At 36.7% G+C, this 72,089-nt stretch overlaps 1 protein-coding gene across 12 annotated transcripts; it reads left to right on the forward strand.

Moving 5' to 3' along the window:
* Window positions 1-12,712: 12,712 nt before the first annotated feature.
* PNPLA8 (patatin like phospholipase domain containing 8) lies at window positions 12,713-55,159 on the forward strand. Of its 12 annotated transcripts, none has more exons than XR_003253026.1 (11): window positions 12,713-12,908; window positions 13,930-15,142; window positions 15,562-15,711; window positions 16,945-17,096; window positions 19,618-19,712; window positions 26,193-26,364; window positions 30,018-30,075; window positions 32,826-33,020; window positions 35,233-35,275; window positions 47,745-47,946; window positions 51,893-51,972. XR_003253026.1 is itself a non-coding variant. In XM_026063013.1 (11 exons), exons 3-11 carry the CDS (start codon window positions 14,309-14,311, stop codon window positions 54,579-54,581), a joined length of 2,127 nt encoding a protein of 708 aa, XP_025918798.1. In that variant the 5' UTR covers window positions 12,719-12,908; window positions 13,930-14,014; window positions 14,286-14,308; the 3' UTR covers window positions 54,582-55,159. The 12 variants fall into 12 exon arrangements, 10 of the variants coding, with proteins under 10 accessions (XP_025918804.1, XP_025918802.1, XP_025918803.1 ...); XM_026063013.1 differs by lacking the exons at window positions 35,233-35,275; window positions 47,745-47,946 and adding an exon at window positions 54,307-55,159 and having other exon boundaries at window positions 12,719-12,908; window positions 13,930-14,014; window positions 14,286-15,142; window positions 51,893-52,088; XR_003253027.1 differs by lacking the exon at window positions 35,233-35,275.
* Window positions 55,160-72,089: the final 16,930 nt, after the last annotated feature.

The raw sequence follows: 72,089 nt of genomic DNA on the forward strand, positions 1-72,089 counted from the left end.
ACAGTACACAATGGTGCACCTATACTGATTAATCTTTGTGACCATGACTACCTTATAAAACCAGCTGAGGACTCTCATGAACAGACTTACATCTCCTTGGCGCTGAATGTTTTCAGGTATTGATAGCCAGGGACGCAAACAGTATGCTGGAATAGACTACAAAGGCTTATAAAAAGTGTGATCTCTCTTCTCCCCCTCTTTTTTCCCCTTCATCCCACCATGGAACTGCAATTAGTATCTCAGGTGAGGGTGTGACTATGAGAACGGACAGTGGACAAGCAGAACAATCTCAGTGAACAGCCATCTGCAACAGCTATGAGGATACAGATAACCCAGATCTGACTGAACGCTGCTGCAGTTGCCTAGGTCTACAACAGCTTTTCGCTATGACCATGTTGCAAAGAATCTGAATTATCACAACTTAGCCTAAATACCTGATAATTTTTTCCTAACAGGAAGCCTATTTGTAGCAAAATTGGATCCCAAAGGTTGTTTCTTTTTAGTTTTTCCCCAGCTTGTAATCCATCTTGACTAGTGGGAAGCAGTATGGCAAGACTGTGAGGGAACAGATATATTTCCTTCTGCCCTCACCCTCCCTTCCCTCAGTAGCTTCCAGAAGAATAACTGAGTTGGCCATAGTCCAAGAATCCCTGGCAATTCTTCTGACTGCAAACAGTGCACTGTAGAGCAGGCTGGCTGATCTCCATTTCTGCCTTCAAATGAATACAAAATTTCTGGTGTGTGTTCCAAAATCATTGACCCTGACATCCTCACACCATGAGTTAACAAAAAGTCAGGTGTGATCTTTAGCCCACTAGCAGGATATTGGGTAAACATCTACATCTAGACAGAGCTAGGACTAGGTGGGTTGAAACAGGAACATGTTGAATTGAAAATTAAACCTAAGTTCAGGCATGGTATATAAGCTTATATTTACCTTTCATGACTTGAACAACAATCAAGAAGTTATAAGTAAAAAGACTAGAATATGCAATATTCATCACTTCCAGGATGGTATTGGAAGACTAACCAGAATATAGTATCAGAATCATATCTTCATATGATTTCCGCAATGCATGGTGTATGGGTAGACATATATTTCAGGAACATGTGCTCTACCACCTACGCCTAGAATAGTTCAACTAGATCCCTGGGAATATGTAAATCTTGCTAGCTATACACGTGTACACAGCACAAGATGTCTGGGCAGCACATACGCTAGGTATCAGACCCAACATGTGGACATGGGTTAAAGGGCAAACACACAGTGGAATGCCTCGACTTTGCCGTGTTTATACAAAGGGAAGTGGCCCTCCTCATACAAATTATCCTAGTGATGTAAGATTCCACTTCATCTTACATTTAATTAGTTCAATATATGTTAATAGTTTCATAACTTTACAGTTATGCCTGTTCCAGTTTTTTCATTCATGCTGGCTGACATTCAGGATAATGTTTTATTTAAATTGAATCCACCTTGGGAATATAACTCACTGAGAAAATAAAAACAGGATAACAGATGAAAATATTTAAGTAGTCATGGTTGTTCTTTTACTCTGAGTGTTCTCCTGTTGCCCAGCTTTTCTGCATTCCCAACTATATCTGTCCAAGTTAATTTTTTTGCCTAAATTATTTATTTTCAGTGTTGTGGGAAGGAGCATTTTAATTAACTTCTGCTGAATTTCTCAGTGTGGGCTTTCATTTAATGTTTGACAGTTAGCTGGTAGGGAAGGATTCAGCTCACAGATTAAGACACCTAAATTTAGGTGTCCACTTCGAATCACAGAATGAGGGAGTCATGCAGTTTGAAAGGGATCCCAGGTCTCTAGTCCAACCTCCTGAATTCAGACCAGTTTTTTTAGGACTTGTGCAGTCAGGTCTTGCAAACCTCCAACAGCAGAGACCCCACAACCTCCCTGGGTAACCTGTTCCAAATGCTTAATTATCCTCATAGTGAAAAAGTTTTTTCCTTATGTGCAGTCAGAACTTCCCCATTTCAATTTGTGATGACTGTCTCTCGTTCTTCTGCCATACACCTCAGTTGGGAGCCTGGCTCCATCTTCTTGGTAACCTCCCATAGGTCCTGGGTGGCTGTGGTTAGATCTCCTTGAAGGCTTCTCTTTTCCAGGCTGAAGAAGCCCTGGTCCCTCAGCCTCTCCTCATGGGGCAAGTGCTGCAGCCATCCAGTCATCTTTGTGGCCCTCTGCTGAACTCATTCAAGCTTATCAACATCTTTCCTGTACCAGAGGTTCCAAAACTGGATGTAGTATTCCGTATGTCCAGATATGGTTTAATGAGTGTTGAGTAAAGGTGAATAGTTGCTTCTTTCAAACTACTGACTACGTGTGAGCTATGTGTCTAAACTCCTATTACAGCCAAAGGAAATCAAGGATTCAGTTCAGTCCCCAAAATTAGGTAACAAGCACCATTTGAGTTGCCCTAGCATGTACTGCTTGGCCTGCAGTTATCAATCCAGAAAGACACAGGACCACAGGACTCGTGTCATCATCTAGCTAGCTGTCTAACATACCCCAGGACATCTCAGATAGCACCAGATGCTTATGTGTATACAACTGCATTGAACTCACTGTGCCCCCTTTAAGCTTACTGAGATTTGAATAGCTCTCCAGAATTCACTGACTGCATTTTGTATAGGAATTTAGATGCTTAGTTCACATGCAGACACCCCCATTTAAACACCTACACAATATAAAATCTGCATCACACCCATGATGCATCTTATGCAAGATATCTTTATGCAACTCCATCTACTTCCCAACTACTAGGGAATATATTTTAAAACATATTTTTTAAATGTTAGAGACACAAAAAAGGAATAGAATGGAAAAATTGAATGGTTTATGAAACCAATCTTCTGCTATCATTGGTGACCATGTTACACAAAATATTTCCTAAATTTTTCGTGCTCCATCTTGGAAGGTAGGTTTTTGATTCTCACTGTTTGACAGGTGTTCCAAAATTTAACTGTGCAGATGGATGGAAACCTTTTCCTCGTTTCTAACTTAAATATATTCATGTCTGAAATGCTCATTGTTTGGCAACAGTCACTTTAAATTATTCATATCTTTGCTAGTACACACCTGTGTGAGTCTTATTAATAAATATGAGTTTTCTCCTAAACCCCAGATTTACTGTACATACAAGTGCATTTTTTCAGGATAGTGTTGTATTAGACACAGCCAAAGATTTATTTAGCATAGGTTTTACTCTATCATTGTGTTAGACTGTGGAACAATTAAACTTTTCAGAAGTCTTCCCATATAGCTTCCTCAATGTATTAATTTTCAAATGTATCTTGGGAGATTTTATATGGCCCATTTTCTTGTTATTGTTCTGATTTGCATAATTCCAACATTATCCAAATAATTCCTTTACCTTTCCTCTAGCATGCAATACCTTAAATCGTGGTACTGCCACATAATCCACCTGAATATACTGAGGCTGTACAAGATGTAAGTCAGGTAAGATTTTTTTCTGTATCTGTAGCTGCATAATCATTTCAAGTCACTTTTCTTTGTTGTTCAACTGGAGACATTTTCAAAACTAGGATTTAGGCAAATCTCAGTCACAATTTCTCCTGTGGCTACATTACTGACTATACAAAACTATGTACCTTAATCACAGAGTCACAGAATCATAGACATATTGGTTGGAAGAGTTTTCTTTAGGTTTTCCTCCAGAGTGTAACTGTCCATTGAAGTGGAGCTATCACTAGATCAGGTCTGACACAGCTTTGTCCAGCTGAGTCTTGAAATCCTTCAAGTATGGAAATTCCACCTCTCTGGGTAACCTGTTCCAGTGCTGCACTACCCTCTTGGTGAAGAATTATTTCCTAATATTCATTCAGAACCTTCCACTGTGCAATTTGTGGCCACTGTCCCTTACCAGATCATCTGCCACTATGGAGAAGAATTTGGTTCCATCACCGCCAGAGCTGCCTGTAAAGTACTGGTAGGCTGGTATTAGATTATTCCTTAGCCAAATCTTTGCCAACTCTGCCAAGCCAGGCAAGGACACATGCTGAAGTAGAATTATGTGCATTTTAGAGTAAAAAAAAACAAAACCAAAACAGCAAGTGTTTCATCCCATGTCAGAAATATAAACATATAAAAAATATAAACAACAGCTACTTTAGAACCTGCTGGATGAAAAGGACCAGAATGCGCAGTAAAAGATTCAGTTATGGAAAAGATGGTAGAAACATTTATTTAGTACTACTTAGTAATATATTCTTGGGGAGATAAAAAGAATTAACATAGTATTAAATTAAAATCCCCCTAGTGATAGAAAATACATTCTGAGAGATGTATTGAGAAATATAAATCCATATCAGTAGCAAAAATATAATGAGAACTCCTTTTTGGTAGTATTATAATTGCTAGTAAATGGATTCTTTCATACAGGAGATCAGTGAAAGTTATACGAGCATTGTGCAAGGATTTAGCCTGTAGTATAGATGCACTTACAACAAGATGGATTAACAAGATGAATTTTTTTTTTTTAGTATTAAAATATGGCTTATTTCCAGATATGGTAGATAAGCTACTTAGCTTATAAGTATTAAAATTTTGTCCACCATTGCTGCTGTACTGGTACAACCTTCTACAGCTCTGCTTTCTTAAAAAAAAAAACAAACCACTGTTTATTCAATAGTTACATTAATACACAAGGTTGTTTAGACCAGGCTTAAAGAATCACCCAAACCCTCGGAAAGTTATTAGGGAGTGTCTATGGAAATAAAGCATTCTTAAAACAACAGCTAAATCCAATGTGTCAACATAAGATAAACATATTGAAAACAGTATTGCAGACAGCATATATAAAATCGTGCAATATAGACTGCCACTAATGCTGTTGTCGAGACACTAAAAGACAAAAAATGATGAATAAGGTCAAAAACTCCATTCCTCTGAAAGAGTTAAGCTTTGATTTGGACAAAACTTATTATGGGTGGGAAGCAGAACTTTTAGGGAAACCAAAAGAAGATTAAAAAATAAGTCAGGACAAGCCAAAACCTCATAAATTTCTAGTCCAGATGTACTATCAAATGCATTCTCTTAACTTTTCAAATTAATATTATAATGAACATGGGACAGTTTTCTGTCCTGCTAAACTTGTTCATACGTCAAAAGTGGAATTTAAACCCTTCATAGTGGGGCTGTCTCTTAGTGTGTGCACATGCAAATGTTTTGTGTACATGTGTGTGTGCAAAAGCTGCTCCCTTATACACACTTAACCTGGATGCCTTTCAATTTCTATGAAAATATATTCATTTCACAGATGAGTATGTTAATTGTGTATTTAAAGGAAGGATAAGTTACTGTAGTACAATTAAAAGCTAGATAACAAATCCAGCTTTATATCCTTAAACTGCAGGACTGCAACACATCAAACCATTATAATTACTGTTAGGCAATATTTTGGATTGAGACTATCCTAAAGTGAGTGTATCCCTTCAGTGGGAATTAGCCACAGGCATTAGAGCAGAGAAAAAACAATGGGTATTGGCCCCCTTTGACTCATAACTAAGAATGTCACAGGTACCAGTCGTAAAAGACTAACTACATAAATTACTACATGCCTCTTTTTAATCCCTAAGGAAATTACGTCTGAAAGGATAACTTTTTAACCTGCTTCAGTAAAACTTAAAGCTTTGATGTTCACCAGTGGGCCAAATGTTGACCTCAATTTTTTTTGTGCGTGTTTCTGATTTCAAAGTTGTTTCTGACAACGGTGAGTAATAGTCACACTTGCACATCTAATGGACTATTGCCCCAAAGACTGTAACTGGTTTGCTTAATTCATGTACTTGAATTCTGGTGGTAGAACTATTTTTCATAGCTTGTAAATGATTCTTGAAATAACACCTTCTTCTCATTGTTGCTGAAAATTTTTGTGCAACTTTAATAAATAGTGTTTATCTGTACAATACTATATAAAAAGTGCTTTTGCTGTTATTTCTACAACTTTCATCAGGTTACTTTGAGATCTAAATAAATCATTATAATTAGGTAGGGAGGCTTTTGCTAAAAAGTATCTTTTTCACTTGCAGCATTCAGACAGTCCAGATTTGCTATTAAGACACTAAATGGCCTGCCAGCTCCCCTGCCACTGGTGCTGTAGGAAACAACTGACAGATGGAGGTACCCACAGGAGCCTCACTGAGGTTCTGCTCAGAGCTCACGAAAATGGGGACATAATAGCCTGGGAAGAGGAAAGTAAAAGGATATGTAACTTTGGGAGGGGGAACTATGGCATCAATAAATGGACTGTTTTTGATGAAGGATGTTAAAGTACATTTCCCACAGATGAGAAGTTATAAGCACAGTTTTTTAATAAAGGGAAAAATGCCAAGATGGAATCTAGTAAGACACTTCAAGGCCTAGTGCAAAGTTCAGACTTACTCAATGTTTTAATTAAAAGACAAAATAAATAGTAGTGACTCAGTTTCTCAGATGATACTGAATCAGCAATTGCAAACAATGAGGACAGTGAATTAATTGCAGTGGATCTGAAGAGACTGTGTGTTTTGACCCTTCTGTTCATGCCAAGTATTTTGTCTGCACTTATACAGTCATACTGTCAGCCAGATACTGCAGTAATGAAACTCACATCTATCAGTTCTTGAGCGCTGAAAGATAACTGCACAACTATTACGGTAAACACAGAGGGGTGAAAAGGAATTATAATAGGACCTTTAGCATGAGCCTGAATTTCAAATTCTAAATAATCTACTGCATTATTAATAATTACGGTAGAATAATGTGATTAGTACTTTTTATTTTTCAGCAACTAGATTTCTAGAATGCACAAAAGCTCTGATCAAGGCCAGAGACCTTGTACTGTGAGTTGTGGAGGCATGGGAAACCAAGGCTAACTATATAAAGAACTTAGGTACCAGTTCCCTTAGGAGAATCCAAAACCCTGATTTAGGTATCCAAGCTCCCTTATATTGTGTGGGAAGCAGGAAATGGCTTAAAACTAGCGAAGCAGGAAAAAGAACACAAGGGGCATAGCTGAAATCCTACATCCAGATTCTAATCTAGAGTTTTAACATTCAACTGAGGGCAACAGTCAGGTATCGTTAGCTATTCAAAATGCAGAGCCTGAAATTCTAAAGGTGTCTTACAACCACTCCTTCAGGGAACAGGCCAGGACTCATCCAGTTCTTTTAAATGGGGGAGAAAAAGGTCCATGGGAGGGAACAGGAGGGAGCAGCAGGAATAGGAGGAAAGAGGAACAGGAAGAAGGTCTTTGACAATATCTTGTATTACACGATTCTGAATGGAACATTTGCCCAGGTTACGGAAGAAAATAGGTTCAGTGCTCTTTACAGCATGAAGAGGTTTAAATATACATCTCTGATTTCCTAAGAGAACTTCCTGCTCACCAAATTATTGGCAAGGCAGAATGGAAAATACTTTCTTTTCTCCCTGTTGAAACTAGGTGACTACACAGAAAGGAATGGAAGATTCATGGGACCAAGAAGAAACCATGGAAAAAGGAATATGGTTCTATAGCCTTGTGGCTAAAGCACTCCCTTGAGAAGGAGAATTCTGCAGGCTGGTGTTTGCTCCTGTACACGCAGTTTATATCACAAGCTATTGTGTAATAAGAATCTGAGGAACCAAGACCAGAAACTATGGCCATGTTTCTAGACAAGTGCCTAACCATGGGGCAGAAGTGTCATATGTACTTTTGAACTTACCCTTCTGTTCCAGTGTATTTACATTTTGCAATTGGAATAGCCTCAACAGGAAAGACACAATGGGAATAATTTGGGTCTTTTTTCATTACAGCTCACTAGATTGCCTGCACTGTTGAATGCATCACTCAAGATAGCTGGGCTGCTTTGGAACCTGCATCGACAACAGCAGCACAAAGAGGGAAAGACTGGGTTTGATTTGGTGTGATTGGCTATGGTTCTAGTAATACATGTCCACATTGTGGGTTTAATAGCAATGAAGTCTGTCCTGGTTAACAGTCCTAGAAATGCACTGCACATCTATACATAATAGGCAATGCAAAGCAGTTTTTGCATAGCTATCTGAAACTGTCGTGTCTCTAACTTGCAGAATCTTGTGCATGCACAGAAAGCAAATTGCTCCATCCACACTGCAAGTGAAGTGCTCCAGGCGGCCATCAAACACAGCTTTGACCTTGGCTGCACAGGAGAGAAACTGCTCCCTTCACTCCAGTGGCGTCCTCCAGTGTGTACTGCAAGACTCCAAGTATTGGCACAAAAAAATCCGCACCTTAAAAGAACTCCTTTAGTGCACTAAATTGCTAATAATGATGATTCCAGTAACTGGAAGGTCTATGTGGAATAGCTCAGTGTGGGCAGAGATAGTAACTCAAATCCTGCAAGTAGCCACATTAGCATGGTGCTGCAGCTAGATAAATTCACATTTTGATGTATTATGCAGTGTGGACGTACCCTTAGGGAGTCTGACCCTCCTGCTACAGGAAGTGCCAAACACTTCTTTTGCAATGTGTAACTGGGAGAGGATTGGGGTAATAGCCCAAAATATTCACCTGCTGCTACGTGAATTGATTACACAATATTTAGTATAACAGTGTATAACATTATATCAAATTGAGCTGCCTCCTTTACAAATGGATTACTTCTCTATTACTATCTGCAATTCAATGACAATACAGTTTTCAGCCCTTTAAGGAGCAGAGCAGCCTAATTCTTTCAAAAAAACTAATGTAAGACAAAGATACTAAGTAGTTGCAAAATAAGTCTTATATCGCCTCCTTTTTGAATCTACTGATGGCAAAAACAACCATGAGACTACTGATAAAGACAGTTTTCTCAGAAGAATTTTCTTCTTTTTGAGTTGTTTAAGCCTTTTTAAGGCCTCAACAATTTTTAATTCTTCTTTGATATGAGCTAAATATTAAAGGGAAATGATTTAGACAAAAAAGCAATATGAAAATAATGTAGAAAATGTTCTATTTGATTATTAGCAGTATCTATGCCAGAAACTGCACCAAATGAAAAGCTGCAGAAAGTATCTATGCTATTAAGAACCTGACATTTTGTATCTGTGTCCAGTGGTCTTCATTCTTATTAGTTTGAGAACTTTCAGTATATGTTCATTCAAATTGCAAATTAATTTTTCCAGTATCGAGTGTTTGAAAACAAAGAAATGTTTTCCCATTTTGGCCTGCCATCTAGCGTTAAAACGCAGAATATCTGTGTTCTGTGTTTACAAAGCTTAAAATACTTCGACTATTCAGCTTCTGCATATGTCAGGCTACACTGAGTGTGAATAGAAAACAGCATTTTCCCTAAGGCTTAATTGAAGATGTTAGATTTAAGCAATTATCCCAGATACCATTATTAACAGAATACTACTCTACCAATTGATGTTAGTTTATCCAAGTGCTTTGAAATACTTGGTTTTTTTGGTTCGTTTGAGTCTCTTAGATGGCTGTGCTGTGTTTCCAGGATACCATCCATAAACAACAGGACAAGTGAAAAAAAAAAACCTATCTGAATGTATTCAAATTATATAAATGATAAAAATATTTATCATACCTGTATGTTAAATGTACAGTAAAAATATTTTCTCAGAATTAATATCTCACTCCTGAAGTTGTTCCATGGAGGCTTAATTCATTTAAGCTGAAGTCACTGAACTCTGCAGCTCGAATAGCAATAAAGAGTATTTAATTTTGCAAGGAATTCCAGAAGTAATTAATTTCAGTATATCTGCTCCCCTTTTATACGGAAGAAGACTGTAAGAAAATAACTTGTTTAAACTTTCTTGTTGCATAGATCAGGCTAGAAAACCCTAGAAAAACAAATGGAACAATCACTTATGGTAAATATCCATTTTTATCAAATTGCCTCATAGTGCATTATGACTTTTTCCCCAAGTAGCAGTCCAAGATAAACATACAAATGTGAATGTCAGAAATTATTAATAAGATTTAAAAGCATAGCACACATATAAATGAATACAGCTAACACACTTGTAGTGAGACCATCACAATACCCTGAATGTGTATGTTTAAAGAATTATACCATCCTGATATTTCAGAAAATGTTTTGAAAGCCTTTGAATTTTTTAATTAAGTTACAGAGATGGCATTCATTAAAATCAAACCACTTTCAGTATTATCCTGAAGTGGAAACTAACAAATTTTAATGGACCACTCCAACAGATCCTGAGTGCTGGCTATACAACCTAACACAGATCAGCAAACAAAACATCAGTAATCACAAATTCTTGTTTGAGACTTTCCATACCAAGTATTAAAAGAAAAATAATTTTAAAAGTTAATGTACATCCTATTGAAAATATAACATATCTCAAAATGTGGTGAATGGGATCATTTACATACTACATGAAAAATATTCTAACTGGAGTTAGCCACCCTCAGAATACCACGGCTAGGTTCATCTATCTCATCTAAAAATTAGGTGTTTAGTCAAACGCAATGAACCACCTCTCCTTTGACTACTGAGAGAGCCTACAAAATTACCTTATTTGAGGTTTCTGTGTTTTAGTTTAATAAATTTAAGATCAATTCCTCTCAATGTCAAGACCACAGTAAAGAGAAGGCAAAAAGAAATGTTTCAGAGGGATGCAGAATCCATGCCTGGGATATGGAAATTTGTCTGTTTTGTCTGTGTTTTTTTAGTTCTTTTGGAGAGCTGCGTGATTGTTCTGTGAGAGACAGTAGATGAACCACGGCCTCTGAACAAGTCAGATCAGACAGGTTTGGTTCTCAGGGAGAGCTGTGCAGCATGAATGTGTTGGTTTGTGCTTAGATTAGAAGTGTGAACCCCCTGAATTATTACTCTCTTCCCTTAGGAAAGTTATGAATCTAGGCAGTATATACCAGTGGTAAAACAACCCCCAGAGCAGGCACAGGAAGGAATTTCACAAGGAGTTTATGGGAGAAAGTGTGACTGTTTAGGAAGGAACTATGTACAGATAAAAGGGACCAGCTGTGACCTACCTTGAATATATCATTTGCCAGTCAAAGAAAGGTAGGATGTGCACTGGCAGCATGGAGATCAATGTGGCCTAACTTCCTTCTTACTGAAGTTGTTGGTCTTGTTTTCCCTAACCCTTTGTGATAGTAAATATGCACATTATCCTACTTAAAGCCAGCTCAGGCTGTTGCTTCAGACGGGCTTCTTAAGCCATCTTATAAAATCCAATTCAGTTCACCATGCAGCCCCACAGACAGGAGTCCTGGGGCTTGCACAAGGGCAGAAACAGCTGTGAAGCTGCTTAAGCAAATACTGCTGCCAAAGAAACTGCTCCTGTACCATTGCCTAAGATTCACCAGTACTATATTGCTGTCATAATAGGGGGTGGCCTTTACCCAAAGAAACCTTCATAAAACAATAGGTAGCAAAATCTCCACACTTAGCTATGTCTTGCATTTAGGGCAGAGACGCCTACTGTTTCAGCTACTTGGTTAAAAAAAAAGCTTAAATTACCATGAAAGCACATGATAAATTAAAGAATAGCACACAAGTATTAAAAACATTTACCAGGAGAAACCTGACACTAAATAAAACAACCAGATGTGTAATCATCTATAAAAAAGAAATGCATACCACACCTGCAGAACAGAGTACTGTAATCCAGAAAGTGGCAATTCTGAAAAGATTTAGGAGAGAAAAGATGAGCACCGCAGTGTGAATCGTCACTGTGTTGTGCCAAAAGGACCCTTGATAGTCCTTGGCTCATGAGCTGTTTATGACCACTGAGTACTTCACTAGTAAAAGTGATAGCCAAATACTGCCTTTACATCTTGCCTTGATATTCTTAAGAGCACTAAAAATTTGACAGGAAGCAAAAGCAAGTACAAAAATATTCAGTTAATATTTGTAAAGTATTCAAGAGCTGGAGAATGCGCCTTACACAGGGAGATGTAGAAAGTTCTGTTTATCAAAAATAAGTGATATTAATTGCATGTGATGGGTATACATTTTTGGGGGGGGATGAAAATACAAGGTAAGAAAAAAATTTTTTTTTTTAATGGGCAAGAGAAAGACCAGAGGCAGATGACTGGAAACTGAAACCAAACTGAAACCACAAATGAAGCATTATCTTTCTAAAAGTGGAGGCAATGAGTTCACCAGTCCACCAAGGGATGTGGTGGATTCACCACCTTTCAAAATCACCACCTTTGGTCTAGACACACCCCCATCACAGGCGTGAAGCTCGCAGGCCTGCCACCCTCCAGAAGTCTGGCCGGGTAACACAACGGTGCCCCTTAAACCCGACAAACCTACGAAAAATACAGTATTGGTAATCTCGCTCAAAGTATTAAACGTGAAAGGGGGGGGGGCATATGCCCGGGGCACATCCACCTGGAGGTGGCGGACCCGCGTCCCAACGCTCCCCTCCTGCCCACAAGGGAGGGGAGGGGAGGAACCCGCCGGCGGCGCCGTTGGGCGGTGCCCGCCCGCGTCACCAGCCGGGCACAGAGCCGCAACCGCCCCCCGCGTGCCGCCCCGCCCCGCCCCCCGCGTGCTGCCCTGCACGTCCCCTCCTGCCCTCCCCGCCCGCTGCCACCGCCACGACCTTGCCCCGCCCAGCCCCTCCCCCTGGACCTCCAAGCGGATGCGTCACCGGACGTCACGTTCCCCCCTCCCCACACCGCCCCTGGCGGCCGGCGAGGCTGCGTCCGCCTCAGCTGTTTCCGGCGTGCCGCGCGGGGCGCATGCGCAGAGGCGCGGCCCAGCTTCCTGCTGCGCGCGGTGTGGCCGCGGCCGTTGTTGTGGTGCTGCCGCCCTCGGTCCCGCTCCGCGGGGGGGGCAGCTGTAGCGGCGTCGCCCCTGCTGGCGAGGGCGGCAGGCCTGCCCGGGGCCCGGCTGCGGGAGCGGGGAAGGCGGGAGCCGTTCCTGGCAGGTAGCCGCCGCCGCCGCCGGCGGGGTGGGCCGGGGTGGGCCGGCGGGAGGCGCGGCGGGGCCCGGCTCCCCGGTCCCGCGGCTGCTCTCGAAATCGCTTCTGCGAAACGGCCCAGGGTACAAACAGGTGCTCCCCATCCCGGAACAGAGGGCCTGTGCGTATATATATTTCAGCCCGGCTCGTCCCGTAGAGGTAGGTTAGAGCCCGGTTGGACCGGTGTGACCGAGGTAGAAGGACTAGGTGGTTTGGAGCAGAAACAGCTTAAGTTCAGGCTGCCATTGAGGAAACAGTAAGTAGCGAAACGTCCGCCCGCAGTTATTTCGCCTGTGCTTTTACTTCGGCTTCAGCTGCCGCGGATCTTGTCCTGACCTCTTGTGGCACTTTTCACAGGAGAGGTCTAAGGTCTGAGTTTGGTCATTTAGGTAAATAATGGATAAATCAACTTGCTCTTGAGGTTTCTGTGCAGCTCTTGTATAATGTTAAGGTTACTCAGTCACACCCTAGAAATGTCTGTATTTTTCATGTGGAGTTAGGATTATTTATAAGAAAAAATTTTAAGACTGTACTACCCTTAGTTCTTAGGACGGAGAGATTGCAATGAACTCATTTGTGGCTTCTGCTGAAGTTTTGTTCAAAGAATGGGTGCACTTCCTCCCCGGGAGGAGTTTTTTAATGGAGTAGTAATACAGTTTCAGTTTCATTTGAAATTTGGTCTATTTGCATGAGATAACTTGTCAAAGAGAGAGTTTTCTGCTTATTAGAAAAACTAGCTAGGAATTTTCTGTATGCCACTATGTGCTTTTAACAGGTGTTGCATATTGCACAAGATGGACTTAAACTGACATGTTAGGATGATATTACCAAATGTCCTGAGCAGTAGGTTTCCCCATGGGACTTTTTGATTTGAATGTTTTCTGCCTTTAATAGAATGATAAAGAAGTTGCATCTGTTTTGAACAACTTCTAGATTTTAGTTTAACTTGTTACCATTTTTGTTTCGTTTCCCTTTTTTTCTATTTCAGGTAACACCATGATATGAGACTTATTTTTGAATTATATTTTCTGGAATGAAGTAGACCGACACATTGGAAGTGTAATTATTTATAAGTAATGACAGTTTATTTAACTTTAGATGCATATTTGTGCTTTGTGATTAACCCAAGAAGTCTTTGGTGGAAGCAAAGAAATAAATACCTATATTTGTATAGATCTAAACTCTCCTGGAGGATAAATCATGCCATTCATCTTAGAGTTTTTCATACAAACAAGCCTCAGTGTAAATGGGCCAGAAGTAGAACACTTTGGTGTAACAAACACATTTACAGCCATGACCCTTTGTATGAGAGAGTTTCTAAACTTTTAACTTCTTCTTCCAAAGGACTTACAAAAGTGAACAATCGCATGTCACGAATCAAGAGTACTATAGAATCTGTTTCAAAGGCAGTGTCTGGCACTCACAGTGAACTGGTTTCACGGATAGCTCGATTAAAGCCACACTCGGGTACTCTGGGAAAAACAACTAAAAGTAATGCAAATGAAATTAACCTCAAGGCAAATCTAGAAAATGGTAAACAAGTCACAGATGCCAGAACTCAAGAAGATTGCAACAGTGGCCTAGCTGCCAAGAAGTTCACTCATGAAGAAGAAAACTTGGAGACTGCATTGATAAGTTCAAGTGGTATTAACCAAGATACTCCAGAAGATTCAACATATGCTAAAAGCCACCTGTTTCATGTAAGCTACTTCTCTACAAATTTTGGAGAGACTTACAGCTTTGTAGCAGACCATATCAACTGGTACTTTAGTAATAATTCTGTTATGAATCAAGAGAAAAAAAGGAATGCTTTATTACGGGATTCTGAAAGTGAAGTGAGGGATAAGCTTGACTCACCAGAAAATACTGTAATGAGTGAAGAAAATAGGGTGAATTCAGCAGCTACTTTAGTTCCTGAAGCAGAGACTCTGGGTGCTGAAAAGACAAATGCTGCTCTTCCAGCTTCCACTAAAAAAAGTATTGCAAACTTCCTTTCATATCCCAGTAATAGTGTACAAGCTTTTGTAGACAGCTACATTGGTGGGCTGGTTCCCAAGTTAAGATCTGATGCAAAAGTTGTTTCAGAAGTGAAGAGTAAACAGCTAGAACAAGAAGTGTCTGAGAAGGACAAGGAGGACCAAACAAGTGAGACTAAAACTGCAGAAGAGAAGGAAAAGCGACTGTCTCTTCAGAGAGAAAAGGCAGGTCTTTGCTTAGTGTTTTTATTTTATATATATATATATATATATGTGTGTGTGTGTGTGTATATGTGTATACATATATGTTTTAGCTGCTATAGTAATTTTATGTTTTCAGTGCAACTCTGAAATTGTAATATTTGGACTATGAAAGAGCATATCTATTTCAAGTGGAAATACTGGAGCTAGATTTGGTGTATTGTTGCTGTGAGCCTGATTTATTTATTTCCTAGTAAACAAACAATCAAAGAGGTGGGTGCTTACGTTTAAGACACCCTAATTTGGAGCCTGTAACAGACCTCTAGTAAAACATGCTGTCCATTACTTCTGAGAATTCTTAAAATAACCCTTTGGAATTAGTCTTGACAATTTTGTGTGTATTATTGGAGTGGTTTTTATGTTCTCTGTATATCTTTTTTTAGATTATTGCGAGAGTGAGTATTGATAATAGGACTCGGGCTTTAGTTCAAGCCCTACGAAGATCCTCTAACCGAAGAGTCTGTATCAGCAGGGTTGAAGAACTGACTTACCATCTTCTGGAATTTCCAGAGAGCAGAGGCGTTGCAATTAAGGTGCAAATAATTATTATGCTTGGACAAGCAATAAGTACTTGATAGAAAAATTGTTATAGAACGATGTGAAATTTTAATTTTGTTCTTTTGTGACTTGCCATATTTTCTACTTGTAAAGATTACAATTTTTTTTATAGCTACTTTTTTAGCTGGTTCAAGCAGATCTACATGTAAATTATCAGTAGCTTAGGACTCTTAAGATTGCTATATTAAATTTAGAAGCATACAGCATTGCCATGTGGATAGGTAATATAGCTTATCCTAGTGATAGACAAAGGTCATACGCTGTGTCCTCTCTCGCCAGTGACCAGACCAGATCGGAATGTACAGTACAGTGATCTACATATGCACAATAGTCTTGATGCTTCTTTGCGTGCTCCCTTTGAAGAGAAAGAACAGGAGTGGAGACTAATCATCAAATAAGTTAATGTAATCTAGTCCTACACGTTCTCTTTCCTACATGCAGTGAGAGGACAGGAGGTGGGCAATAGATTATTCTAGCAGTACTAGCCGAATCCCAGTATTTGTCAATCCCAAGTCTTTTTCTATATGAGGTGACGGATGCATGATGTGGGTTGCAGCATTGCTGGAAGAGATCTTTGGGAACTGAGTGCGGGCCAGATGAATTGTCCTGGCAGGGTTATGGTTTGGCATGCCCGTGAATAATTCTTAAGAATTATTTTATTATGAAAGAACATACTCACTACTTCCATCTTGATTACAATCTTTTGAATGCTTTTATGAGAGTAATTGTAAATTTATAAATTATTTAGTGTGAGGAAAAATTTTTATTTTCATTTTGTTATAATATTAATGTACTTTGAAGGCACTTATTTTAAAACAGTGTGATACTTATTCAGCAAAGTCTAGGCTTCTAGCAGTACTCATTATACTTAATATTAGAGTTGATATTTGGCCAATGTAACAAATTAATGTTAATGAAACTAAACTGCTGGTAAGTATAGTTTTTATAACTGCTTTAGAAAGATTTAAATTTCACCTTGATTGTTTAATTCTGATATAAGAGCAGGGAAGAACTACATAATATTGAAGTCCTTTCTTTCCTTTTTGTGTTCAAAATAGAGATAGTAAATATACATTTTAAAAGGGGTTTTTTTGGACTTTAACTAATATGTTACATTTACACTTAAATGCCAAACCAGTAAATTCAGATTTGGATTCTTTTGGTATAAACCTTTGAATAATTACAAAGACTTTTCATTTCAACTATAGGAAAAATTAATTCCATGCCTACTGCGCCTGAGACAGGCAAATGATGAAAGTCTTCAGGCTGCTGTTAGAGAGGCTTTAGCTATAATTGGATATACAGACCCTGTGAAAGGCTGGGGAATTCGAGTCCTCGCTATTGATGGAGGAGGAACAAGGTAAAACTTTGGGGTATTTTTTTTCTTTTGGTTTTTGTTCTAGACTTTCTGATACTGTAACTCCTAATAAAATTTCAGTTTCTCTTCAATAATTTTGTGTCTAAGCCTGCAATTTATGATTTACAGTTCTATTGCAGATGAGTAGGCAAGTCATGGATACTTATTTTTGTATGTGTTTGTGCTTAAGCATCCATGCATCATGGAAATAATTTATCTATTTAAGGTTAACTATGCATAAGTACTTCTTGGATTGGCTATTTCTTCTTTGGAAATAAATTAAATGGTTATTTGGATCAGACTGCTCATACTGATCTCAGAAATCCAAAACTGGTATGAAATGCTAGAATAAGTTTATACTTTTATGATTGTATTCACCTAATAATACAAAAATGTTTCTTACATCTTTCTGGAGGGTGACCTGCCTTAGCAGCACTAGCCTCACATGAAAAAATGAACAGGCTAGTGGCAAAAGCTATCTACCAGTACTCTTGATTGATATTTCTTCTCCTACAACTAGCTTTTTTTTTTTCTCTTGAATACATATACACACACACACACACACCCCCAAATGTCCTTAGTTACTTGGGCTCTAGTTTTGCATGAGTTTATGCATCTACCACAGTTTGCAAAGAGTAGTACCAAAAGCATGTTGGTTTAAATTTAAGCCTGATGTTTACAAAAAGCTGTGTGTTCAAGCATTTTTGAAGAAATTTTCTTTGCAATTATGTACTGATTCACAAATGTTTATTGATAGGAAACGAAATACAAAGTTGCAAAACTGTGTCAAAAACAGTTTTACAAGCTTCTTGTTTCTCCATGGTATTTATTTACTCACAGCAAAATTACTTGTCCTCATTTAGGAATAATTGTGTTACAACTTCAAAGTTATTTTTGTTGATATTTTCCAAAAGTCGTCACCTTTGAAACTGGAGATTAAAAGGTCAGTGTAAAATACAGTTTTGAGCAAGTAGAAAGATGAATTCTTTGCAGATAACAGCATGATACTGTGGATGTTTTCAGTCACATGCTTCATTTAGTACTGCATTACATAAGAGCTGTAAAATTAAGTTTCAGCCTTGAGCAAATGTAGTTGATCACATTATTGTCTGTGTTAGAGGAACTATAATGCGTGTTCATTAGTTTAGTTTTCAATAATTGCCTACATATAAATAAAATGCTTTAATTATTTTATTAGATTTCTAGGGGAGTGACATCATAAGGACTTTTTTGCAATTTGCCTTCTTTTATATTAACATTTTGCTAACAGATGTGTGAAATAGTTGCCTTCATATGTACGGTGTTCATATTTTAATTAGAATGACTTTTTTGTAAATTTGGTGTTTGTGCTAAACACGAATATTTGAAAATATGGGACTATTGTCTAATGCAATGTACAATTATTATTAAAATATTTTAAATTTAAGTATTTATGAAAAATATCCAAGTTCAAATTTATTCTAAGAGAAGTATTCTATACTTTTGAATGTAAAGATACTGTTCCAATAAAATATGAAGACAGCTTGGTGATACACGCTTGATTATTAATATTCATATTAGTTTTATGATACTATAAATACAGAACCCTTCCTTTTTCCTATGTGCCTCCTTGTCAATGGAGGAGTGTTCTTTGTAGTATGTTTTACAGAACAGTATCTTGAAAAAGTCATTATGGATTTTTGGGGTTCCAGTTGTCTTCATTAGGACATGTTATGTTTTGAAAGCAATAGCTACATCTGTACCACCAAATGAAGCAAGTCCAGAGAGTGAGCCTGAGCACTGGCCACTGATTATTGTGCTACTTAATTGATAGCTTTCAGATGGTTATAGTTTTGGACTGGGTTGACTAGCTTTTCAACTAGCCCAAGCCTCAACAGATTTGGGGGATAGTATGCATGAGAGGCCCTTCTCAGCGGAAAGTATTGGCAAGATGGCACTTGCTTTGGCACTCCTTCTGCCATACACAGTCCTCCAGTGCTCTTCCAGCAGAGTTTGCACCCTTGCATGCCCTCACATCATGCCTCCGGGCATGCGACAGATACTCTCAATTTCGTGCTATAGAAGCACAAGTCATGGGCTGGAACATATCTCTCCTGTTATTTCAGACAAATTGAATTGATGTGGAAAAACACATACAAGAAGATAATTGCCTTTATGTTGCAAGGGGCACTGTGTGGATCTGCAAAGAGTGAGGGCTAAGTGCTATGTAGTGTGGATGCAGCACGAATTGATCCTGAGTCTGCATTCCCTGAAGGAGAACATTCCTCAGGCTGTGCTGCAAAACAATATAGTTGTAGCTGTTGAGTACCAAAATTGAATTGTACTTCTTCTAGCATGCCTGACATTTATATTTAATACACATCTTTTCATTGCTAATTGCTCCTTTGTTCCCTGAAGTGTTCAGGAGGATTCTTACAGTTGTAGTTATTAGTTATAATTAATTATAATTAAGCAAAAGTGACTTAATTAGAGCTACATAAGATAAAACTACCACTGTGTATGAAGTTATGTTTTCATATTCCAGGGGTTTAGTTGCACTTCAGACTCTACGGAAACTAGAAGAACTTACTGGAAAGCCTGTTCATCATCTTTTTGACTACATTTGTGGTGTAAGCACAGGTAATTCTTAATCCACACGTTGGAATTTTGCTATGAATATGGTAAAAGAACATCTGAAGATAGATGTAGATTTTGAAGGATTTGCCAGGTTTCCACCTTTGAGTGTAAGCTGGGAAAGTACAGGTGTGATTTCTAAAGGCTTTCTTTTTTCTTCATCCAAGTAAAAGCTTAGGGTGATTCGTGATGTAATTGTTGCTTTTAATTAAAATGGCAAACTGATTTGTCATTTTTCAGTGAATATGAAAGCCTCATTGTGCAGACAGAGGCAAAGATGTTAGATATTTCTGGGGCTTTCCAGAAAAATAAGGTAACGTTCCTCAGGGATTGATACTGGACCAGTAGTGTTTAAAGTCTTTATTAATGACCTAAACACCAGGACAGATTGCACTTTTAGCAAGATCATGGATGATACCAGATTAGGGAGAGTGGTCAATACACTGGAGGGCCTTTATTCAGAGGCTGGAGAAATGGCTTGACAGAAACCGTGTGAGGTTTGACAGAGCCAAATACAAAGTCCTCCATCTGGGGTGGAATAACCTTATCTAAAAGTACAGGCTGGAGGCTGATTAGCTAGAAATTAGCTTTGCAGAAAAAGACCTGGTCCTGCTGGAGCAAGCTGAACATGAGTCAGCAGTGTGCTCTTGTAGCAAAGAAAGCTGACCACATACTGGCTTGTATTAACAAGAATATACCCAACACATTGAGGACCCTCTACTTGACCCTTGTACATCCGGTTTTGGCTCCCCAGTACAAGACAGACGTCGACATACTGAGCAAGTCTGGCAGAGGACCACCAAGATGGTCAGGGGATTGAAGGACGTGACATGAGGAGAGGGTGAGAGAACTGGGTTTGTTCAGCCTTAAGAAGAAAAGGCTAAGCAGAGACCTTATTGCTGTTTCTAATGTGAAAATGCGGAGAAGGTGGAGCCAGACTCTTCTTGAAGATGCGCAGTAGTAGGAGAAAAGCCAACAGACACAAGTTGAAATGAGGGAAATTAGCCATAAGGAAATGTTTTCATTGTGAGGATGGTCAAACACTGGGAGAGGTTGCCCACACTGGGTTTCAAATCCCCATCTGTGGAGATTCAAAACTCAGCTGAATGAGGTCCTGAGCAACCTGCTCTAATTGAACCTGTTTGAACAGGAATTTGGGACTAGATGACCTCTAGAGGCTCCTCCCAACCTTAATTACTCTGATTCACTGATAAGTTACTTCTCGTTCAGAAGGCGGAAGCTCCAAAGTGTAAGTTTCTTTTAGAAAGGCCATAATGATTAATGTCTTTTGGAGATGATGCCAGACCAGTAGCAGCATAATACTGATATATAGCATAAGAAGTATGCTGTAGTTCAGCAGTTCAGTTTCCTTTAGAAACGCACCTTCTCCACTTTTTCTGCACTAAACTTATCTTCAAATACAATTTTAAATTCTGAAATACTTTAAACATGGGATCACCACGGGTAGTTATACTGCAGTCTGTGTTTCCAAAGATCTACTTAGTAGATTCAAAATTGTAGGGAAGGAGAGAATGTTTAGGTCTACTAGACAGAATTCATTTGTGAGTGCGGTGTGGTTCTGTGCTTTACATTCTTAAGAGTCTCCAAAGAATTTGTATGTAAATTATTTTAGCAGTGAGGCATTGTTTCTTTTGGAAGATAATTTCACTAACAAAACACTTTTCTAATGTTTCCTTCAATCATGATTAAGATTTTTTTTTTAATCTTTGATAGAACCAGTGTTCTTACTCAGTTTGCGCTCAGTACTCTGATTAGAACTGACTTCATTCTTCTCACCAGCTTTTGTTTTTTGTAACTGCTAATGAATACTTAACATGTTCTTTTAATGTCTCCCTAAGTTCTCTTAAGCTTTGTTTACCCTAGCAAGCTTTTGTCTGCACTAGTTGAACTTACAGCAGGTGACAGTACATAGCTGGGAAAGGTTGTACGTAACTGTCAGCTCGTGCTAGCAGTGCACTTTTCCATTATAGTTTGTGTTGACAATACATTAGATTCTGTATGGGAGAAGATAGCAATGGGTTTCGTAGAAGCTAGCAGTGTGATGAGTGGTAGTTTACAAGAGTGGTGTATTAAAGGATTGGAGGAATGTCTTTTGGATATTACAGTTCTTTGTGCTGTGCTATTCTTATCTTTTATTATCCTTTAGCCATTCTTCCTTTGAAATTTAGAAATAATCAGTTTGTAACGATTTCAACATCACAGAGTCTGTCCTTGTAGTTAGCTTCTCTGTACTTCTCTTCACTGGTGGTCATGGGGAGCAAACAGGGGCAGTCACACAAAGATTGCTGTAGTGGGCTCTGCATATTTAGGTCATGAGGCTGTTGGTGAGCATGATTCTTGGACGTGGAAGCATCAGAGAATCTGTAAGCCTGAGAAATGCAATGATGGCCGATGAGTTAAAATATATATATATATTCAATATTTTTTTCTTATGGGGAATCAAGCTAATGTGAATTCTGTATTAAGTTTGTGCCTGTTCTGAGCAAAAATCCAAGGATGAAAGCAAGACCTTTTGAGAGGAGGAAGTGCCATTGCCCCATCAACTGAGCTGCCTGAGAATTCTGTAAGTGAGGGTGATTATCACTGATCTCTGTAGAATATGATGTGCTTTCACAGATGTACACAACATTGAACTTGCTGAGGACATCTTATCTGCAGGGAAGCTGTGGATGTAGCTTGTTTTTTTGTTTTTTGGGGTTTTGGGTTTTTTTTTTTAACGCTCACGTGATCTCCAAATACATCAGTCAAAAAGATACTTCTCAATAATGGTGTGCTTTTGATTCGATCACAGGGAGCAGTTTATAGCATCAAGATCATGTGATCAGGCAAAGTACATACTACTGCATTCTCAAATATGCTGGCCTGCTCCAAGAATTGCAAAAAGCCACTTTTTTCCTAAATATCCATATTGATGTAATAACTAGTGGCATTCAAATCCTTCCTATGAGGAATTTGGTCATTGACATACTGTGATGAAAGGTTCTGCAAGCCTGTTGTTTTCCAGTGCATTTTACTGTGAAGACATCTGAAGTGCACTGGTCTTTGTAATCATCAGTTTTGGATGTGTGTGAAGTCTGTGTGCGAAGTCTCTGTGCATGCATTTGTTAGAGATGAGACTTCTCTCAGTTCACAGTGGATTACTTTTGTTACTTTTTTTGCTAGGAATGCTTAGACACTTGTTGCTCTGCTTCTTGGCCCCCTCATAGCTCCATGAGTGTATTCTCCTTGACGATACATAGAATTAATCCAAGATCACTGGTGTGCTTCTCAAGTCTCTCATACTCAGGAATGATAAAAGAATAGAAGATAATTTTAAGATTGGCAGTGGAGAGAGTAGATTAAATGATTAACTGTTGAAAGTTACTTAAAGTTGTTAGTTATTTTTCCATGTGTGGCAGTGCAGAGGACAAATTTAATGAAAAGAGGTCTTGCTATAGGACATCTTTAGCACTGCCCCAATGATAAGTTAATGGTATTTCTTTTGGAAGTACGTTGTGGACTGGGGATTTGGTGGTTTGGCACAGTTTGATGGTACTAGATGCATGTAAGTTCTCTATGTACAGTTTGTGATTGTGTTAGATTGCCTGTCCGTGTTGTGACTAAGAAAGAGTGCCAGAATTGCTTTGCTAATAGCTTCAGTTTTTCTGTAATACCTATTTAAGACCTTTCTCCACCATTTCCCAAATATTTACGTGATTGGAAAATGAATAAAATAGCTATGGTCCAGAATCTCAAGGAGCACCTGAGAAAGCGTCTAATGGAAAAGTTCTGATGGCTGCAGCTCAAGGTAGAGACAGAGCTGGTTAAGTAAACAAGGAGAGGCACAACCTACTTAAACTTCATGGCCAAATACTTTATTAAAAAAAACAAACAAACAAGCCTCAAGACTATGCCATGACACTTCTTCCTGTACCCACTGTTGCATTCCATCTCTGAAATGTATTAGAGTGAGCTCCAGAAATCTATACCCAAGCTGTTGTAAAACTCTTCCTTCTTAACTCAGCTAAAAAAGTCTTAAGAACTGCTGTACTGTATCAGCCTGATCATTCCATCTAGCTCAGCATCTTGTTTTTATAGAATAGAAGATGCTAGAAAGATAAGGACATTATCCCAAAATATTCTCCTCAAGATGTTAAGAACAATATATGGATAGTTTCCCCTAGTGTATTCTCCCTGCTTTCAGTGAATTGCAGATTGGGAGCCTCCTGAAACAAAGTTGGCATTTCTCTTGATGAATTTTCCCTCCATGATTTCTTTCCAATTTTTCAATGCATTTTGAACACCTTCCCTTTTGAAGAAGTATTTCTTTCAGGAAAACTCATTAAAGTCAAGTCATGGTATTACAGAGCTGGGAGTCACCTTAGGAGGCTGTCTCTTTTTCCCAGGGTCGGATCAGTTATGCCTGTTTCACTGCTGACAATTGTCTGTCTAAGATTTTGAATCCTATCAGAAATCTGTTCTAGTGTTCTGCTATCTTAACATTTGGAAAAATTTTTCAAATATATAGTGTGAATCTTCCTGCTACAATTCAAATCTGTTTCTTTCTATTCCCGCCATGAACATGGACAACAGATTCTTTCCTTTCTCTTTGCATCAGCCTCTTGTGCTTTTAAAGGCTTTTGTCATACCCAGTTTACTCAGGCTTTCCTTAGAGACATATTTCCTTGACCTGTGATTGTGATTGTTCCCAGACCTCTCCTTGCTTTCCTGAGGCTGCTTTTTTTTTTTTTTTAATGTGTCCACAACCCTCTTTTGAAGAACATCACTCATCCAGATGCAGTACTTCAACTGAAGCCTTTTCAGTCCTGAATAAGGAAGGAATACTTTTTTCTTTCAGGTTACCCTCTTGTCTGTCTCAGGTCTTATTATCCAACTGTATCCCTACCTTCTCTAACATATGTTTTTTAGCCTTTCAGGTTTTATTTTTGTTTTTTTTTCCCCCTGAAGTGTTGGCTGTCAAGTGTTGGCTGGGGTGTAGAAATCTGTGATACAGAGCAGGATGTGGTAGAAGCATCAGACACTTTTTCACTGGACCATTTAATGTAGGCTGGTCTGTATCTTTGATTTTGGCCTTGCTTTTCTGTCTTGCTTGAAATCCAGCAAATTTCAGCAAAGCCTTTTAATATATACCTTGCCTCCGATTATTATGTAATGCCACTTGTGCGCTGAAAGGATTGCAGTTTTACATGCTCTTTCTTAGGAGGTGAAGGGAAGATGAGCTTGCACTTGGTATGAACTTTGGCCTTTTGGCTTTGAAACCTTTTGACCAAAATAACAAATGCATGATGTTATAGGGTTGGTGCTGGAGAGTTAAGAGGAAAAGAAGGCAATGGAGGATTTGCGTGATTCAGGAAAGCTGTTTTGCTGCCGATAGATGCTTGGTCTTTTAACATAGGCATTTTGTAATTTGACAGGTGAGTAAGTTTATCTTGACAAAGCTTTGTGTCAAGTAAGCCCAGGTTAAATTAAGGATGTGCATTACATTTTAAAAAATTGATACTGTGAATATGGTGACATTCTGCTATTATGGTAGTGTGGTTTGGGGGAAAGGAGGAGTTTGGTAGTCATATTTTCTTTAAATCCATCTGTAATTTTATTTATGTATGTGTGTTTTAGTCTTACTCCATTTCAAGTATTTACTCCTTTTTAAATTTATTTTGTTCAAATGTATTGGACACATCATATTCATTTCCAAATTGGAAAAATCTTATGCCCTAACTATTCATAATGCTTGTATTTACATGTTTTCCCAGTGTTTGACAATTAGATTTAAAGCTTGTATAAGTTTTCCATTCCAATTTAATATACTAATATACCTAAGAATTGAAGTGATGCATTGATTGTTATTTTCCAAAGTCTGTTCAATGGTATTCTGCAAGCATGCTTTTCGGATACTGTTGTGTTTTTTTCCTATGACTAGCCTATGCTTTTTATAGGCACACACTAGATGGCAGTATGTATGAATGACTAATTGTTATGAATTATTGCAAATAAATGTATTCCAAAACAGTCAGAACTCCCTTCTTTTTTCAGAATTTTCCTAGATTTTTTTTCTTTACTGACTCAATGAGTTTGCCAGATAACATTATGCTCCAAATTTTTTTTTAAAACGACAGCATATAACTGACCTAGATTTCTCTTACTCATCTCTTTCCAAATAAAGCATTGAATTTAATTTCCTATCTTCCATATATATTTTTTGCAAAGATGAAATCTGTGAAGTAAAATAATGCCATTGGTCAACCTTTCATAATTTTGTCTTTGAAAGTAAACTCTCCCCATCTTGAATACACCCTCTTAAAAGATACTTTGCGATCTCTGAACAAGAAATTAGTGATATGTGTCATTTGATCTTCCCCTTTTTACAGTAGATATTCTCCTAACCTATGAATTATATTAAATGGTAATCCATCTTTATAATGTTATTTCAGGGTATGTTTTAACTTTCAAAATATTTCTTTTCAGGGGCTATATTAGCTTTTATGCTGGGTTTGTTCCATATCCCTCTGGATGAATGTGAAGAACTGTATCGCAAGTTAGGATCAGATGTTTTTAAGCAGAATGTCATTGTTGGAACAGTCAAAATGGGTTGGAGCCATGCCTTTTATGATAGCAATATCTGGGAAAAAATGCTCAAGTAAGTATTAAGGTGAAAAAATTTATTATTAATGTCTGAGAGTCTTCAGTCTTGTTATGTTTCACTGTTAAACAAATTCTTAAAACAAATAAAAAGGATTAATATGTGCTCTCATTCTTTTGAAATAGCTCACTGTTTTTATATTTGCCAAAATATTGAAAGACTTCAATGTAATGATTTCTGTTTCCAAGGAATAAAGTAAGGGTTAGTGCACTAATTTATGATTATATGCCTGTATGCTTTCCAGCTCTGCTTGATCTGACTTATTATAGGTCTAGTACAAATTTTACTAGCCACTTGCTGTGCCTTTTTTCCTTATGGGAGATGTGTTAAGAAATTAAATGGTATGCCCTACCAGGATTTATGATCTTAGTTGCACTAATGAGGCATTTTGCACATTACCCCATCCTTTGAAAAGGGAAATGAGCTAGAATGATTGCACTGAAAAACTATTTCCACTGTGTCAAAGTTGTCAATGAAATATATTTGTTCATATATATGTATAAAAGTGCATTAGTAGATAATTAAGAAAAAGCACTGGAAGAAATTATTTATCATAAGTTTTATTACTTACTTTTATTCATCTCCATTCATATTAAGATAGTTCCATTGTTTATAATTCCCAGCAAACTATTGTATAGTTTCTGCAGCAGTGTAAGCTGGCGCTGCTACTGAAAGAACTTAAAACAACCTACTCATTCCAAACCTTGTGCCACACCACCTCCTTTGTGGCAACCGAAGTGTGGATGTAGTTCGTTAGCAAATGAGGTCAGAGAACTGATTAGAGTTGGGCTGGGGAAGGGGAAGGCATGGGAGAGGAAAAAGTAGGGAAATATTTCCCCTCCCCAGGTGAGTTAGGTGGGTTTTAGCCAGTTCCCTAGTTGTGTCAATACTGCACTACACAAATGTTTGTGCTGACACCTGGGAAAGTGTACCACAGAGTCAGGGTTGCTGCTTTTAGTGGTGTTTGGTCATAAAATGATTATGAAATTATCAAAGCAGAAAGCATGTACTATGAGCAAAGGCTGCTTTAAAAAAAAAAAAGTAGTTTCTATTAGAAATGACAAGCTTATTTCTGATATTTTAAATATGACACATTACCAGTTTTCACTACTAAGCCAAACACAATTTCCCAGACTTCCCCCTAAGCTTTCTCAAGCAGGTCTGCTGATATGCTTTAGGGTTTTTGTTTGTTTGTTTTTGTTTGTTTGTTTTTAGTACTCCTTTTGCTCCTTAGTTTATTTTGGGTATCTTTTATATCACCTGATGTGAATGTCAGTTCTTTCTGCAGGAAGAGCTTCCTTCTTTGGATGTGTCTTAGTCATCAGGTAGATGGAGAAAGATGTGGTCTGTAGTGTATGCTACAGTTCTGGTGCCCCTGTTGCCTGCACTGGTGGGCATTTGGTCTATATGCTGGCCTCAGGAAGGTGAGGAATGGAATAGAGATACTGTCTTCAAATATGGAGGGAGTCAAAATGTATTAGGGCTGTACTTAGATATTGGGAAACTGTCCTGTGTTCTGCAGTATAGACAGTGTTTACAGTATTTTCTAGAAATGGAATAGCATTATCTCCCCACGATATAACTTTCTGGGTAATTGTTTTTCAATAACTGTTACATTACTGAGTTTAAAAAAAAAAAATCAGAGTTGGAGTTAAGTGTTTGACCCTAACTCCTGCAGGGCAGGCATCTCTTACTGATGGATAAATAAAAAGACTGTGAGACAAATAATAGTGTATATTTTTCTTTCAGGTGATGGATATTAAATTAAATTGAACCTGAAAATAAGACTGCGCATAAAAAAAGAAATAGTTTCTTTACTTGTTTCAATAGTATAATAGAAAATTAGCTAATCTTTTGTCATGGGAAGTGCACCTTTATGAATTAATATCAAAAATGCATAGTATGGAAGATGCAGTGCTTTCTTGGGTTACAAGAAAGATCATATTTTAATGGCCATACATGAGTGTTGCTTTAATATTGCACTCCGTAGTTTAGAGATGAAAAATGTGTAACATAGGGTCAATGAATAGTTTAGGTTGGAAGGGACCTGTACAGGTGACCTGATCCAAGCTCCCCACTCAAAGCAGGGGCAGCTTCAATACTAGATCAGGCTGCTCAGGATCATATCAAGTTAAATTTTGAGCAACTCCAAGGAGTTAGCGTGTGATATTTAGGAAGAAGTAGATCAAAATGATGCAAGTCAGTAGATAAGTGTTGCATCTCACCTCTCTTAATCTCATATTTCATTTCTGATTATTCCTGCTTATTGGTTTGTATGCTTTGGTCTCCTTGTATAATTAGTGAATGCAGGTGGCACTCTTTCCCTTCTAGCTAGCTACTGTGAGATTGGAATTAATGCATTTATTGGCAAAATTTGAATAAAACAGAGCTATTGATGTAAGGACTGTGTCAGCAGCGGCCTTTGATCATAGGAGTAGAAGTTTTCCCACTTCCTTCCTCCCTCTCCAGCACACTTATGCAGCTGTCCCTCTAGCACAGATATCCGTTAGTGGAACAGTAAACTGTCCTACCTCCAAATGCTTGCTACAGTGGCAGGAATCCTGAATGTATTTAAATCATCTTCTATCTTCTGACCTCACTAGGTGGACAGTCATTGTTTTTAACAGTGGAAGTGCTCCTACCTACTGTCACAATAGTTGCAGCTGTAGATGCATGATCTCTTAACAGCAGCAGATGGAATTGTCATAGTTAGGATGTGTGGCAACGCTGGAAACTGCAGAATAAGGAGGATGCACCACATGTGTTTGTGTGGGCTGTGTATGAGGGCAGGGGAAAAGCTTGCTGATATTAGAGCTAAATTTATTTATTTAAATTAAACCCTATTTGAATTTTTATGGATGAGCACCTACTCTGTACCTCTGTAGACTTTTAAACCTTTACCATAAGCAAACTGAAGTTGAAATAGGTGCTGATGAGATTGTTAGCTGTTATGCTGGTATCCTCCAATATCTTGCATTATGCAGGAGGGCTACCTTCTAGTCAGTTCTTAGAATACTGACCCTAATGCTGATGTGATGATAAATTACATTTCTTATCAGTGGTGTTGTTTCTCTGATCTAATAGCTGTGAGATTTATGATAACCTATACATGTGAGAAAATTCCACCTCAAAAGGGGGTTTATATGCATGTTGAATTATTGTTATGGAAAATTACATGTAGATGCTTTCATTTTCTTCTAAATCATGCAGAATAGTGTGTTCTGTTCTTAGCATGTGTTCTCATAATGGTGAAACAGTTTGTGAGAGCAATTTTCATTACTATAAAACTTTTTGATAAGAATACTGTTTTTGAGATTCTTAAATGTAACTAAGTGCTTTGTTTTTTTTCCTCATGAAGTATTTAACTGTAAATCAGTAGGATTGCTCAAGTATGTGATTAAGTGAGTAGCTGAATCGAGACCACAATCACTTTTTCAGACTTATTTCCAATAGTTTAGAAAGTATGAGATACTGGTCCATTGAACTCAAATGCAGAAACCTGATCATTAAAATGAAATCCAAGGTTTCTTTCTTTTAAATGCAAAATTTTAATTAGGGTTGATAAAATGCTTGTATTGTACTGACTTAATTGTTTTGTATTTGTATGATGCTAAACTGATGGAACATTTTCAATTTTTTTACATTTGTAGAGAAAAAATGGGCTCAAATCTTCTGATTGAAACTGCAAGAAATTCCAAATGTCCAAAGGTAAGGGTGGAGCTTGCTTTTTTTATATAGGAGAATTTCTTTGATATCTGGAAATCCTGTCATGGCAGCTGTGATCTGTTATTGTGTAGTGAGAAAAATGAGTATCTCTTCCCTTTATCTAGATTACCCAGTTTTCTCCAGTCGCATTCACAGGCCTTAAGATCTCTACTTTCTGTATCATCTGAAAGGCACCAATTAATCGGAGGGATGTTATATACAGCAGCAGCATGAGAGTGAAAGATGAGAAAGCAAGGGGATTTTATTTTTGGTGAAGGATGGAGTGTGAGGAAAGAAGAGAAATATAATAGCACATGTTTTAGAACAATCTGTAATTAACAGGTGTTTTGGTGTCATAGCACTATATTCAGTGCTTTACTAGTAAATGGAAGACATTTACATTTTTCTAAACATAGAAACATATGCTTGTCTGACTGCATTCCTATTCCATATCTAAAATGAGGACATGAAAAGGCTGGACTGGCATGTTACTTTTTGAGAGAGAAGCTGTCCTATGTTGACTTGGAAGTTATCTTTGAACTGGGCTCTTTGGCTTCCTTCCATGTTCTTCAGTAATAAAATGTGTATATAAATAGAGTTGAAACTAGTAATCACAATAACCACTTTGTAGTCCTGGCAGGGGTGGCTCTCTAACAGAGCACAGTAAAATCAAAATAAAATGCACGGCTTTGTGTTCTCTGCTGTTATTGAATTCACTGAGAGGTGGATCTTTCCAAAAGGTGCTCATTACTTTACAAGTTAGACTTCATCATGAAGTGGAAACATACAAGGGAATTACAAAAAAAAAAAAAAAAAAAGAAAAGCCTCTTAACGTGATAAGTTTTCTATTAAATTCTCCGAAGGTTTTTTTCGTACTGTTTTTAGTAGTGCTAGAACCAGACCCTCTTTTTGACAGAATGAGAAAACTTTTTCCTCCATCAAATGGAGTACAAACCATGTGTGTGTGTGCATTCCTCATTTTCATTTGCAGTTTTACTTTGTTTTCTCTTTTATGAATATGGACTTACTATGAATTAAATGATTTACTTAAAATTATGTAGTTGAAGAATGGAAATTAATACAGTGATATTGCAGCATCAGCTGCTAGTGCTGTTTAGTATTTCACAAAAAGAAAGGCTGCTGTATAAAATCGTACACAATACAGAATAGAGCACCCACTTGTCTGCTAAGGAGTATTGTTCTAAACAGTGCTAACCAGGCAGGGTGCATCATCACTGAAAGGTCTTGCACATTCTTACACTCAGCTGTCATTATAAGTACTCTCACCCCATGTGATTATATCTGTAAAGTATGCTGATTTTTGCACTCATACATTTTTGTCTAATGGAATTATGGTTTTGGCTTTTCCACTTAGAATTACATACGTGGCTTTTTATTAAAGATGTTTCAGTGTCTTTACAAAAAAGCCTAGAAAGCCTTTATGATTGTAATTGCTTTTTTTTTTTTCCCTCCCCTCTTCCCCCTTGAGAAGAGCTTTTCATACTTATTTGGGACTTTAACTGAGAGGTTGCAATAAGTAATTATTTTCTAGGAGAAATAAATTGAGTTTACCCTTCTAACATATATAATTCATGCCATTGTTACATTGCTGGTTACTAACTTGTGAGAATTGCACATAAGCTTATTTCTGGTGCACTTTTCACATCAATTAAGACTTTTTCTGAAGCCCTTAGGAGCTTGAAATAATGATTAATTAAAATATGTAGGATATTGTTATGTGTGTAGCAAATATCATGTATATGGAGAACTTGTTTTAATATTTTCTGCAGCATTTGCATTTGACTGCTTCATAAAGGTAAAAGGTTTTTTTCATTTTATAGATGACACCCCATTTTTGTTTAAATGTCAGTGGATAGATATTGATAGAAACAGAATAGCCAGTAGAAATAATTTAATGTTAAAAATAGTGGTTTCTTTAGGGAGTACTTCAGAATGTCGGGTTTCCTGTCTCAGAACGAAGACATTTTCTGCTGACTGTTGTACTTGGGGGTGCCAGTGGGAGGGTGGTAGAAAGTTGAGTCTTTATGTTCTTCCAGTTGCTCCCTTCTCCCGTTTTAGAAACAAAACAGAGTAAGCCTCCTTCCCACAAGTACTGTTTTTTAGTCTTAAGATCAGAAGAATTCAGGGTGCTGTTTGTGTCTAGTTTAAGCTTCTCTGATTTTTTTTTATGGCCTAGGAGAACATTGTAAGGAGGTATCTTAAAAACTTTGCAGCTGTGACTCAAGGTGATAGGGAAGAAGCAGTGATGAGCTCCACAGGAGCTTTATATAACGGACAAATTCACTGATGTGGTAAAACTTTTTTAATTGTTACTGAATAACATTAAATACAGTGGACTATATCTTAGCGAACTTGGATGAAATTCAGTTTACAGAGAAATATAATAATAAAAAAAGCATTGTTTTATTACCAGATTACACCTGTCATGGTTTCAGAAGTCTTCATTTTCATGTGAGCCTTAATCAGAACTAAATCTTTGTCCTCTTCCCCAGATGCACTTGAAAACATGCATTCCTCTTTTTATAGATTATTCTTCACTGCAATAATTGAAGCTATCATTTTGTGCTTTAAAAATTTATATTTTACTTTTTTTCAATTTAAATAGGCATTATAAAAGTGAACAAAATATGATCTGAGTAGGATTCCAGATTTAATGAATGAATTGAATCCCATAATGTGGGAGATCTGTCATTATCAAATCTGAAACTATTTGTTCCTCCTAACTTTACTAGGTGGCTGCAGTGAGCACCATTGTAAACAGAGGGACACCACTGAAAGCGTTTGTTTTTAGAAACTACAATCACTTTCCTGGAGTTAAGTCTCATTATATTGGAGGCTGTCAGTATAAACTATGGCAGGCCATTAGAGCATCATCAGCTGCACCGGGTTACTTTCAGGAATATATTTTGGGTAATGATCTTCATCAGGTAAGTTGAAATCTTCTCCTTTAATAAATATTTTCCAACATTATACCTGAGGAAAAAAAAAGTTGTATGAATTTCTGAATCGGAACTAAGCCAGTATGTTAGTGGCAGATGGAAAGTCTAGAATAGGTAGGAGTAAGAAAGGAAATTCTTAGCTTATATAGCCCTTACAGAACTAGAAAGAGTAGAGGCTTTAAAATGTTCATCTTGTCAATACAAACTTGAGTTCTTTTGCTGTCCCTTTCTTCTCTGCTGGGCAGGAAACTTTATATGAGTTGTAAATTGCCTCTGACTTCCTGCTTACAACTGGTATTTCATTCAGCAGTATTTCACTAGACAGATGGTATAACTTAATATCTAACAATACAAAAGTGTGAAAAATTCAAATTGGGCATTTCAGTGTTACTTTTATTAGTGCACAATTTCTGTTTATACTCTACTCCTAATTCCCTCCACTTACTGCTTGTTAAACTCTGTATTGGTTCTGAGCTACCAAAAAGAATAAGAGATGCTGTGGCAGTAAAATTAAACTTAGAAGACAACTGCAGAATAAATCCTTGAGAATAAAGTAATGTCTCCTATCGACAGTGTATGCCACTTTAATGATCCTGAGCAGTAAAGAGGAAAGGAAATTATTTTTTTAGTAGTTTTCTCTAACATTTGTGTTCTTGTCCTCCAGTGCCCCTTCACTGTTTGTTCCCTAGTCCTCTGGGTTTAAAAGAATCCTTTTTACAGTATATATTTACTTAAAACTATTATTGTTTGTTTTTAAAAAAGATGTGTCGCAGATTTGTGACAGGATTAAAGAGGATAACTGAGCCTAGGCCCTTCAAGAAAGAAAGCATAGGATTCTATCCCTTAAATTTAAAGAGAACTTACTTAATTTAAGAGAATTTAGAGTGCTGTCACATTGCAACTGTGTTAAGGCTAATCCCATCAGATGAATTAACTATTGGAAAGTGACATTAGCACATTTTGAGTAATAAGTTTTACCCGGATCATGTGCTGAATTTCTCATGGTGTCCATTAAAAGGCTGTGTAAACTCATTAGCTAAGTGTAATGTGCATAAATAATGCTTAAGTAACAGATAAGAAGTGTAAGATCAAATACTGAAAAATTCATTTTTTTCACTGATTAACAGGTAATTAACAGAAGCAGTGATACAGAGGCAATAAAGCTAGAATTTAATCTGGAAAAAAAATGAACATTCTCAGGAGGAAATTTCTCAGGAATTTATCTGTATAACATTCTCCTAAAGAATGTGACAAACTCAGTCTGGGCACATTTTCTATATAGACTGATGAAGCGGGAGAGTTGAGCATGAGCATATGCAATGATAAAACTGCTTAAGGAAACTGCAGGATGTGACTTCTAGAATCTTTGAGACATCTTTTGTTTGTCTGTCTTCACAGCATGTTTCTTTCCATGTAGGATAACTTCTCACTATATAATATACTTTCTCTAGCTTGTGTAGTTAGATTGGATGAATTTATCTAGTTTTACATGTTAGTGGGGACTGTGTTCATATGTGGGTAACTTTGCATGTGCATTGCAAAAACATTAAATATTCACAAAGTGTACAATAGTTTAAAATAATAATTTCAAATATTAAGCTGTATTTTGAATTAACATAAGGAGATGGAAAGGAGATAGAATAATTATATTCAGCTATATAAATTAAGAAACACTAAAATTCTACATAAGCTGGGGGAGAGGTGATCCTATGGAGAGTAGGGTGGTTCCACTCAGTGGGTTTTTTTTGGGGGGGGGGGGGTTGTTTTTTGGTAGGGTGCATGTGGTAGCCCTAAGAGTGCTTTTTTTTAATCAAATACCACCTGAAATAAGCACAGAAGGAAACTTGTTTGGTTTTTAAACCTAAAAATGGAATCATACAACATATATTCCAAGATTAAGCACTGCTTGAAATCCTGAAACATGGTCATCTTCCATCTGGTCAAGCAAAACTGGAAGGGGAACTTCTTTAGCCTCTGGAGCTGTTCCAAGCCGCTCCTTAACTGCTTGAATGGGTCAGTGTTAAGCTATGTGAGGAACTTTCCTTCCTCTTCTCACCTTTCCACCCCCTCTTTCCTTGAATTGAGAGCACATCAAAGTCTGGTTTTGCTTCTGTATGAAGAACAGCTAAACAAACAGAATGATTTTTATCTTCTGCACAGTAAACAATTATTTATCTTAATATCATTTTTGTATTGCCAGACTTGCCAGACTGTAGTGGCAGACTTGTATTTCCAGAAGTGCAGTAAGTTGGATATTAATTTCACCTATATTCACTTTAAACCCAATTTACCAGACTAGAGAATGTAAAGGAATGATTAGTATTATCAAAAATCAGGTCCAGTATTCTCAGCTACATAGAGCTAGAATGACATCTAGTTCATTTGTCCTTACTCCAGTCTCTTTGGATAAGCCCTTCCACATAGACTTTTCATTACTGTTTCACAAAGTCACAACTCCTTTTTCTTAAAACATCCTACTAGATGTATTTTAATTATTAGAAAGCAAGGGCTTAGGATATGGTTTGATTAATTCTGTAGAATACACACCTATGAGGTTCCAAGTTCTTAAATTATATATTCTCTTGGTAGGAATACTTTCACTTTTGTAAGCCATAAAGGACTAAGCATGTTTTCAGCACTAAAACGGTTTACCCTAGTAGAACTAGATGATAAATTGATTGATTTTAAACTTTCACATTATCTGAAAATATCTCTCCCACCCATGTGTGATATTTAAGCATTTTTAAATTCTTTTAGAATCTAAAGGCTAAAAATTAAAAAAAAAATTTTTTAATTAACATTTAAAAAATGTTAATAACCGTTTTACTCAGTTCTCAGTTATAGCTCGTACCAAAAACTGAACATGAGATAGGTAGGTATTCATTTAGCATCATTATTGTGAAACTGGTAGGATTAAGTTGGTTCGTTCACTATAATTGTCATGTTAAATTCCTCGCACGGATCAAATGTGATGCTAACACTTGTGGTTTATATGGAAATACTTGTTCTTTTCTGTTTTATCACTCTAAGCTTATACACTGTCTAACAGGTCAGGCTGCTTTTGAACTATAGCAATAAAAGAAGCATAGTATTATGTAAGACACTCCCAGTAGGAACATGACTTTTGTAAAATGCATCAGTGCAGTACGCATTAATTTTAAGTAATAGCTTACAATTATACCAAAGGCTTCAATATTGTATACAGTGTTAGAAAGATTATGGTTTTTTGCAGATTTTTTTAATGGATTGGAAATTTGCATTAGCTCATCAACATAATCTTTTTTTATCATAAATTATGCTATTTCCATCTTAACTTACATATAGCCTGCTTTTGCATAGTTGATGTTTCTAAACAATTTGAAGAACAGAGGCCGTTTGTGAAAATGATGGTAAAATGCCTGTGAAAATTCAGAATAGTAAATTTAATGGTGTCTATTTGCTGTCTTTGAAGCTTGAGACTGTAAAGGATTATATATAGGGAAGAATTTTTGCATTGGCTTATCACTCAGTTGTACCTCTAAATCTGAATGAAAAGCGTTGTGGCAGTTGACCTGACTTTGCAGTCTTCAGATGTGTGAAAATCTGTATTCTGACAATAGAAACTTGGTAATTTTTTTTTAATATAGTCAGCCTCTGTTATCAGTCTTCCTCTGTTATCTAGCTTTTATCGAAATTGGAGTCCTTTTTCAAACTGCAAAAAGTAGTTCTCTGAGAGAGGTATGTGTAGGGTTCTTAAAAATTCTACGTATAACTCTAACCATACATGTTGGAATCATGCCTGAATTGAATTGTATCTGGTTTTCATTTTAACCCTCACTTTTCCATATATATGTATATTATATATACATGTGTGTTTGTGAGCAACACACGTGCACCCTTTCTCTGGGAACATTCCAATATGACTTTCTGTACTAGTCACTGTAAACGTTCACAAGGATTGTAAAGTGTCTTAATTAATACAGTAATAAATTATTATTTCTGTAACTCTTCTGACATAACGGTTAAAGATGACATTTGTAGGTGCCTAAACATTTATTCCTGTTTGTGCTGTAGATAAGCTGATGCAAAGTTTGATAAATTTCCACAAAAAGTAAGTAACTCAAAAACCAAATAGCAGTATTTACATTTGGTTCAATCATGCCATGCTATCCAGTTCCACTCTGTCAAGCAGGAAAAAACAGTGCAGCTGTTGGTAGATGAGGGGAGGAGGATTAATATTCTTTGTGGTTCAAAAGAGGAACACATTAACATTCAAAGGGATTTAATCCCTGTAACATGCTTTTCCAGGAACCATGCAAGTCGAGAGAGACCAAGGCCTGATGTCACAATATAGAAGCTGTGTTGCCACGTGTCAGCTTTTTTATATTAACCTCTATTTATGAAGCCCTGATCATCTCTTAACCTCTCCCTGCCCTCTTAAAATGAGTGATTTCCCCCCCGCCACTTCCCACAGAGGTGGGATTGTTTCTTATTTCTGTTCCTCTTTTTTTCTGTAGAGTGAAAAGTGTTTCTTTTTCAGACTGTTCAGTAATGTCACTTCAGCAGGCAGTATGGTGTTTTAAGCAAATTACCAATTAAATAATAGAGCAGTTTAACATTTAACAAAATCATTATGCACACTTCATTTGCTAGGTTTTACAGGAAAAACTAAATTTGTGCCAACGGATTAGTTAAAAGGGCAGCAGAACTGAGAAGGAGAGGGGATTTAAGGGACTTTTTTTTTTTCCTTCTTCTCTCAAAATAAAATATACTCAACTTAATACAAAGGGTTTGATAATTTTTTTGTGATAATTTCCCGTGGTTTCATTGCTACTTTAAAATTAATTTTATTAAAATATTGGTGCTGACTTATGCTAGTGTTCACAGACTAATATTTTCTAGACCTTCTTTGAGGAAGATCTGATAATAAGGTGGTTAAAATATTGGCAGCTAATATGATAGTGGAGCTTTAACAGTGCAGGTGTAACACTGTGTGGTGAAACTACAACCTATAAATATATCAATATACAGAGAGAGAGGGAACTAACCATAATATGTTGTAACTAAAATTTCAAGTTTCATCTTGATAACAGAAGATAATATACAGTATTTAAGACTCTTTTCCTCCTTTCATTAGATAGTATATCTGGAAAGCTCTTTCATCTTTGTAATTTGTTACAGGACAGGCTTTTAAAAGTGATTCGCTTAGTGGATCCTACCCTAATTGGTTTTACATGGTAGCTTTTAAAATTAGATTCAAGGGTGCTTCCCAGGCTCTAAGAAGACATAGAATATAGGTCACATTGAAGTTCTTTTCATTCTTAGGATATGCCACGGTGATCAGTATGCACTAGAGCTACATAGACTGCGATTTAATAGGTATATCTTGTTCTCACAATGATAGAAGCAAATATTTCTTTGTTTCTCTGTCTCGCTGTTGCCATACACATTTTCCTACAGGCTTTGAGGCAAAATCACCTACTGTTTAAGGAAGGGAAAATTTACTGGAATGTGTCAGCTACATGGACATGTGTATTTCTTTCTCTTACAGATTCTAGAGGTTTGGTTAGCGGCTTTTAAGGTGGATGTACATGATGCAGTTTACCAGCCTTCCCAAAATTGCTCTGTTTACTGTACTGGTGTTAGTTTGCAGAGCAGGCTGCTTGCAGTCTGCAGTTCCCTGTAGGGACTTGTTAAGTGAAGTGTTTTGTGAAGGTTTGTTTTGTGAAATAAAATTGAGAGTATGTTTTCTTTAGGTATTTAACTTGGAAGCATTATAACTTTTATCTACTATGATATAAAGTGGTACTATGATATAAATGTAATTTTCAGAATGCTTATTTTAAAAAAAAATCACACTCAAATGAGCTATATTAAAATATATATTTTTTGCTTAGACTTCTGAGTCCAGATATCTTTATTGACACTGTTTACCAGCTAATAATTAATGCAAAAAATAAACCTTGTAAAATCAGAGGAAGCTGGTATAGTGAACAAGTAAGAGTTAAGTCCATTCAGTAATCTCTGCAGAGTCAAGTCAGAACTGTCAAGTTCTGATCTTACTGGCCACCATTTCTGAGGAGAGCCAAAAGGATTATTTGCAGTAAATTCTTGATCGCTTGTAATCTTTTTTTTCCAGGTTGTCTGTTTGTCTAATACTGACTTGAATGGGACTGTATTTCCATATGAAATAGCCTTATGATATTCGTTGAAAATAAAAGCCTAACAAAGTTTAGAGCAACTTGATACAGTGCTACCTCTTCCCTTAAGGAAGATTTGATTGTGATGTATATAGTGGTCTGTGCATAATGTGAACAACCTACCATGCTACCAGTTTTGTCAGCTACCATCCACTCTTAATTTTCCTTGTTTTGCTGTTTAGGAGGCTGTCCTTTTTTTGTCATAGATGTAATCTTAATACTGTGATGGTATTAATTTTCAGCATGTATGCAAAATGTGCATAAAGTTGATTAGTTTAATACCCAGTATATTCACAGTAGTGGAATAGGGCACAATGTCTGTGCCTTATTTCCTGTGCTGAGCTCCACTTCCAATATAAGGATCAATCTGTCATGCTAGTTTTCCAAATCTCAATAACTTCATAGTTATGATAACTTCAAAGATTCTTTACCTTGCCATTTTTTTTACTTTATGTATATTTATGCCACTGTTTTTGGTAGCAAAGGTATTTTAGACTTTTGGCTGCAGATCCTTTCAGAATTATTTTGGTGGGAATTTTCTTAGGAAGAAAAAGATGAAGTATAGAACTAAACAGTTTCTCTTGGATTAAGTCCAGTTCTTTGTCGTGGTTGCCAACTACATCATACAGTCTAGGTCATAAACACATAACGCTGTCTTTGCTTCTGCTACCCTTGTAGAAGGTTATTTCAAGTTCTCGTTTTTCTGATAGCCAGAAAATTTCCAATTTTCAGTCTGAGTCTATTCATCCCTAATTGATACCCATTCTTCCTGTGCCGGTACTGTTTTCTAGTTTAACTCTCCTTTTTGTAGTATTTACCCTTCTGATGTGTTTATAGAAAGCACTCATACCCTTTTTCATTTTGCTAGTCTAAATACGCCAAGCTGTCTCAATCTTACAGAATGGACTCTGTGTTCTCTTGATCATACTAGTAGTCTTTCATTGCACCTGCTCCAGCTTGAGTAATCTTTCTTGAAACTGGACTCTTCAGTGTGCTTTGGCATGACCCAGGACATATTGTACAAAGTTGGATGATATACCAGATTTCAAAATTAGCATTCTTAAATTAGAAGCAAAATTCAAAGAATTTGATCAGGCTGTAACACTTAGATGTATTTTAGATGTTTTCTTAGCTGTGTCATATATTTTCCTTTTTTCAGGAGAAGGTACAGCAAAAATATATATTTGCCTTTTCAACAGCCACTCCATATAGGTGGTTTTAAATCATTCCATGAAAATTTCTGTACCCAGATCTTTCTCCTTTTTGGTCTGTGTGATTCCAGATTTGTTCTGAAGAGGATAGCTTCGTGTTTATAAGCAATTTCTTTCATTATACATCTTCTCGTTTGGGTTTCCCTAGACCTCAAGGTCATTCTGTATTCTCACCAAAGCCATTGTATTTACAATACCTCTAATTTTTGTAGTAACAGATTCCATTAGGACTTGCGTAGTTTTGAGAAAATAATAAAGAAGACAAGCCCAAAATGAGCCTTTGAATAATTCTGTTATAAAACAATCCCCAGCCAAAGAGCTTCTCATTCAATATAGACTGGTGTCCATCTGATTAGCCAGTTATTTCTCCACTCTCTAACTATTAACTCTTTAACTCTTTTCCGGTGGTCTGGTATGTAAGATGATTTACAGGTCCAGATTTTAATTACTGAAAAAAATCTGTTACCATTTCTGCTTTTGATAAAACTATGTTATATTTTTCATCTAGGCATGTACTGCTTAATTTAGAGAGTATAAAATCCTATGAGTCTCATGAAATTGCAGTCTAGAAGCAAAGAGCCTTAATTTAAAAAGTATCATTGCCTTTGTAGTAGTGACTGTACTATCTTTACAAATGAGACAGTGAAGGAAAATGACCCTGGCAAACATGGCCTGCCCTCAATAAAATGCCTGTCTTTAGAACAATATTTGAAGAGAAGAAAAACTGAAACAACTTAGCATAGCTAGAGAGCAATATAGTTGTAAGTTGTTCCCTGTTCTTTTTCTTAGGTTACTAGTAAGAACTTCCTAATATTTTTACAAGTTCTAACAGATTGATTCCTTTTTTGTTCCTTCAGTTTTTGACCAACAAGACATTGTTTTTTTCCACTCTTCATAGGCTTTCTTCTTGCTTCTGATCTTGAAGGAGATTATTCTTCCTTTTGGGGGCGGAACTTTTCCTTCAATGTTTCACCCTTCCCCCCCTTTATTGAGGATACAGGTACTAGGTAGTTCATATCCACATCCTGAATCTTTCATGTGAATTATCTCCAGTAATTAGTTCCCTCTGTTTCTTAAATTTTGTTCGTTTAAGATAAAATACTTTAGTTATGAACCTGCTTCGATTCAATTTCAACAATTCTAATGTTTAAGTCAATAAATGAAGAGTAAAATTATATTAAGAAATTTGAGTAGCTTGCATAGTTGTATAAATTAGTTTTTTTATGGTAAATCCAATTTCAGTTTGAAATTACAATACGAACAGTAAATATTTGTTTTGTTTCTAATACACTTAATATGTCTATAGAGGGTGCTTACAGCATTCTGATTATTGTACAGATTTAAACAGATGGATGACCAGCAATTTTTGCGTAGCAGTTGTCAGTAGTATATCTAATAATATGGGTCACCCAGATTCCCTATGGATTACTACTAGTCCTCATACTCTTCCGTATTTTTCTTGAAGTATTTTCAGTGTCCTGTCACTTTTATTACTCCTTGATAAATTGGCAGCTAAAAGCATAGACCAACTAATTTGCAAAACTATTATCAATAAGTGAATATCAATAACATTAGTCAGGTTATTGATATAATAATATATTGTGTCTTTATATTTAGCTGATTGTCTTGGAAAATGGAATTTAAACAATTCTGAAATTTTGAAAGTCTAATACAGTCCATTTTTTACAAGTGTTAGGATATATCTGGATCTGGTATTTCTACTCACTTGTGGAGTCCTTTGTTTTAATGTGATTCTTTTGTAAGACTACTAGAGCTATCTCCTCACAGTCTGATATTTTAAATCTCTTGATAGCAAGTAGAGTTTTTATATGCTTTGTAGGTTAAATGTTGTCAGAAAGAACAAAACTTCTAGACTTAAGCCCCCTAGCATCATCTCAATCCAGAAGGATTTTATTAAGATCAGTTTAGATTTTTTTTTTAACTGGACTCTTGAATATTGCCTGTGCTTCACAAATATAATATGAAGAACCCAAGTTTGGCTCTGTGTTTGGGGCCAGCTTCTTCCATGGACCAACTTTTCTTAGGTTTTGCGCTGTGCCTTACCTGTAATGTATATGCAATTGATCATGTGGAAGCCACAGGTACAATAAATAATATTTTGTTAATGTGTGCTGTTGTTCATTGCAGAATATATGCAATTAAATCTGTGGTATATAGGTAAAGTTTTTAATGAAATATCTGACAACTTATTTTATTGTCAAATGACCTTTTCTTTCATAATGCCTGCTAATATTTAGCAAGTCTTCATCAATAAGATGCAGGAGTACGTTTTCAGTATCTGACATACAAGCAAGAATTCCATAGTGTTTTCAGGGCAGCTGGGCATTTTCTATGAATTAATGACTAGCTGGGATGAGTTGATAATTTAAGATAATCACCTAGCAGCCTACCTCAGTAGACCATTCCTCCTGAAGAAATGTCAAGTGCAAATATGACTAATGTAAAGTAAAATATATTACAAAATTGTTAGTTCATATTAGTGATAATATTGATAAGCTCCATGAAGCATTTAGTGTAACATTTGTGTGTACGCAAACAGTGTAGTAGGGTATACTTGAGTAATCATTAGAAGAATACTGAGAAATATTGTAGGGGAGAATGGTTGTCCTGAAAAGTAAGCTTTTAAGTAAACTTTCAAACTTTCAGATATTTTTATGCTTATGTATTGGGATCTCTCAATAGAAAGTATCCTTTGTTTGAAACTGGTGTCTCAAAAGTATAAATTTAGCTAATGTACATTGTAATTGATTTTTTTAAACTATCAGACAACAGTAATGAAAATTTTGATCTTAGTGTCATTCAGTAATATGAATACAAATTTAATTTTTCTGTACAAAAGTATTTTAAAGATTTTTTCCATTAGTCAGTTCAAGGGGAATTACTTTTTCAATCCAGACTTGAGCAGTTATCACAGTTCTAAAATGTTTCTTTTCCTAGTGTCTGCAGAAAAATTATTTTTGACTTAATTCTGAGATAGTCTTATAAAGTAATGGGCAGAAGATGTATTTGACACTGTTGCCTCTCCAGAAGTAATGGAATTGGCTCACTCTTACATTCCCCCTACAAGTTTCTAACAATTTAGAAGGAATGCATTAGTATCTATCACCAAGTAAGGCCTCTTTAGAAAGCAGCAGCATGCAGAATACATTATAAATTGTATGTAGTGACCTAATGGCATGTCTGTTAGCATGACTATGGAGCAAGAGTGATTTTTCGTCAAATAAATTAGATGAAATACCTTATTTTTGTAAAGAGCTAGCTCTAGGTCATTGTATGCTTCATAGAAAATGATCTAATTATTAAAATTACTTTTCTCACTCATCTCTTGTGCAACAAAGTGGAACAGACCTACTGTTAGAATGAAGCTAAAACATCTTGTTTAAAATCCACACTTTAGAGACAGATCTGTTAGAAGTATTGGCACCACGTTCCACTGCTAGCACCAGAATAAGGATAAAACAATTCTACTTCTGCACTGTTTCATGTTTGTAACAATATTTTCTAGGCTCAAAAATAGTTTGTGTAAGGAAGGAGATAAAGATTTTCTGTGCTTGCTGGGAGCTCCTCTTCAACAGTTTTGTCCTCAGTAGCACTGTGACCAAACTGACTGCTTACTCACAAGAGGAGAACCATAATTTATCTAAAATTAATCATCTTTCATAGAACAGTGTAGTCATGTAACCTTTATGTTGAGGAGAGCATATTTGTACTCAACACTACAGGTACTAGTTTATTATACAATTAAATCTAAATTTGTAGGTTCCTTTTTCATTAAATAATATATTTAAATGTAACATGGTAACTCAGTTGGCTGAACAAGCTTTAGAATACACTAATATTCTTATAATGGCAATATGTGCCCAGTGCAATCGGAGGACTAGATTGAGATCTGAATCCTGAAAATATCTGTAGATATTTGTTACCTGAGTAGATCTCACAGGTAGTAAAATAACCCTCTCATTTCTTAATCCTGTCTTCTACTTTGAGGACATTTGCTGCTATTTATGTAAATGTATCGAGGTGATTTTGCAGAATGACTCAGCAAGGCATACCCATTTTATTTATGGAAACTAGAGTAAATGTTTTTAGCTTAAAGATTTTTATTTTCTAAGAAGTAACCCCCTGTAATAGTGCAAAAACACTTCAAGCTCTCCATTTAAAGCAGTAAGCCTTATTCTTAATCTGCATCTGTTCATTATTTTTATGTTGATTTTAAACACGATTTGAAAAATACTTTTGAAAAGTCCATTCAAAATCTTGTCTTAGCCTGTGATAGCCTTGTACTAATTCTGTCTCCACTTTTTCACAAATACAATGAAAGTAAACAACAGAGCAAGTCTGTAAAAGTGAACTAAAATGCAAAGCATGTCTGCATAGGCAGTGAGGTGAAATGGTTACTATGGAGCCAACAAACTCAGCTTCCAAATATCAGGCTTGGCTTCTGTAAGTCATATATTCCTCACCCAATGCTAGATTATTTTCTTCACAAAGTTTAGCATCATTTAAGTAAAACTATGCAGCACACAGGATGTTGCTCAGAACAATTACGAGGCACAACTTGAATCTGACAAAATTAGGAAATGTAATGATAGGCTATGAATGTACAGTGTATTCTGAACTTTATAAAAAAACAACTGGCTGTAGTAAAGCGTGACTAATTTTTTTTTTAACATCTTAAGTTTAATAACTGTTTTTAAAGTATTGACTTTACTATTAGAATCGTGTTTTTATGCATGTTCACAATAGTTGTTTATATGGTACAAGATTTTCAGAAGGTTCTGTACAACCAGGCTCCCAAGGGGTCTGGAGTACTTGCTGTCTTTGAGACTTTCTAGATTATTTTCCATCTACTCATAGTGTTCAATCAGGCCTTTCTTTATCCCTTGAATTGGGAAAGGGGAATATCTTCACTAAAGAGTTTTAATTGAGGCATATGCCTACAAAAGGTGCATTTTTCCTGTTTTAAATAACTTATGATCTAGTAATCAAATCATGAGGGAGCCTTTCCTGGCTATTTTGCAACTATCAGGATATTTATAGAAAATACTAGGTACAGCTTTAGACTTCCAGCTAATCAACACTAGGCCCTAAAAATATGGTTGCAGTTGCAATAGGAATGTTTTTTGGAAAAAATTGCATGGAAAAAATATTTCCTAAAGTTCATTTAGGAATTAGTTCATACACTGTTAAGCAGGACATATCAGTTGAACATTTGCCACTTGGAAAGCCATGGCATAAGACTGAAAGTAATTTCTCAGTCCCCAAGTTTACTGCTTTGCTGTCACAGATAAGCCTGTTTATACATGTATTAAGCTCCCTTTTAAGATTAATTCATTTCATTGCCTCCATTGTTTCTATTGGAAATTAAAAAAATAGCTGCTTTCGATCACATTTACCTCCCTGATGACACTGGGAAAGTTGCACACCCTTTTTCAGCACTTGCTTACATTACCATTCCCACTATGGCACTTTATTCAGTATACTGCCAGCAAATTAAGTTGACTCAAGTGTGGAGTGGTTTTGCAAAGTTCAGAATATTAGGAAGTGTATAGTAGTTGCCAGTGCACTGACCGTAGCAGCATAGATGAACGCAAAAGGTTTTCCTGGGGTGACTCATGTATGTTTGGGAAGAGAAAAAGGTGGCTTGCAACTACAGAATTAACTGAATGAGAGGAGACGGTGATATGTAGGCAAGGAAAGACAAGCTAAGAATGGGAGAACAAAGGAAATGAGCCACTTGTCTGCTCTGGCTGCTTGCCCAGTACCCAGGCAGAACTTAGGACAATTGCATGTTTCTGGGGATGCTGGTCAGCACATGAGCCATTTGAAGAGTTCCTGTAAGTTGAAGTCACCCTTTCAGTTCTGGTTTCCAAGATATGAGTTACATATGGATAATGCATGTTTGCATTTTTTACAAGTCTTCTGATTTGCACTGACAAATTTCAATTTCTAATAAGACTGCCTTTTTCTGGAGGTCATTTGGTCCAACCTCCTCTTCGAAGCAGGATAAACTTAGAAGTTAGCTCAGGTTGCTCAGGACCTTTCTCCAGCTGAGTTTTGAAAATCTCCAAGGATGGAGGTCCCAGACTCCATGACTCTTGCTCTGCACTTTTAAAGAGAGTCTGGCTGTGTGTTCTCTGTAGCGGAAGACCGTGATTAGATTCAGCCTTAGCCTTCTCTCTCCAGGCTGAACAAATGCAGTTCCCTGAGTGTCTCCTTATATGTCACATACTTCAGCCCCCAAACCATCTTAGTGGTTCTACACTGTACTCATTCCAGTTTTTCAGTATCTTGTAATTGGGCATCCAAAACTGGACAGCGTTCCCAATGTGGCCTCATGAATACTAAGTAGAGGGTAATAATCACTTCCTTTGGCCTGCTGGCTATGTTCTCTAGCCCAATATGATATTAGCATTCATGCTGCAAGCATACATTGATAATGTAGTAGTATATCTACTGTGCTGTTCAGGTTGTCTCTCTTCCTCTGTGTGTGCACATGCATTGGTACTATACCATGGCAACATATCTAATAATACAGATGAAATGGGAAACAAAATGTATTAAGATATTTCAGTCTATCAAAAAGGAACTGATAAATTTATCAGGAACAGAAAAGATTCGAGGTTGTACATAGTCGTCATTGCTTTGTGGAACTGGAATTACATCTGAAGATTATAGCAACATTTAAAATATAAACTTATATTGACAAGGCAATTTTTATACCATTGTACGTGGCATAAAGCAAAAACACTTTCTCCTTTGTAGTATATTTTTATATGAAGGCTTAGGGGAGCAGAATTATGCTATGCTAGTATGGGTCCATGACATTTATGCTTTTCTACTCTAAATTACATTCTGAAAATATATCAAATAAAACAGATAATGGGCAGAGGAATGCAACAATACATGCATATACCTTGAAGGTTGCATTTTGTCGATGCATTTTGCACATCTTGCTGATACTCGCACTTGTTAATCGCTATACTTACAAACTTTCTAAAATGCATTATTGTGCAAATGCAGTTTTATTCGTGGAAAGTCAGATATGTAGAACTTCCCCCCAGTCAGTTCATAGACTGTTCGGTGCAGCTTGTCATTTGTATACTTAATTTCCCTGCTCTTTCAGTGATTGCCACGTTTTTCCCCATAACACGACACTGCTATACCATTTCCTGTATTTCTCTTAGTTCCACAGTTGTGAATGTGTTTTAGTTCATGTCCTGAATCAATACATTATTAGCTTGAGTGATGCTTTTTTTTTCTAGTTTACTATTCTTGTTTGTCATTTTCCCCTCCTGCAGAAGCATGCTGAGAAGATCCTAATCATACCATCCTAGTAACTGAAACACTTAAAAATTAAAATTGAAAAGTAAGAGGATCAAAGACAAGAGATGAGGCCAAGAAAACAGAACATTTGAAACTGAATGGAGTCAAAAATTGAATGACTTCCTTCTGGAAACAGAGACAAACAAGAATTCAGATTTTGGCCAGCAGACATATCTGGTACCCATAGATTAGATAAATTGACCTTGTTTACCTCCAACTCTTTAACTGTATGAAACTCAAGTGGCAAGAAAGCTCTAGAAACTAATATGGAAAAGGAAGGAAACTATTCTGATACTCAGGTGACATTCTATACAGTTAGCAATCATTCAGTCTTCTGGTTATACTGTATTATTAATGCATTTGTATAAACATCTTTTAAAAGCTGAGTGCCTGTAACAAAAAAAATTATAATTAGTAAGTTATAAATAATTTGTACTACTTCATGATATAAATATGAAATAATGTCAACAAACCCAGAAAAAAATTAAAGTTACCAAACAAATTTTAGCACATCTCCAAAACAAGTTGCCTAACTTGTTTTAGGAACTCCAAAGCAAGGATCAGTGAAGATCCCAGTGATCTCTTTGTCTTACGTTCACAAACATGACAAACTGCCTAGTGAATCACTTTGAATTGTATTCTAGCATCTCAAGGACAAACAAGAAGAAAGATATGTCATGATCCCTTAAAATAATATTTTCTTAGAATATTCAGATCTTTCTTTCCTATTTCTGTATTGCTAGTTTAACATTTCTCAGGAAGGCCTTTTTGTCAAGTTTTATGAAAATAGAGGAAGGAAACAAGTATTTTCAATCAGAAGGGTTAGTTACTATTTTCTTAATCTTAGAGCTGGAAAATTCTGTGTTGTATACACTTTTCCTACAATTCACATATATGCGAGATCATTGTAACTAATTTTAAAACTTGTGTAATATTTTTACCCACGAATTTCATTCTTTGAAATAATCAGCTCTAAGGTTTCTGCTGCCACAAAATATGGATTAGATAAATCATTGCAATATTTTCTTATTGAATCTTTAAGAGCCCAGGAACAGCATCTCTGGAAGATTTTCTGGTTCCAGTATAACTAGTAACATCATTTACTCCTTCAGTAGTGATCATTGTAAGAAAAAGTAGTATGATGAGTATCATAGTTTGACAGAATAAGCTGACTGGAAACAAATTCATAGGGACATAGTCATTATCAACTGTAATCTACTTGCACGGAAAGAAAAAATCAATTCCTTTCCTCATTGAATCTTTCTTCTGACTTTCCAAGAAGGAGGTGTATCTATATAAATGCTAGAAATTATATAAAATATGTCTAATTTAAAAATCATTAGGAACGGATATTTACTTTAGTTTCAATAAACCTAAATTGGAGTATATTTAAATATACTGCACAAGGCTGTTGTTATCATTCTAATATGCATTTGGTATGTGTGGGTATATATAGTTTACCTTCCTTTGGTCTTTTATTTGTCTATATGACAAAAATGCAGCATATTCTAGTATGAAATACACCCTATCTTTTGATAACACCAGTCTTTCTCATGGTGAAGAAATCTGTTTAATTAAATAACATTGAAAAGATCAGTGGAAATTATTTGGTAAGCATTATTTTAATTTAGGATTTAAATAAAAAAATAAGCACCACAAAGATAAGTATTAGAATTTTAGATTATGATCCATGGGGAGTTATATGAAGGACAAAAACATGCTTGTATTTAGTTTTCTGTGTAGAATCTAATTTAAACATAAGCAAGGTTAATAGGCACTGAAGAGACCATTCATTTTAGCAGTGTCTTGAGCAAAGTGGACAGTAGTCCAGAATGAGTTCAAAGAGCTTTTGTAGACTGAAATGAAAGCTTAATTAAAAAAAAAAGAAGAAATTCCCTCAGCTCAGTAATCCTGTTTTTACTTATTTATCACAGCTGTAGTTAAAAGGAGTTTCTGTTAAATGTGCGTCAATGCCAAAAGACTTATTATTCCAAGCTATTCCTGAGTAGGTTGCTTTTTTATTATTCTTGTAATGTGATTGTCAGGTTTTAGTATAGGGAGCTTTCGTAGAATGTTTATTATAGTCCATATTCTGTTTCTTTTCCATTTCTAACATATTTTCTTTACAGAGATTTTGAATGGACACAAAAACCTTATTCTCTGCTGTGATTATTTACTATTCTTAACATCAGAAATCTTAGAAACCAAAGCCTCTGCATGTTTGTGCAGTCCACCTACTTATATGCATAAAGTATATCTACTATGCCCTCTTAGACGCCCAGGAGACAAACAAACTTAAGCTATTTTAAAACAGAGAGAATGCATTGCAAGGCAGTGTGGAACCCTTTCTTTTTTCATGTTCCAAAGTAGCAGAGATGTACTGATTAGGTGTTCTCTTCTGCAAACAACGGGCACTGCCTGTGGTTAGCCCCTGTGCCAGGAGAGCGTATGAGTTCATTCCTGAACTAAGAAGAAGATTTCTTAGTTTAGCACACAGAAAAACAAAAAGACATGGTGGTAGTTTTGTTTTGTTTTGTGTACTTTGAGGAAAACCACTGCTCTTAAGAGTAGTAACCTCCTCATCTGATTATGATACTTTTAGGTTTTGTGAAGGGCAGGGGAGTTTGCCAGTATGTCAGACTAGCCCCTTTCCAATTAAAGCCTTTTTTAACTGGGGGAAGACAGAATTGTACCCCTAAGCAGCCCGCTAAGTCTACACAGTCACTGGCAAATGCAGAACAGGCACAGACAGAAAAATGGGACTGCTTAAGTAGCATTAGAAATCAGTTTTCAGCCTACTGTAATTCGGTAGTCTGCCTTGCCATCAGGATAGGCTCCTGAAGTGGTCTCAGATCCTTGGTTAATTTTAATCTTGCTGCAATTCTAGGGGCTTTTTCCCACCCAAGAAAAATCATCATGCCAGCAATTGTCTGGTACAGCTATAAAAATGTGAAAAACAGCAGTGTCTATATTTTACAGTAATTAAAAAAAATTGATTAAAAAGATTGTCATGATTAATGGCAAATCAGTCTGTAATCTTAGATAACTCGATTTTACATAGCTCATAGAAACTCATTGTTTTGACACTGTAAATACATAATATCAAAGGAATAGCAAGTACAAAAATAAAATAATTCTCCAAGCCATAAAATTCAATTTTTAAACTCTGTAATAGCCAAATCTATCACTTCTTGTTGAACTTGATGTTTCCATGTTAAATTTTGCTTTTATAACTACTTTTTTTAGGCCTTCCAAATATAGAAAATCCTGTTGAATTCAAAATCCAAAATAATCTATTTTTTATCAGACTGAAGATAATATGTATTTCCAGCAAGTGCTGAACATAATTTTAAAGAATTGCTGGATCAGCATCTCCTTGTCTGAATGCTCCTCAGACTTCTCAATAGCCATACTGATTCTTACTGATCCAAAAGTATTTTATCCCAGCATAGTCACCAATATTTTTGACATTTCACCAGCAAAAGATCTTCTCTCTCCTCACCTCCAGATTTGTAAAAGTAGCCTTTGTTGCTCTTTTAGTCCTGGGCTGAATTCTGATATTTTCCAAGTCTTAAATATGGGCTATAGCATTCTATATAACAGCTATGCTTATTATACAGCAGCTCTGGCCAAGCTTAGCCTTTCTCATTTTTTATTTTAAGAATCTACAGTTAGTGATAAACTTTGGGGTTTTGTTACAGAATATATTCTTGTAATAGTAGTAATAAAACATTTTGAGTTGCAGACTTTTTGGTCATTTAAAAATTTTTCCGTATTTATATCTGTGTTACTGAAAAGGTGTTCAGAAGATAAAGTCATAACTTCTTCAGACATTCCAGCGCATGCTGCTATGTCATCCTACCTCTTTTATACACTACTTCACACGAGCAGAACTGAACCCAGGCAGCAGAGCCACTCTTGCAGTGTCTGTGAGCCCAGGAAGCCCAGCTACACAGCTGCTGCATAGCCCAAACAAAACAGTTGTACAAAAGATAGTTATCACCTGTTTCATTTAATTGATTTGGCATATTAGTGTTATGCCAGTGTAGATTGTAATTGCAATTTCTTTTATGACCATATGTTATGTATAGTATTAATGTATATATTTATTTTTATTTTACAGGATGGAGGTCTGCTTCTAAATAATCCTTCTGCATTGGCAGTTCATGAATGCAAGTGTCTTTGGCCAAATGTTCCACTGCAATGTCTAGTATCACTGGGCACTGGCCGATACGAAAGTGAAGGGAAGACACATGTCACATACACCAGTTTAAAAGCCAAACTCACAAATGTTATCAGCAGTGCAACTGATACAGAAGGTTAGTGTCTCAAGATATATTTTTATTGTGTTTTTAATTGTTTATGATTCTTTAGTTTCAATTCAGAGAGCAATCTGCAACTTTTTCCCTGTCTCCTCTCTGCCCACCCCTTTGAAACTTCTGTTTAAGCCAAACTACCCATAGCAAGATCTCAGGTTTCATTTAGATGAAAATTAAATGTGGACAAAAGTAGAGTTTAAATGGTTGTTCTCAGTAAGCTATTTTCATCAAACTACTTTATTATTTTATGCATATTTACTATATTTCAAGCATGTCTCTTCCTACCTAATTATGTATAGTTGGTGTTTTGATATCAGTATTACAGGTTTTCTGGAGATAGTAATATGAAGGCATTTCTTAGCTTTATCTTCATGAGTCCACATCTTGATTATGTTGTTGTTAAGCTCTTTTAATTGATGAGCTTTCAACTGTTAACATAAGGTTGATGACATAGGTATACTAAAGATCAAAGATACCTTAAAAATCAGAATGACAGTAGTAATCCAGCAGTGTTTATAGAAAGGTATATCTTTTTGCTTGTGCCTCAGAATAAAAACGTACTCAGAAATTCATTTCAATAGAAAAATCATATTTTCTTAAATTTGGTTTGTTTTTTTTCATAAACAGTAAGATTTAACAGTTAATATAGAACGTTGATTAGTTCTCAGCAGCTTCTGAAGTACTTTAAGTATATTCTTTTTCATGTATGTTTTTAATATGCAGTTTCCTAAGGGCTAGATTGTATCTGCCAATGCTTATGGTTTCCACTGATGTCAGGAGGAGCAAAGCATGTGATTTCAAAAATAAACTCTGATCCTAGATTGGGAATATCTTGTAACTCTATCATTAGCTGTTTTGTTTTTATAAACTGAGGAAATACTGATATACAAATGCTTTCTGAGGTTCTGAACTGAGGTTCATAGTGAACTGATTAATGTTGATCAAGAAATATTCTTACAATTTAGATCCCTTGGTGTAAAAATCTGCATGATGTCTGTCAACTGACTGTTGTTTAGTAAGAAAAAGCTAGATCTTATGCCTTATTTTTTTGCACAATTGTGGGAAGGTCTATCAAGAAAAAGAAATAATAAGTTTCAGTGCAGCAGAAAAACTGGGAAAAAATTGGTGGGGAGAAGAAGAAACTGAAGGAAGGGTCATTGCGGAGACCGAAGGAGAGGAAATGGAAAAAGGGGCTTAACACAATAGACTTGGGAAAATGGGAAGTTATATTTTGAAGGAAAAAGAGGAGTGTATTAAATAGAACAAGAAAGGAGGGAGATGGTGAGACAAGAGCAGAGACACAGCTGAGTAATTTACAGGAGGAGGGACCAGACAGAGAAGATTCCAGGACAAAACTACTGGACTTATTGTCTCATTAATGATGTTTTTCACTTTAAAACTCTTACATAAAAATAGATGTTTAAAAGAATGAAAGAGAGTGATAAGAATGCAAAAAAGAAGGAAATAAAAGAGAATAGAAAGGTGAAAGGAGTCATGGAAATGAAAGATTAGGTGAAGAGCTAACAAAGAGAAAGGGAGAGAGAAAATAGGTTATAGAAGAGAAGGTATAGGAGATGAAGAGAAGAATATATAAATATATTACATAACCAGTCTATTACTGTACTTGTTTACTGAACTTTTAGAATTTACCATGAAATTTTTAAATTGAATAAATATTAAATTCAAAACAAAAAATCTGTAGTAATAAAAAAATTAATTGCAAATAAAAGAAACCTTCAAAACTGCATCTTTTTCAATGCAGTCTTTGACGTTAGAGAAGAATATACTGCTATCAGTTTCATAATGCCTGCTCCTGTTGATACTCAGTGTAACAGATCATGGGTAGCCTAAATGGGAATGTGTAAATTACATTACTGCTCTTTAGAATGCAGTCTTATTTGCAAAGGACTGGAATGTACATTTAACTAAAAATCAGTTTCTGGATAGCTGCAAAGCCTTATTAATTGTCATAGCAGTGAAGTTGTCTTAGAATAAAAGGTGAAGCTTTTCCAGAGAAAACAGCTACAGGATCATTTGCAAACTTTCCAATGAGAGAGGGTTTTTCATAAGCTGATGGCGTGGAAAAACATTTACTCAGCAAAGCAGCACATATTTACACTTATGGTGTCACTCCAGATCACTTACTGTTCAGAGATCGTAGGAATATTTGTCTGTCTCATTTAAATATAACAATTTCCTATATTTGTTTTAAATACAGAAGTTCATACCATGTTGGATGCACTGTTACCTCCAGATACTTATTTCAGATTTAACCCTCTTATGAATGAAGACATACCTCTGGATGAAAATCGTAAAGAGAAACTTAATCAGTTGCAGACAGATGGAATTCGTTATTTAGAACGAAATGAAGAAAAACTGAGAAAAGCTGCGAAAATTTTAACACAAGAAAAAACAACTTTGCAGAGATTTAATGACTGGATAAGATTAAAGGCTGACATGTATGAAGGCCTTCCATTTCTTTCCAAATTGTGAATATGTAATGCATGAAAGATTGTAAATGTAAATCTTGTTCCAGAAAAGTACTGTAAAGGAAGAATGCTTATTATGGTAAATATATGGCAAACTTCTTTGAAAAGCTATCTGGAGAAAGCAGTTCAGGACAGCAACTTTATGCACATTCACTTGATACAAGGTTTTATGGTGTTAATTATTTTTTGAACTTTAGGGATCTTATTGTTGTACTACTTAAGTTTGTTAAAATCACTAAAACTGAAAACTATGGCAACAATTGTGCTATGTGTTTTTGGATGTATGTACCATAATCATGTTGACAGTAAAACTTTATTTATCAACTACCAAGTTTGTTCAAAATTAACAAAAAATAAAATCTGTATTAACTTTATTGTAGGCAGTATACCTGTTATGCTCTTGTATTGCTGGTCAATTTAAAACATTCTTACAAAAACTTTGCCTGTGTTAATTGCACTTTTACAGTTGAAAGACAGCATTAAACTTTTTTATTTTCATCTTTTTTGTACCTAACAGTATTCTGGATGTTTGGATGACTATAAATGACATTAAATAATCACAACTGATCTTTTTAGAACTTACTGCTCATTGTTTTTATAGAAATAACTTTAGATAGGGTCATTCATTATTTGAAAATAATCCCAAGCCCCCAAACTTCGTTTGAGCAGCTATTCCTGTCACAGGAAAAAGGAAATAAAATCTTGAAATTGTAGTAAGCTTACCACACTCTTACTATTCATTGCTTTGCAACTTGCTTCTTATGTCAAGAAAGGTGGTATAGTGAGCTGTGACAATGTAGTACATCAATGAAAATATTTTCAAAAACAGGAAAGTACAAGTCAGTTCCTAGAAACAGTATGATTGCAATGAAGTGTGAGCTATCGCATGATGGCGTATACCCATCGATCAGATTGCTTGATTGCTTTCTGGGTGAGATTTTGCCTCTTAGTAGACAGCTACAGTACATGAAGAAATGTATATTTTATACAGTGCATGATATGTCCAGTTTCACCAAACACCGGTGCATCCAAAAGCAAAAGCTATTTTGTCACTTTGCCTTTCAGGAGTAATCATCTGCCATTGCATTATTCACTAAAAAAATAACATTTCCTTTGATAGCCACCCCCTGTACTTGTCTTAAATCACTGAAAATGTTATTAGGCTGTCTTTAAGAGCATGACTTGGCAGAAGACAACTGAAATCCTGCATTATTTCAGGAGCTGCTACATACTATTCTTTGACTGTGGAAGAAAACATTTGATTTGAGTTGTTCTTTTTTTAACCTGAGAAGTAATTTTCACCTTTGTCCTTTTACTCAAATATATTCTACACGCTCCCTCAGTTCTCTTGTTTTTGTCACTGAAGCTATTAAGTCATTGGTATATAAGCTGTAGCCTTTGAATTTTTTTAATTGTCCCCAATGCAAGCAAATTATAGATGTATAAGGGCTAAAAAAGCCTTTGTCATTCAGTATGCGAGGAAGGAAAAAGAGAAGAAACAGCATAGAGAGGCAGAGAACATTAGAATGCTACAGTGATTTAAAGATAAGAAGTGAAAGAATGTGTATGTGGTATGTTCTCTACTTTTTTTACTTCAACACCAAAAATAGCTCTTCCAATTGGGCAATAAAAATACTGAAAAGGAAAGCCTTACGTTCTTGGTGCAACTGTACTTTATACAACTCCCCTTTTATATCTTCAATCTCAATTGCTAAAAAAACAAGTAAAAGACTAACAAGAATTCCAACTTTTCCACTTGGTTTGAGATAGTTTAAGCATGTAGAAAAGAAATGTCAACATTATTCTGATCAGGGAGGTGGAAAAGGCACCTTGTATAGAGTTAAACTGTGCTGCCAGCATCCTTCAGCATAATAGACAATGCAGGATATTCTCCTATGATAACAAACATTTCTTCCTCTTCTGGCAAAGGACAAAGTCATTGCGCCATCCATAAGGAGATCAAAGACAGTATTATGAATTCATAACTTTCCAGTCATAGTTTTTTGAGACAAGCAGTTATTTAAGAAAACACTTGTCTGTAATGAACAGATTGGTAAGATTTCAATTTAATTTTAATACAAATAAAACCTGTACATTACTAATGTTTAGACACTGATGTAAGAGCATATACTGAACTAGTTCCTTTAATAGGACATACCTTTGCAGATGAAATATTATTTCTGTTTACCATAATGCAGGAATTTTTATTCATTTGGAAGTTCTCTGAGTTGTCTTCTCATAGATAAACTCAACATTATACTAGGAGTTGACTAAAGGATGTAAAACAGGCAACTGAGAGTGTTCCAAATGAGGTTGCAATATCTCAAATTAGCTTTATTTAAATATCAGGTTACATGTCGTTCTTTGCTAGCTGTCTACAAAGCTTCAATTGCAGCTCTGTTAAAAATACCACTCATTTTGTATAGGGCCTTGGCTTATCTAATCAGCCTTTCAGAAGACTTCATTAAGTGTATTCTAGGCTGGTGAGGGGAGCTATTTGACTTTTGAGATCCCATATTTAGAAAAATGCAATATACTTGCTAAAATATATACCTTATCTCCGTGTTATTTGAGGTGGCCTTTCCAAGTGAATATGCATGAATGTATTTAATCAGCTCACAGGAGTGAAGGCAGAATGGTACTTGGAGCTGGTCCTTTTCTCTGTGCAAAGTCCCAGTATGCTTCAGCCCACAAACAAGGACATCAGAAGTGCGTGGGCTTCATGATAGACCTCTGTGAAGCTTGATTTTCATTTTTGGTGTGCAGTATGGGAAGCCTGGTTATGAATTACAAAAGTATAAATATTTGAGATGGAGCAGATGCATGTAAAGATATATATAATAGCAACAACACTGCATAAATCTCATGTGAAATACCAGTTCACTCATGTGACTAGAGAGGGCAAAAAATCAAAGCTCTTACATCCATGAGGTCAAGGCTACATATAAAGAACAGGCTGTGTTTTAATACAGGTTTATTCTACAAAAAGGTTCTGGTTCAATTTAAACATATTGCTATTTTTTGCCTATTGATGTCTTGGGGAGGGGGAGGAGGAATTTATTTCAGTTGGGGCAAGAGCTGGATAACATTTTTTTGTTGGAAGTCATCTTCATTAACACTTTTTCTCTCTGTTACTGTAACAATATTATTTTGCTTCTTAGTAGTGTTTTTTAGAAGTACAGATAAAATTGAGTTGAGCTATAGAGTAATTAATTCAGACTGTTTTAGGCCACTGTGTATACATTCCCAAGATGCACGTATTGAAGCCTTTCAAACTAAACTCTTTGATCCTCAGTATTGCAAGCACTGCACTGTCTATCGAGCACTAATTAGGAGTTTTCTCTCCCTTCTAAACCACTTTAAAAATATGCAGGTGCGATAGATTTATCAGTCTAGCTGTAATTAGTTTTTTAGTTACTTCAAGAAGACAGTTTGCAGTTTGCAAGGGCTCCAACTTATCGTAGATGTATTCCTACAACACTGTTTATAAAGTAAAACTATTTGCAGGAAGGTTACTGAGGTGTTTGATGTGGAATCCCACATGGTATTCTCATATGGACATGAGAAGAAGATGGAATAGGGAGAACTGCAGAGGACTCAGAATTTGCTAAATAAGAAACAAGAATTTTAAATTAAGGGGGTTTATGAATAGAGAGCAGATGGACTGGTTCTGGGTCAAACTATCATATTTTAACTAATCACTTGGATGGACTAAAGAATATAATTCACGTTGCAGGTAAATCAAAGAGGGATCATGAATATTTTGAACAATAGACTTTCAGTGCAGTATGAATTTGAGAAAAAATAGGCCAGAATGAAAAAAAGTCTCTTAAGTATAAAAATACAAAATTGACAATAGAAAAAGGAATAACCTAATGCAGAAGCTCTAGTTAAAGGAATCCTGCTTTGAAGAAGCTCCTCCGGGAACGATTTGTAGTTAGTTATACAGTCAACACTGCAACTCAGAGTCAGCAAAATGACAGCTACAAAAATTAGTGGTTTTATCAATACACCGTAGAGAATCCCATGGATAGGACAATGCGGATGAATCTGAAAAATGAGATATTAATGAGAGTTTTAAATCTAGAAGAAAAATTATAAGAAGATAACATAACCATTCCAGATTACTCATTAAATCAGAGAACAGAAAAAGATTTGTCTGCCCTGATGAGTGTTCACATTTGAATGTGCCAGGTTTACATCCTGAAAAAAAAAAAAGTTCATGCTTTAGTTCAGAAAGTAACAGTGTCAAATCTTTGCAAAACATAATGCCCTCACTCTAATGCTCCTCACTCTGATTTTGAGGTGCAGGAATAAAGAGTCCATACCAGCAAATGCAAAAGTATGCACATAAAATAATCTTCCTTATCTTTATGCAATGCCAGAAAGAGAAAAAGCCCATAGGTCATCTGTTACTTTCCAATTATCTATGCAGAAGGAGATCTTTATAAGTGAAGAAGGTTTCATTACTGAAAGAAAATAAAACTTGAAGCTGTAGAGTTTTAGGATTCCAGGCTTTATTGCCCACAGAAGAGGAACCACATGAGCAGATGAATGAATGCAACGATTCCAGTTCTGTTTCCCTTCCTCTGTCAAGGAAGCAGTGTGCCGCTTCCCTATTTCTCCTTGGAGCTCATTTCCCTTTCCTTCTGTTCTGCCCTCCACAGCCCTGGAATAACAGAGGAAAGAGCAGTGCATAAGCCAGACACAGGCAACCATGAACTTCAAGTGTGATGCATTGGTTTTAGGATATTTCCTGTCAGTGTCGATTCAGGTAGTGAAAATAAAAGGGTTCTAAACCCCAGAAAGCAAGATTATGGAATATCAATACAGTGAATTAATGTAACAAAAGAAACCATGTTTGTGTAAGGTTTAAGAGTTAAATTCATGAATGTGGCTATATAATGCAACAACTGCAGTACTGGAATGGCTATGGTCTCTGTGGCCAAGAGGATCCCTTTTAAGCTATGTGGTAGGTAAAAGCCCTTTATATACAACAGAAGCCTTAGGCTTATAGAACTGTGCAAGGGGGGGAAAGAGTATAAGTCCATATAGCGTAAGCCACCCTGTAACCTCTGGAAGAAAAGGCGGGCATCCCTCTACTCTGGCTCCTCTGCGCACCCATCTCTGGATCCTGTAGGTACGCTCAAAGCACAGCGACAGCAAAGACGATGGAGATAGCTGTGCTTCCTTTGGTCTTGTCTAGCAGCTGTCTTGCTCTACATTCATTTGTGCAAAAGCAGTTTAAAGGCCAGAAGTTGAAAAGGCAATTTATTTTGGAGGAAGCAATGTTACCATACAGAAAGAGGTTAATCTGGAAGTTCTACATCTAATATGCCTCAAAACTACAAGGCTCTCTTAGAAAAGCTCTTTTAACAGCTCCTTCTCATTAGACCTAATAGATGAGGCTTATGTCTTTTCTTTGATCTGTAGATCATATAGACCATTTTGCTTTGCTTGCCTAGCTGAGAAATGGAGCTAACAGAGGCTGAAGTAAGACAAGACACATGATGGCTGAAGGAAAAGATCTGGCTTGTGCCTACTACTGATCGGTACCGCTGATTTTTCATCAAAGATTAAAATACTTATATGCTGCTGGCTCAACAAATAGTCCTGATTTTCTTGCATTAAAAGACTGTTTTCAAGATGACAAGTATTAAACACAAATATAATCTTTTGTATGAGAGGCTTGCTTAAGGTTTCCTGTTTCTGCCTAAGGGCTGGACTCTCAGACACAGCTGTGATATTAACCTTTAGTTAACCTTTAGTCTTTTACACTCAACTATACAAGGCAAGAAGGCAAAAACACTTTTGTTTTCCATTGTTGCAATTTGGCCTGAAAGTCAGTCAAAATTTCAGACCTTGCAGAACTGTTCCATTTGAGGGACATTAGTGTAATCGTATTCATTTACACAGAAAAGTGAGCATGCCAACTCCCTCTTCTTTAAACACTGTAGAAAAAAGCTTACTAGGCTCTTTCCCCCTAGCATGCCACCTCACTGAAGAGCGTACTCGAGCGATTGCCCCTTTGACTCCCTGTTTGCCATTCACCCTCCTCACTCCCAGCCTCCTCATTCCCACGCTTGCACTCATGTACGCTCCTGAGTAAACACTGTTTAATTCCAATGTGCCACCTGGTCCAATACTTTGCTGATTGTCTTCATTGTTTGCAGCTAATTCTCTAAAAAAACAGAAGTTTGATTGCTCCTTCTTCAAGTTTTAATGATGACAAAGCTATCATTTATTTTGATAAAGTTTGCAAACTTCACTAAGGGGAAACCCTTAGCAAATTTCAGCAAAACAATATAAAAGTGAAACAAGCACTGAAACAGTCCTGTACTTATGTCCCTGGTAATGCATGTTTAGTCTTCAGTAGTAATGAAATTCTGCTTTTTATTTACAATTGCATTTAATATTTCAGTTTCTCATAAGATTATCATCTATGGTTATTAATTATTTTCCACTGAAGAAAAAAAAAGACTTACCATATAGCTGCAGTAGCATAAAAAAAAATACACAGTACTGTTACAAAATCTTTACCTTTCAGGAGGAATCTTTAATTATTTTAGTATTTTCATATAAAACCATAGAGGCAAACTGGACAGATTATAGGCACCATTAAAGTGCAATACAGAGATCAGCAAACTCATGATTTTAGCATTTAAAAACTTCCTTAGTTTTCAAAACCTCAGAAATGGAAAAAAAGAATAGCTTTTTGTGCTCACACCATTATTCTGCTGTTCAATGAAATAATAATCATCACAACAATTATTGTGAGGTAACATTCCTTCAGAATGTCTCAAAATTTTGATACCAGTCTCCCAAAAGTAATTCTTAAAAACCTAGTCTGCATCCACTCTCGGGCATAATCTCAGCAAAATTATTGCTAATCAGTGCTTCCTCACTAGCTGCTCTCAGCACCATAGTCCTGTCCCGTCCTTTTGTACCCTTAAGTAAATTTTTAGATTAAGTAAATTTTTAGGCAGGCAAGTCAGGCAGTCAGGGAATTCTTTTAACATTGAAACAAGACAACATATATTGTAGAGAAAAATATCAGAAATGTTTGAGAGTTTAAAAAACAGGTAGGAAATATTTCTTACCTTCATACAAGGAAAGTAGTACATCAGGTACTATTTGAAGTGTGGAGTCAGAAGACAAATAAAACATGTACTACTAAACCTGAACCCTAAAGCATTTCTTCACAGAGGTTGCTAAGACATAAGCATGCTTCAAAACTTCAGCACTGTGTCCATTGATAAGGATGATGGATGAATGTTACTTTTTTATTTCTAGCTGTTATTTCTTGCTACATAATAGATTTAAAACCATCCCAAGCAGGGCTGAGCAATCCTTAGACAAATCTGGATATTAATATAGCAGGAGAGATAATAATGTTTCTACAGCAGATTGAGTTTTAAAGAATACGCACAGGATATAAAATGTCATAAATTCTTGGGAAAAGATACAGATCAGAAAGGAAAGTTTAGCTGAGATGTCAGGAAGCAAGTGTGTTCCGAACAGCTATGTATTGCTTGGGTACATAAATGGTTTTGTATATTAGAGAAAGCAAAAAAAAAAAAAAAAAAAAAAAAAAGGCAAAACAAAAAGAAGCACCCTGCCTCCATTCTGATGTTATGCTGTGCTTATGTCTTTCATGTCTTGCTTGTACCATGCAATCACTTCAGACCGTGAAGGGAAAGCTTTTCCTTCTGTATTATGCAGGGCTCAGCCCACTGCAGCCTCTCAGTTAAATGTGTTTTCTCTTTGCAAACCAGTACAGTTATGATTACGAAAGGTTCATCATAAGTTAAAATAAATACTATTAAAAAAGAAGTTGGTTTTGAGACCTGAATATATCCAGCATGTGTTAAATCAAAACTGTGGGCTTGCTACTCTCTTTTGTCAGCAACTGGTATTAGTCTGTTGGAACATGCTATCACTGAGGCACACTGAGAAAGCAGCATTACTTCCATTCAGTTTCTGGTGCACGGTCTCTCTGTAAATGGCCCCTGCTAGGGTGAGAGACTGTGGGAGATGTACTCAGGAAGCGGTCAGTTATTCAGCAGATACTCTCTTCCTCCACATTAGAGATGCAGCCACTCTATATTAGTAGTCACTCTGGCCAGTCAGTCCTTTAGAAAGCAAACCACACAGAAAAAGATACTTCTCTTTCCTTCTGGAGATAATTAGGAAGAAGACTTGGATCATTATTACTGTCCAGGACACAATGCCTTTGCTTTCTTCACTCATAATAGCTACTTATAAAGAAAACGTTCTTGTAGCCAGGCCTCAGAAAACAATACCCTCCATGGTCACAAAATCAGCTAGAAGTCACTAAAAGCATCAGACAGAGAGAATTACTTCTTAGCTCCCCAAAATACTTTGAAACCACTCATTTGCAGTGGAGCTTAGACTGCCAAACCCTGAAATAAAGGCAACGTGAAATAAGAACCAACAGTGCCAAGAGATCCCTCCGCAGAAGGTCCCCATGTTAAGTTCCCCACTGCCAGCCTGAACCATCCTGAAGCAGCACAGGACCTTTAAGCAGGGCAGAGCTCCTGCTGTCCTGCTAGTGTGGCCCAAAATCATGATGAGGGGTACTTGTGCTCAAGCATTCAGGCAACTTAATTGCAGAGAACTAAACTGGACATGCCACCTCCTAAAGATAGGCTCTCCACAGAAACCAACACATCTAAATCCTTCTGACTACCTGTAGACTTGTCCGTAGCATCCACTCTCGCCCAGCAGGTGTTTTCAGCATTCAGACTCCTAACTGATTGTAGGACAGGACGTATGGAGACCTGTTTTCAGAGACAAATGCGCATCGACTTCCTTCTAGGCAAATGAATATACAGTGTGGAATAAGTGAGCAACTTCAGTCAGTCTTTCTCAGGCCTTCCAAAATGCAACCAAATTCTGGAAGTGGGATACAGCCCCACAAATTTCATTCACACCCAAAGACATTTCTCAAAGGCATCACTTTCCATTCCCCAGCAGCATTTGGAAGACATCAGACACAGAGACATGGATAGAAACCTCTTTCTGTCTTTAGCTTAGCAGATCAATGAAGAATCTAAGTGGTCATGGTGGAAGGTTGCTTTGGGTTATGTGACTAACATGGACTCTAGGAGGCGATCTGATCTGGTGTACTAAGAAGATACCACTTTTACCACTTGCTTTACCACTTTCCCAAGACTGCTGGAAATACCCTGAGGACGTTACTGCAAAAGCACCTTAGAGGTGTGAAGTCCCCAGAGCAAACAGACCTCCAGCTGACAGTAGGTATCTTCTTCTGGTAACCTTATTCTATCAAGAGTGTCCCTGTCAGACCTGGCAGCAATGGCCCAGCTGACATGCAGGGATGTTTATGGAACGGGCAGAGAGATATTCTTAGCATGAAGCTGATGGCAAGCCCTCTCTCTCCCTTCTGCCTTGAACAGCTCCTCAAAAGAAGACTCTAATGCCAAGCTTCTGTCCTGGAGAAATCTACTCAACAACAAAATAGCAAAGTTCCCAGTCTTTCCAGGGAAGTGCACAGCCCGTGTGAACTTTTCCCTGGGAAAGCTAGGCTGGCCTTGTGTGAGAATAGCTGGGAGAAAAGGAAGACAGGTGCAGGTCCAGTAACCTTGCGTCTTTATAGTATGCTACCGTTGTGACTCAAGCCAGGATGGAGGGAGAGTCACAGCAGCAGATGTTTGTGATAGGTATCAAGGGACAAAAAGGCAGCAGGCACATGCATGGTTTGCTATTGACAGACACTATACTTGGTTGGCATTATTTAAGGCTGCAGTAAACTTGCTGCTAGGCCGATTTAGATCATTAAGCAAAATGAGATTCAGTGCTCGGCTGATGGTGTTAGAGCAGGCTCTCAGGTGTGCTGGGGAAGGGAGTATTTTCCCCAAGCAAGCCAAAGGATAAGTATGGGTGTTGCTCTGCTAGCCTTACAAATCCCTTGTATGGCTTTTAGCTCTCAGCATGGGGTGACATGGGATAGGCAGACTACTATTCCAAATGCTGTCAAGTTCTCTATATGGTGGGAAGACACTCTTCTGTTGGTGGTGGGAAAACAAGCATGGAATATGTACTGGCAATCTCAAATCACTGCCGTCCACATGAGGAGGTGACCTAAAAATTACTGTAAGGTTCCTTGAGGTTTCCATGGACTCAGGACACCAACCAGGGCATTCTCTATAACACCCAAAGCATTCTTCAGACATACACATGGCTGTTTATGGATGCTGCCAGAGGCATGCTAAGGGAGGACAGCTTCTGGTCCTCATTGCAGAGAAGGAATTGGAAACTACCTGAAGCAGATCCAGAGCCAGCACAAAGTAGCAAACAGAACTTCTAATTAGGTGCTCTTAGAGCTTTCTAAGCAATAGCTCAGAAGTATATACTTTGTTTATCATGACAGTTTCCAGACAGCTTTTTTCCCCAGTTACCTAAAAAGAAACAAGAATAAAGAGCTTCTTTAGAAGGTAAGTCACCCTGTCAGACTTTATTTGTAAAAACAAACACATTGTATCTCATAAACTCTATCTCCACAACAGTAAACAGCAGATTAGAAAACGACAGAATGTTGTTTATTTTCTAATCTGATGCAGATATGCTCTGATAGCTTTACCGAGACAGGCACTGCAGCCTTCATTTAGCTTGAATTAAACAATACCTATTACAGCTATCCTATATTTTAATGTTGGCCTCCTGTCTGCAGTCACCTACTCTCAAGGTCAATGAAACAAATTACAGAAGTTTCAGTGTTAGTATCTTACATTTTTGAGATTTTATTCGGGTAGAGATACTTGTGTGTGAGGGAGCAGTTTATTTCTAGTCTCTATTTTTATGTCTCTATTGTTACAAAAATGGGGTGTTACAGTAGATGGTGGCAAGTAGTCAACTGTGCTCTCAGCTACATTTGCTCTTCCTCATCTCTGTGAAGATGCCTAGGATTTCATATGTTTGCTCAGACAAGTCATCTTGCCTTGCTGAAAGTGTGGTCGTGTCTTGTTTTCAAGGCCTAGAACAATATCTGGCATGAAGACCTAGGTTTACTTACTCCCTTAGGGACAAAAGATATGATAGCATTCCAGTATGAGTTCCTACTTGACGACTGCTTTAAGATCTTCCCTTTCTCTTTCCCAGAAAAGATCATTTTTTTTCCATGTAATTATTCCACATTCTGAAGAACTCCTCTTTTTTTCTAGCTGTGCCTTGTAGGCTTGTCTCTGTCTGGTTTGTCCTCTGACTGACTTCCCTATATCTCTAATTTGGTGTACTTTAAAGTATTCTCATTAATGCCTACATGCCTAATTTTGAAACCTAATGATGCTGTTATAATCAATTGTTAAATGTCTTATAGAACAATTTTGGTACTCATCTATTATTCTGTTTATTTCTGGACAAGAGTATACTTGCCTAAGTTAGCTCTATTAATGTCACTTGCATTTGCTCCATAGAACAAAGACTGATAAAAAAGTGTTACAACAAAAGAGGCAATAGCCTTGTATCTACTGCTCCAAAAAAACCCATCAATGTTAGGACACTTCTCAAACTTTGAGCTGAGCATAAACATTTCTCACAATGATAGATGACTGGAGAACCAAAAAAATTATTATAACATAACTAAAAAAAAAAAGATCATTGGTGGTGCTAAGGGATTATTTTTGGTTATGGTAAAAGGTTCCTCCCTAATCACAACAATAAAAATAATTTCAGAAAAATAAGGGGATGTTAGGGGAAACAGCAAAGTTTGATGTCAAAGGAAATATATATAGCAGGTTTTTGAAGTGAAATTTAGATAACGGATGTATTTGGCTTGAAGGCACAGATTGAAACAGCAAGCCACAACTTAATTTATGTATTGATTGCAGATATTCATTTATCAAATATGCAAAAAAAATCAATATGTTAAATCAAATGATTATATAGCACATTTAAACACGATAGGGAACTCAGATTTAAAGTTCTTTCTGATGGTCCATGGTAGTGTAAAATGGTAAAAAGATGTGTGCACACATACAGAAATAAAACTGAATGTATTCCACACCCAATTAAAAGTTCCCTGTAAGGAGCACTGCCATTCTCCTGGTCGACTTTAGGGACCATACTAGATAAAGAAGTTTGAGCATTGGTTCCCTGGATCCAAAGGTTTCCATTCCCTCCCCTAAGGTCAGCTGACCCACCTTGCCTCCAGCTGCATGCATCAAAATCCCCCACCCAGACCTGTGAGGGTTAGCACTGGACTTCAGACCATATTTCTTGTCACCTGTTGGGGTTTACAGCACCAAGGAGCAACAAAACTGCATGGTTTGCCTTCTCAGGCTTTCTTCCACTCTTATTATTATGGAAATGAAGAATTTAGTTGGTATGAGCTGGTCGGGGTATACCAGGAAAACTTCCTGGCTCCTACCACTGTTGGTGACGAAATATCCCATTGTCTGTGCTCTGTCACTTCAGTCATCTGATTTGAGGACAAATAGCTGGAAACCACACTAATTTGCAGAAAGCTCTCCTTCAAAATATGCAGAGGAACTCCTGAGCTGAGGAAGAGGTGGACTCTCGTAGCAGTCAGCATCACAGCACACAGGTGAGTGGGTTCCAGCACCGGAGGAGATGAAGCATTATCCTTTGAATGTAAACTCTGTCCAAGCACTTTGGAGAGAGCAAGGATAGTTAAGGAAATGAAAGAATGATAATTTTAGGGATCTATGGATCATGTTTTGTTAAGTAAGGTTTTTAATTTATTTTAGTGAGATAGGGAAATTTAGCGAGCATGTAGATGGGAGACACCCAAACACCATGATGATTGCTGTATGTGATACTAGTTCCTTTAGCAAAGCGTTAGTAAAGAGTGAGACAGAGCAGACTCATTGCCAGTATTCTTTCTCAGAAACTGTGTCACTTTCCTTCAGTTTGTAAAAGAATAAAATGATATGCTCTTGCCAGAAAAAGAAGGGAAAAATAATGAACCTTATGGACTATAGTGCAAAAGGACAGGGGTTAGGGGAGATCAAGCATAGGAGGAAATAGTGCAGCATTCTCTTGCTTAACTGCAAAGGGCTATGTCAGTACACCCCTAACTGAAAAGGATCAAACAAAATACAAAAACACAGGAGAGAAACTATAGCAATAAGTTTTTCACCTTAAGTTGGCTAAAACTAACCACAGGCTATAAGATCAGGCTACTTCATATAATTCTTAAAGTGATGAAAATTAAAATAAAATTGGATCTCATCTGCTAGAGATAGAATAGTAAAATTAAATATATCCACTTGCTGTTTATGTATTAATGCAACTTAATATTAGGGATCAGAGGATAAAAGAAAGGTATTCCTCACGATGAGGATCCCACCTGCACATGCAATGGTATCTTTGTAAGCTTGCTGCATCTCAGTTTAATCTCTGAAGCATGGGTAGAGTTATTTCTAACAGGATGTCATCTGTCAGCACTCTGAACATCTTAGAATCTTTTTGTTTTAAAATTCCTTTATTTTTATTAAATGTATATATATATTATATTTCTTGTGATGTTGAATGCATTGCTTTCAATTCTCTTGTGTTCCATGTGAAATGTTTTCTGTAAATTTCTGAGTCTTCTGAAGTATTTGATTTCTTTGGGGCAGGTTTCTTGAACTCTTTTGAATTCTCAACTCATAGGGAAAATGATGATTAATTACCTTCAACTGTTCTCAGAAAGCCACAAGGAGTATGAATTGCTATTCACTGACTTCTCTTCTCTGAAAACCTAGTAGAGCCAGTAAATTTATCCAGAGATTTTCTCACTTAAACTGCTTCAAGGAATCCAAACATAAGCCTTTTGGGCAATAGTCTGTTAGTAATTTAAAAGCAATCTCATCCTCTGAAGATCCAAAAGACTTAAAGAACAAGGTGTATCTTAAGAAAACAATCAGAGAAGCCCATTGGGGCATTCATCTAGTTCAAGACTAAAAGATAAGTTCAAAAAGACTTAATTGATGTAATTTTTCACCAAAGTTTTCCACTTTTTCCTTTCAATTTCCCAGGCAAAACCTCTCCTTCATTCTAAGTTTTAATACATGTGATCAAAAGTCATATTCATGTGCTGGGGAAGGGCACACACCTTACTCTTTTACCAACTTCACTCTTTTTTCTCTATCCCCTGAAAAGGCTTAGATAAACACTTAATTTTTTATAGTGTGAATCAGTAAGTTTATTCACAGTATGTATACGCACAATAAACAGGTGCATGAACATTTGGTGCATTAGAATGAACAGCTTCATTAAAGCAATTACAGCTATAGCTCTAATACTTACTATTAGCCATTTTCCAGAATCTTGGAGTTGCTTCCTGGCTCATTTTCATGATGGAAAACTTCCCAGAAAAGGCACACTCTCTTAACCTGTGAGATAATTAGCCAAAAGATGCAACAGGTCAACCTTAACTTTAAGCTGTTTTTGAAAATGGAGCTGCTTAGTATTCAGCACTTTAGAAGTCCCTTAGATAAATTGACCAGTGTCTGTAGACTTTTAATCTTCATGGAACAGCTTTTCAAGAATCTTGAAATACAAGAGGGCCATTAATTTATGGTCTAAGCCAATCCTTTCTAAAAGAAAAATGTGAAATCTAATCATGCACATGAAACATGTCTTTGGTGTTTCCAGACAATTTCATCTGTTGTGTGTGAAGAACGTGTTGCTTATTTATTTATATACCAGATAAGGCATTGGTCTTGTTGAAATCAATATCCAATTTCCATTGACTTTGAGCCATTTCACCATGTCGTATACAGCTGTCAAAAATGTCTGTAGTTTCTGTAATACGCCATGCATCACATTAAATGTGTTTTATTTAATCCTTTCTCTGTCAAGTTTCTGACAGCTTCCAAAGGTTCCTTATGTTCCTTGAGATCAGCTTACAAGCATAGCCAAAAGCATGCTTTGACATCTGTGGAGGTTTACAAAGTTCATTCTCTCTTCTACCTGAAGGACTTGATCTTATAAGCATCCTCAGAGTACATCCATCCAGTTGATCAAGCTTCACACAAAACCAAGCTGACAGCGATATCTTCTTATGATTAGAATTGTCCAGGATGTGCAAGAAGTGTTTTTAACTACTTTTTCAGCCTTTGGTACCTAGCAGCTAAGATATTGAGTATTCCAAAATAAAATGATACTCTAATCTCTCTTTCTGAAATAATTTCACTTTGCACAGAATTACTAAATACTCATAGCCACAAGAGAGAACTCTCTAATCACTAGTCTAGATAGTCAAATGATCTGGGAAAAGGGAGTCCAGTTCCAACTCTACTTAAAAAAAAAAACAAAACAGTGAAGTATTTGCAGGTATAGGTTTCGAACTCAAGTTTCCCCACACATAGGCAATATATCAATTAAAGAGTTTTAAATTAATTAAATATATAATATTTAGTAATATTATTATTATAATTAATACACTATGTAACATATTATACAAATCTAAATAAAATATAAAATATATAATCAAACATTAATAATAAATATATAAATAAATAATAAATTGAAGTATGTTTGTGGGAGATGTATTTTATCTGTGTAATCTTAGTTCCTCTCAATATTTAAGTAGCCTGTACAAAGTGCAAAAGTGTCAACAGGATTAACTGAAAGCTCTATCTTCATCCTTAGATTCTTTTCTAAGCTGCTGTAAAGTTAGTGCCCTGAGAAGTAAGTTAAAGTAAATAAAGTTAAGCAAAGGAGGGAATTGAACTGAGACCTCCTACTTCCTCGCTCTGCACTCTAATGATCACAGTAATGGAAGATGGGACAGGTGATGGCACTGGCAGCTCCTTCACTCAAACCACTCTTCAAAGAACAGAATCCTCTCCTTCCATTTTGGGTTCAAGCATCTAATTCCTGAAGGGAGCTTGAGTCCTGTGAACTTCTGGTAGTGTCTCCTGGCAGCTTGGAACACCTAAAACCCTAAGAAAGGCAAGATTTAAAACACAGTTTTGTCACTGACATTTCTGCCTGGCTGTCACTAATAGGCTTTTTGCTTAGCCTGCTAGCCTGCCTAGGTGCCTAACATGGCTTTCCTAGTAAGGAAAGCCTAGGTTATAACTTACATATCAGGCATGGCAGTACCTAACTGTCTAGTCATGAATTGTCTTTTAAGAAAATAGCTCTGAAGCCTTAAATCAAGTATTATTTTTAAATCCTTGACAACATATCAGAACACTTCTGTGCAATATCTTTTCTGTCTAATTCTCTTGCTAGACAGTTCTTGACACATTTTACATCAAAACTCATCCCCTGCATAGGGGTGTGAAGGCTGATTTTGTTACTGTATACCAAGCAGTGCAGCTTTTATATTAGATATCACTTGAGCTTTTGATCTTATCTTTGGTCTCTTTTTCTGCTTTGCAATATTCACATTTTTGTTGCTATAGTAAATAAACACTAATTTCCAAAAAGTATAAGTCCAGCAATAAGGGCATTTATTTTACTATTATGGCATCACAAGATCCTCTGAAATAAATTTGAAATGCCCATAAAAAAATAAGATTAAAATTCATCATATTGCTGGGTTGGCTACTCCATCTTGAAAGATGTTCAGTTTATGATTGGGAGGGACTCATAATCTCCTGAATAAGATTAGCCTAAATTTTATCATCTTTTATTGTCTGACATTCAGTCAGGTATTTCTTACCATTTTACTTTGTGTAAAGAGAAGTACTTTATTTACTGCCCTATGCTCCATTCACCATCGCAAAACCTCAAACCAAGTGGAATAAAGGGTATGAACTAACTCATGTTAAAATCACATGGGTGGCATTCAGCCAACTAAATGTAGACTTTTACAATGTAGACATTTACAGCTGAACTAGACACCCTCTGGTCCTGTTACAGCCAATGGAGAGGAACAGGCATTTCTAGGATGCAAGTCAGCTTATTCTAACGTAGACATCTAAAATAGGTTAGATGAATCATAAACTAAAAGTGCCTATTTCTGGTTCCCTTTAAACTCAGTGGGGAGAGTGACTATCTCAGATGCAGACATTCACATTGTAGACATCTAAAGTTAGGTGAGATGAATACAACCCCGGATGACTTTCCATATCCCTTGAAAAGGTCTGGTCTACGAGCAAAATGTCAAAGAATTCTTTTCAGCTAGCACTAGCCTCTTCCACTGTATCAGCCTACTGAATATTTTAGTTGGTAACTTCTTCATAACAACTCTTTTCATATGTCCAGATCATGATTAGTACCCATTACGGTCAAGTTACTCATATGGTTTTTTTTGTGTTACAATACTGCAATTATGTTATAGCCTTTTGTGTGCCAATTAAATGAACATGTCATGTACCTGATCAATGCTTCCCTAAACAAAGACTACAAAATACCAAGAAATTAAAATAGGAGATGGCGGTAGAGGGCTAAATGAACAAAGGTTGATACTCATACAACATGAAGATTAAAATGCTGCTTTGTAACTGCCCCTTGGTGGATATAATTGCAGCAGGCAAAGTGAGGAGAAATGCTACAAAAAGTGAAATGGTAG

The sequence above is a fragment of the Apteryx rowi genome, unplaced genomic scaffold (assembly GCF_003343035.1).
Source record: "Apteryx rowi isolate R43461 unplaced genomic scaffold, aptRow1 scaffold_198, whole genome shotgun sequence".
In the NCBI taxonomy this organism is placed as follows: domain Eukaryota; kingdom Metazoa; phylum Chordata; class Aves; order Apterygiformes; family Apterygidae; genus Apteryx; species Apteryx rowi.

Bases quoted from the DNA above. Each gene is read 5' to 3' on its own strand.
- PNPLA8 (XM_026063010.1), top strand. From the start codon at position 14,018: ATGACAGTTTATTTAACTTTAGATGCATATTTGTGCTTTGTGATTAAC. The intron at 15,143-15,561 runs GCAGGTCTTTGC...ATCTTTTTTTAG, and splicing joins TGTCTCTTCAGAGAGAAAAG to ATTATTGCGAGAGTGAGTAT. The intron at 26,365-30,017 runs GTAAGTATTAAG...TTACATTTGTAG, and splicing joins ATCTGGGAAAAAATGCTCAA to AGAAAAAATGGGCTCAAATC.